This window comes from Caretta caretta, chromosome 11 (assembly GCF_965140235.1).
Source record: "Caretta caretta isolate rCarCar2 chromosome 11, rCarCar1.hap1, whole genome shotgun sequence".
NCBI classification, from domain to species: Eukaryota; Metazoa; Chordata; order Testudines; family Cheloniidae; genus Caretta; species Caretta caretta.
In genome coordinates this window covers 9,768,221-9,839,865 of record NC_134216.1, presented here as the reverse complement: position 1 = coordinate 9,839,865, position 71,645 = coordinate 9,768,221, and the positions used below count along the sequence as shown (strand labels likewise).

The window sequence follows — 71,645 nt, the reverse complement described above, 5'->3', positions numbered from 1 at the left end:
CACACACATACACTCCATTACCAGCCTCCTCAAATAGTCCCTTTGGATGACAAGGAGGAAAGCAAGGAACAGAACACTGACACGCTCACGGCCATTCCCTCCTGAGTCCTTCCACACCCCCAGCTCCTGTGCACTCCCTCCAGCATCAGGCTGAGTGGGGGGGCCTGGCAGGGGTGTTTGTCAGGGAGGCAGAGGAGGGGAACAGAATTTCATGCCCTTCCCCATGAGGTCAAGTGGGGCAGGCCCCAGTGAAGCCAAGAAGCTGTGGGCAGCAGGAGACAGCTGACCATTCTTCCCTGAAGGCAGCTAGCCAAGAGTGTGTGAGCCCTTTGTTATCCTCTCCCATGAGGAAGGGGGACGGAAGCTGCTAGGCTCCTGCTCTGCACAGTGAGGAGCATCTTGGTGTTGCTCGCTCAGTGCTCCTCTTATATCTGCCTGAAGGAGCCCTGAGCAGGTGCTTAGCTCCTGCCAGCAAAGGCCAAGTCTACCCTGACACTCAGGACTTCCCAGCCATGGGCCAAGGAAAGGAGCCTTGAAGTGGAATGTGCATGGACAACCCATGCAGGATTGCCCGGGAGTCTCCAGGAAATAAGGATTAATCTTTAATTACAGATTAGATCACATGATGACACCTCCAGGAATACATCCAACCAAAATTGGCAACCCTCGTGGAGAAGCCCAGCTGCACTCCAAACCCGTCAGTGGGTGGCGGGGCTAGGCTTACAGGTGCTGAAAGGAGAGCTGGGGGGATGTGCCCGTGTCACCCAGAGCACCACTCTCACCTGCAGAATGGGGGCGGCCTGGCAGCCATGGGGCAAGGGTGGAAGATGGACCAGCAGGAGGCCACATGGCTGTGCTTTGCAGTGGAACTTTGTTCCACAGGCACCTGCAAGGACGGTGCCCGCACAGCGAGGAGATTAAACAGGCTGTGCACCATGCAGCGTCACCATCTACAGCAGAAATGTGACGAGGGGTGGGTTCCGGCTGTACCACTGCTGAATTTTGGATTATTTTATGAAATTATATGACAGGTTTCAGAATAGCAGCCGTGTTAGTCTGTATTCACAAAAAGAAAAGGAGTACTTATCATAGAATATCAGGGTTGGAAGGGACCTCAGGAGGTCATCTAGTCCAACCCCCTGCTCAAAGCAGAACCAATCCCCAACTAAAACATCCCAGCCAGAGCTGTCAAGCCTGACCTTAAAAACCTCTAAGGAAGGAGATTCCACCACCTCCCTAAGTAACGCATTCCAGTGTTTCACCACCCTCCTAATGAAAAAGTTTTTCCTAATATTCAACCTAAACATCCCCCACTGCAACTTGAGACCATTACTCCTTGTTCTGTCATCTGCTACCACTGAGAACAGCCTAGATCCATCCTCTTTGGAACCCCCTTTCAGGTAGTTGAAAGCAGCTATCAAATCCCCCCTTATTCTTCTTTTCCGCAGACTAAACAATCCCAGTTCCCTCAGCCTCTCCTCATAAGTCACGTGTTCCAGTCCCCTAATCATTTTGGTTGCCCTCCGCCGGACGTTTTCCAATTTTTCCACAATCTTCTTTTAGTGTGGGGCCCAAAACTGGACACAGTACTCCAGATGAGGCCGCACCAATGTTGAATAGAGGGGAACGATCACGTCCCTCGATCTGCTGGCAATGCCCCTACTTATACAGCCCAAAATGCCATTGGCCTTCTTGGCAACAAGAGCACACTGTTGACTCATATCCAGCTTCTCGTCCACTGTAACCCCTAGGTCCTTTTCTGCAGAACTGCTGCCTAGCCATTCGGTCCCTAGTCTGTAGCAGTACCTGGGATTCTTCCGTCCTAAGTGCAGGACTCTGCACTTGTCCTTGTTGAACCTCATCAGATTTCTTTTGGCCCAATTCTCTAATTTGTCTAGGGCCCTCTGTATCCTATCCCTACCCTCCAGCGTATCTACCTCTCCTCCCAGTTTAGTGTCATCTGCAAACTTGCTGAGGGTGCAATCCACACCATCCTCCAGATCATTAATGAAGATATTGAACAAAACCGGCCCGAGGAGCGACCCTTAGGGCACTCTACTTGATACCAGCTGCCGACTAGACATGGAGCCATTGATCACTACCCTTGGCCTGACAATCTAGCCAACTTTCTATCCACCTTAAAGTCCATTCATCCAGCCCATACTTGTTTAACTTGCTGGCAAGAATACTGTGGGAGACTATGTCAAAAGCTTTGCTAAAGTCAAGGAACAACACGTCCACTGCTTTCCCCTCATCCACAGAGCCAGTTATCTTGTCATAGAAGGCAATTAGTTCAATCATGCATGACTTGCCCTTGGTGAATCCATGCTGACTGTTCCTGATCACTTTCCTCGCCTCTAAGTGCTTCAGAATTGATTCCTTGAGGAACTGCTCCATGATTTTTCCAGGGCCTGAGGTGAGGCTGACTGGCCTGTAGTTCCCAGGATCCTCCTCCTTCCCTTTTTTAAAGATGGGCACTACATTAGCCTTTTTCCAGTCATCTGGGACCTCCCCCGATCGCCATGAGTTTTCAGAGATAATGGCCTTCCTGCAATCACATCTGCCAACTCCTTTAGCACTCTCGGATGCAGTGCATCCGGCCCCATGGACTTGTGCTCGTCCAGCTTTTCTAAATAGTCCCAAACCACTTCTTTCTCCACAGAGGACTGGTCACCTCCTCCCCATGCTGTGCTGCCCAGTGCAGCAGTCTGGGAGCTAACCTTGTTCATGAAGACAGAGGCAAAAAAAGCACTCAGTACATTAGCTTTTTCCACATCCTCTGTCACTACGTTGCCTCCCTCATTCAGTAAGGGGCCCACACTTTCTTTGACTTTCTTCTTGTTGCTAACATATCTGAAGAAACCCTTCTTGTTACTCTTAACATCTCTTGCTAGCTGCAACTCCAGGTGTGATTTGGCCTTCCTGATTTCACTCCTACATCCCTGAGCAATATTTTTATACTCTTCCCTGGTCATTTATCCAATCTTCCACTTCTTGTAAGCTTCTTTTTTGTGTTTAAGATCAGCAAGGATTTCACTGTTAAGCCAAGCTGGTCGCCTGCCATATTTACTATTCTTTCTACACATCGGGATGGTTTGTCCCTGTCATAAGTATAAAGGGAAGGGTAAACACCTTTAAAATCTCTCCTGGCCAGAGAAAAAATCCTTTCACCTGTAAAGGGTTAAGAAGCTAGGATAACCTCGCTGGCACCTGACCAAAATGACCAATGAGGAGACAAGATACTTTCAAAAGCTGGGAGGAGGGAGAAAAACAAAGGGTCTGTGTCTGTCTGTGTGATGCTTTTGCTGGGGACAGAACAGGAATGGAGTCTTAGAACTTAGTGAGTAATCTAGCTAAATATGCGTTAGATTATGATTTCTTTAAATGGCTGAGAAATTAAGTTGTGCTGAATAGAATGAATATTCCTGTCTGTGTGTCTTTTTGTAACTTAAGGTTTTGCCTAGAGGGATTCTCTATGTTTTGAATCTAATTACCCTGTAAGGTATTTACCATCCTGATTTTACAGGGGTGATTCTTTTTACTGTTTCTTCTATTAAAATGTTTCTTTTCAAGAACTGAATGCTTTTTTCATTGTTCTAAGATCCAAGGGTTTGGGTCTGTGGTCACCTATGCAAATTGGTGACGATTTTTACCAAACCTTCCCCAGGAAGTGGGGTGCAAGGGTTGGGAGGATTTTGGGGGGAAAGACGTTTCCAAACAACGTTTTCCCAATAAACCCAGATAAACGTTTGGTGGTGGCAGTGGAAGTCCAAGGGCAAAGGGTAAAATAGTTTGTACTTTGGGGAAGTTTTAACCTAAGCTGGTAAAAGTAAGCTTAGGAGGTTTTCATGCAGGTCACCACATCTGTACGCTAGAGTTCAGAGTGGAGAAGGAACCTTGACAGTCCCTGTAACCTCAATAAGGATTCTTTAAAATACAGCCAGCTCTCCGGGACCCCTTTCCCCCTCATGTTATCCTCCTAGGCAATCCTGCCCATCAGTTCCCTGAGGGGGTCAAAGTCTGCTTTTCTGAAGTCTAGGGTCTGTATTCTGCTGCTCTCCTTTCTTCCCTCTGTCAGGATCCTGAACTCGACCATCTCCTGGTCACTGCCTGTGGCACCTTAGAGACTAACAAATTTATTTGAGCATAAGCTTTCGTGAGCTAAAGCTCACTTCATCGGATGCATTCAGTGGAAAATACAGTAGGGAGATTTATATACATCAAGAACATGAAACAATGGGTGTTACCATACACACTGTAACTAGAGTGATCACTTAAGGTGAGCTATTACCAGCAGGAGAGCGGGGGGGGGGGAACCTTTTGTAGTGATAAATCAAGGTGGGCCATTTCCAGCAGTTGACAAGAACGTCTGAGGAACAGTGGGGGAATAAACATGGAGAAATAGTTTTACTTTGTGTAATGACCCATCCAGTCTCTATTCAAGCCTAAGTTAATTGTATCCAGTTTGCAAATTAATTCCAATTCAGCAGTCTCTCGTTGGAGTCTGTTTCTGAAGTTTTTTTGTTGAAGAATTGCAACTTTTAGGTCTCAGAGTAACAGCCGTGTTAGTCTGTATTCGCAAAAAGAAAAGGAGTACTTGTGGCACCTTAGAGACTAACCAATTTCTTTGAGCATAAGCTTTCGCTGTAGCTCACGAAAGCTTATGCTCAAATAAATTGGTTAGTCTCTAAGGTGCCACAAGTACTCCTTAACTTTTAGGTCTGTAATCGAGTGAGCAAAGAGATTGAAGTGTTCTCCAACTGGTTTTTTAATGTTATAATTCTTGACGTCTGATTTGTGTCCATTTATTCTTTTACGTAGAGACTGTCCAATTTGACCAATGTACATGGCAGAGGGGCATTGCTGGCACATGATGGCATATATCACATTGGTAGATGTGCAGGTGAATGAGCCTCTGTTAGTGTGGCTGATGTGATTAGGCCCTGTGATGGTGTCTGCTGAATATATATGTGGACACAGTTGGCAAAGGGCTTTGTTGCGAGGATAGGTTCCTGGGTTAGTGGTTCTGTTGTGTGGTTGCTGGTGAGTATTTGCTTCAGGTTGGGAGGCTGTCTGTAAGCAAGGACTGGCCTGTCTCCCAAGATCTGGGAGAGTGATGGATCGTCCTTCAGGATAGGTTGTAGATCCTTGATGCGTTGGAGAGGTTTTAGTTGGGGGCTGAAGGTGATGGCTGGTGGCGTTCTGTTATTTTCTTTGTTGGGCCTGTCCTGTAGTAGGTGACTTCTGGGTACTCTTCTGGCTCTGTCAATCTGTTTCTTCACTTCAGCAGGTGGGTATTGTAAGAATGCTTGATAGAGATCTTGTAGGTGTTTGTCTCTGTCTGAAGGGTTGGAGCAAATGCGGTTGTATCGCAGAACTTGGCTGTAGACAATTGATCGTGTGGTGTGGTCTGGATGAAAGCTGGAGGCATGTAGGTAGGAATAGCGGTCAGTAGGTTTCCGGTATAGGGTGGTGTTTATGTGACCATCGCTTATTAGCACCGTAGTGTCCAGGAAGTGGATCTCTTGTGTGGACTGGTCCAGGCTGAGGTTGTCGGTGGGATGGAAATTGTTGAAATCATGGTGGAATTCCTCAAGGGCTTCTTTTCCATGGATCCAGATGATGAAGATGTCATCCATGTAGCGCAAGTAGAGTAGGTGCATTAGGGGACGAGAGCTGAGGAAGCGTTGTTCTAAGTCAGCCATAAAAATGTTGGCATACTGTGGGGCCATACGGGTACCCATAGCAGTGCCGCTGATTTGAAGGTATACATTGTCCCCAAATGTGAAATAGTTATGGGTGAGGACAAAGTCACAAAGTTCAGCCACCAGGTTAGCCGTGACATTATCGGGGATACTGTTCCTGATGGCTTGTAGTCCAAATTATATGATTACTATTACTGTGTCCTGGAAAGCTTCTAGTAATGTGGATCCCACAGGAGTCAGCAGGGTTGCATCATATCTCCGCCAGGCCAGAAACAATGGGGAGTGATCAGCACTCAACCACCGCCTATTCAGAGTGAAACCCCTGAGAGCAGACACTTCAGCCTCTTGTCTGAAGGGGGTTAGGGGGCAAGAGTAATTACCGAATGGTAGAACAAAAGCAGTAGATGACCTCAGAAGGAGTCTATAAAGGGACTCAGGGAGGGGAGGCTGGGGGGAGGGGAGGGAGAGTCATCTTGCATCAGATTAAAATGAGGGAGGCTGCTGCAGGGGCAGGGTTGGCAAGGCAGTGGAGGACCCTGCCTGTCTGCCTGCCTGACAGAACACAAGGACTCCTAACGGAGTTGAGCTCGTAAGGAACATGACAGGGTCTTTTGTGTGATCTGTCCTCACCAGTGCTTTATTGGCTAAGTAAAAGAGCATAAAGTTGGGAGAGGCTGAATAAGAGAGAGAGAGAGAAAGAGTCAAATTGGTTAGTCTCTAAGGTGCCACAAGTACTCCTTTTCTTTTTGCGAATACAGACTAACACGGCTGTTACTCTGAAACCAGACAGACAACTGCTTCACAACTACTGCATGCCCCTGCAGGAGTTAAACTATAAACCAGAAGCTTCATACTTTTTGGGGTGGAGTTCTGGGATTGGAGTGTGTATCAGGGAGCCTGAAGAGTCAGTTCTGTGCTCAGAGGGGCTAGGCAGCTGGACCGCAGGTTCCAACAGTCAGAAAGTGGTGCCAAATAGAAAGCCTGTGCCTTGAGACCCCAAGATTAGGGCAGTGGCTGGACTCTGTTCAGACTCTAGGAATGTAGAAAACCCCAGGAATCCAGAGCACAGAGCCTTGGATTCCCCTCACAGCAATGCTTGCAAGTGGCCAGGAAGGTCTGAGAGTCAGGAGACCCGGCTTCTATTCCTTTACCTGCCACTGATTCACTGTGTGACCTTGGACAAGTCACTTCATCCCCCTGTGCCTCACTTTCCCCATCTGTCAGGCAGTGATAATATTTCTATTTCCCTGCGTCTCCTGGAAGCTAGAGACACATGATGGGGAAGGTAATATCTTTTATTAGACCAACTTCTGTTAGTAAAAGATGAGCTCCACAGACCTCTTTTTCAGGTCTGCAAGTTGCAAGACTCAATCCACTAGTGCTAACAAAGAGCTTTAGGATCCTTCAATGACAGCTACTAAGGAAGTGCCAAGAATTGTACAAGAGTGTTAACTTGTGTTACACTTAAAAAAACAGCTCTCATGGCAGTCCAAAATAATCACCAAGCCTATGTCCCCACCTCTTTGTATCAAAAGAAGGATGAAGGTGGGGAATCATGATTGCCAGGTGGCTTTTTGCAGCTGACCATCCATGCCTGCAGGAGGGCCCAGTGTTGTGGGAGTTGATGATGAAATGTGAGTAGTACACAAGTTACACTTGCACTGAGCAGCCATCTTCACTGCCTTCTTCTCCCACTGTCAACGTGCCTGACTTTAACAGAAGCTGCCCTGTGTTGGAAGCCACAAAGGAAAGTAAATTTAATCCCTCAGCCATACCACAGCCCATCAAAGGAGCTAGAATTGCCCCTCCCCCCTCCAGCTATTCCCCCTGAACCACCTGCTTTGATGAACATGCCCCATGCCCAAATCAGTAATCAACTGATGGAAGGAATCTCCTACCAAGAGCAAGGCTCCAATCCTGCAAGCTAATCTTCATGGACAGACCCCACTGAGTTCAGGGGGGTTCTGCATGGATGTTGGGTCCCAACCACACAAACCAGCTTGCTGGCTTGGGAATTTGCTTTATCAACTTGCCCCACAGAGCAGACAGGGGCTAATAGAAGCTGCAGCCTCTCAGACAGTCACTGCCCGACTGACTTGCACACCTGATGTTTTGTTAGATTTAGAGAGACGTAAGCAGGTGAGAGCTTTCAGAAGCAAGATCACTAAAATTAAAGGCTCTGAGATAGCACAGCAATTGCTTTGGCTTACTCAGCTCAGAGACTTTCCAAGTTATTATAAATATACTCAGGGCCTTATTAAAAAGTTAACAAGTTTCTCTCTGAGGGAGCTCAGTGACTCACCTGTGAGTAGCTGGTGTTTCATCATCAGTCGAGATTTAAACAAAGTCAGCACAAAGGAAGAGATGAGCACAACGCTTTGTTTTACAAATTAATTGGGGGTGGGGGAATCCCCAGTGTGTTCAGCGCTCTCCTTCCAGATGGTACTTTCTAATCTAAACTCATTGCGGGAAGAATCTTTTTAGATAATCTGATCTCCAGGGCTGAATGAATCCACCTGCCCTTCTCCTCTGTAGTATTGCCAGAAACCATGCTCTTCCAATGAATGCTAGGTGAAATCCTGGCCCCATTAAGGTCAATGGCAAAGCTCCCATTGATTGCACTGAAGTCAGGATTTCGCCTAATATTTTGTTAGATTGAGAGGGGAAAAGCAGTCAAAGTAAGAGACCAAAAGGAACCCAGCTACCAATTTTAATGGAGTTGTGCTCACTTATGTTAAGGCTACATTTGGCCCAGCATTTCTTTTAACCAGATTTATTATTGGTTTCTGCTGGACCATTATAATACTCTGCACTGGCTGTTGCCTTGTGCGCCCTCTGTTTGCTGTTTCCAGCTATTGCTTCTCATCTTATGCTTTGACTATTTATAAACTCTTTGGGGTAGACAGTCTTTTCATTATGTACATACAGAACTTAGCAAAATGGGATCCCAGTTCCCATTTTGGCTTCTAGGCACTACAGCAAAACAGCTAAATAACTGCCCCTTCACATGCTCTGTTTTCGCCTATGCTGTAGATTGCCAGATTCCAGCCATCCTGATACTTAAAGGAAGCTGCTTAATCTTGTCTCTTAAGCCACTTGTCTCTACTCCCACTTTATTCCTATGGGGAGATGAAGCAGACACAGAAACTGTTTACGTTTGAACAGGAGTTCTTAATTAGCTGGAATTTGGTCTTCAGAATAGTTCTAAGAATGTGCAGGTCCACCAGGGATCTAAATATGGCGATTTCCTGACATTAGTGTAAATGGCTTTATCAAATTCAGGGGAAAGTCCAAGTTCTTTCATAAACTGACCTCTGTCCACATGCAATTAACAGAGCTCCAAAAGCAAGTTGGCAAAGAGCTCACTTTTATCTTTCTACATCTTCAGATCTTGGGTCAGCAGAAGCACTGTTTAAGTGGAAGGTCAATAATGTAACTAAGAGGCTTTTAGAAGATGCCATAACAATGGGGGGATTTCAACTACCCTTGTATTGACTGGGATATATCCCCTCAGTAAGGAATGGAGAGATAAAATGTTTTGACACCATTAATGACTGCTTCTTGGAGCATCTAGTCCCGGAACCTACAAGAGGAGATTTCTTGATTTAGTCCTAAGTAGAGCACAGAATCTGGTCCAAGAGATAATAGCAACCATAATGTAATTAAATGTAATATCCTTGTAGAAGGGAAAATGCCAAAACCACCTACCACAGTAGCATTTAACTTCAAAAGGGGAACTACACAAAACTGAGGAAGCTAGTTAAATGGATATTAAAACGAACAGTCACAAGGGTGAAATGCCTGCAAACTGCATTGAGACTAATTAAAAATACCATACTAGAGGCTCAAACTAAATGCATACCCCCAAATTAAAAAAAAACAAAACCAAAAACAAAACCAAAAAAATGCCACCATGGCTAAACAGCAGAGTAAAAGAGCAGGTTAAAGGCAAAAAGGCATTCTTTAGAAATTGGAAGTCAAATCTTAGTGAGGAAAATAGGAAAGGAGCATAAACACTGGCAAGTCAAGTGAAAAAGTATAATAAGGCAAGCCAAGAAAGACTTTGAAGAGCAGCTAACAAAAGATAAAAAGAGCAAAAAAACATGTAAGTACATCAGAAGCAGGAAGCCTGCCAAAAAGTCAGTGGGGCCACTGGATGATCAAAGTGCTAAAGGAGCACCCAAGGGAGATAAGGCTGTTGCAGAGAAGTTACATGAATTCTTTGCATTCGTCTTAATTATAGATGTGGGGGAGATCCCCACACCCAACCCATTCTTCTGAGGAACTGTCCCAGAATGAGGTGTCAACAGAGGTGGTTTTGGAAAAAGTTGATAAATTAATCAGTATTAAGTCACCAGGACCAGATGGTATTCTCCCAAGAGTTCTGAAGGAACTAAAATATGAAACTGCAGAACTGTGGTAGGTAATCTATCGCTTAAATCAGCCTCTGTACCAGATGACCGGAGAATAGCCAATATAATGCCAATTAAAAAAAAAAAAGGCTCCAGAGGTGATCCTGGCAATTACAGGCTAATAAACCTCACTTCAATAGAAGGCAAATTGCTTGAAACTATAGTAACAGAATTATCAGACACAAATAAACATGATATGTTGGGAATTAGTCAATATGGCACGTGTAAAGGGAATTCATGCCTCAATCTATTAGAATTATTTGAGGGTGTCAACAAGCGTGTGGACAAGGGTGATCCAGTGGATATAGTGTACGTGGACTTACAGAAAGCCTCTGGCAAGATCCCTCACCAAAGGCTCTTAAACAAAATAAGTAGTCCTGGGATAAGAAGGAAGGTCCTCTTATGGATCAGTAATTACTTACAAGATACAAAACAGGGCAGGAATAAATGGTCAGTTTTCAGAATGGAGAGAGGTAAACAGTGGGATCCCCCAAGGATCTGTACTGGGACTTGTGCTGTTCAACATATTCATAAGTGATCTGGAAAGTGGAGTGAACAGTGAGGTGGGAAAATCCGCTGACAAAGCAAAAGTACTCAAATACTTAAGTCGAAAGCTGAGTGCAAAGAGTTACAAAGGGATCTCACAAAACTGAGACTAATAACCTTTAATGACTGGGAGACAAAATGGCAGATGAAATTCAATGTTGATAAATGCAAAGTAATGCACATTGGAAAACATAATCCCAACTATACATACAAAATGATGGGGTCTAAATTTAGCTGTTACCACTCAAGAAAGATCTTGGAGTCATTGTGGATAGTTCTCTGAAAACATCTGCTTAGTGTGCAGCGGCAGTCGAAAAGCTAACAGGATGTTAGGAACCTTTAGGAAAGGGATAACTAATAAAATAGAAAATAGAATAATGCCACAATGTAAATGGATGATATACCCACACCATAAATGCTGAGTGCAGTTCTGGTCACCCCTTCTAAATATTATACATATATATATATAAATTGGAAATGGTGCAGAGAAGGGCAACACAAATGATGAGTGGTATGGAACAGCTTCCATCTGAGGAGAGATTAAAAAGACTGACTGTTCAATTTAGAAAAAAGAGACAGCTAACAGGGTATAGAATAGAGGTCTATAAAACCATGAATGGTGTGGAGAAAGTAAGTGAATAAGGAATAACATATGAAATTAATAGGCAACAGGTTTAAAGGAACATAAACGTAGTCAACTTGTGGAATTGTGTGCCATGGAAAGTTGTGAAGGCCAAAAGTATAACTGAGTTCAAAAAAGATTTAGAAAAGTTCACGGAAGATAGGTCCATCAAGACTATTAGCCAAGATGGTCAGGGATAAAACCCCATGCTCTGGGAGTGCCTAAACCTCAAACTGCCAGAAGCTGGGATTGGACGACAGTAGGGTGACCAGATATCCCGATTTTATACAGACAGTCCTGATTTTAGGAGTTTTTTCTTATATAGGCACCTATTACCCCCCACCCCCGTCCCAATTTTTTACACTTGCTATCTGGTCACCCTAAACGACAGGGGATGGATCACTCAATAGTTGTCCTGTTCTGTTCATTCCCACTGAAGCATCTGGCACTGGCCACTGTCAGAAGACAAGATACTGGCTAAATGGACCATTGGTCTGACCCAGTATGGCTGTTCTTATGCAGGCAAAACATGAAGGATTTTTTGCAGAGTTTACTGGAAATTCAGTATGCCTAGGATCTTAGGCAAGGTATATCCAATTAGCTGATCTCACATTTAACTATGCTGACTGCTAAGAGGAAACAATTGTGCAACTATTTTGCAAGACTTTTGAAACTGGTAGAACAAGACATGCAGCATGGGGAAGTGAAACTAGAGATTAGAGATAAGTAACAGTCAGCATGGATTTGTCAAGAACAAGTAGTGTCAATCCAACTTAATAGCTTTCTTTGACAGGGTAACACGCCTTCTGGATGGGGGGGAAGCGGTAGATATGGTATATCTTGATTTTAGTAACGCTTTTGATACGGTCTCGCATGACCTCTCACAAACAAACTAGGAAAATACACCCTAGGTGGAGCTACTATAAAGTGGGTGCACAACTGGCTGGAAAACCATTCCCAGAGAGTAGTTATCAGTGGTTCACAATCAAGCTGGAAGGGCATATTGAGTGGGGTCCTGCAAAGATCGGTCTTGGTTCTGTTCAATAGTTTCATAAATGATTTGGATAATGGCATAGAGAGTACACTTATAAAGCTGGGAGGGGCTGCAAGTGCTTTGGAAGATGAGATTAAAATTCAAAATGTCCTGGACAAACTGGAGAATTGGTTTGAAGTAAATAGGATGAAATTCAATAAGGACAAATGCAAAGTACTTCACTTAGGAAGGAACAATTAATTGCACACATACAAAATGGGAAATGACTGCTTGGGAAGGAGTAGTGGAGAAAGGGATCTGGGGGTCATAGTGGATCATAAACTAAATATGAGTCAACACGATAACACCATTGCAAAATAACAAACATCAAGTGTTGTAAGCAAGACACAAGAAGTAATTTTTCCACTCTACTCCGCACTGATAAGGCCTCAACTGGAGTATTGCGTCCAGTTCTGGGCACCACATTTCAGGAAAGATGTGGACAAACTGGAGACAGTTCAGAGGAGAGCAACAAAAATGATTAAAGGTCTAGAAAACATGACCTATGAGGAAAGATTGAAAAAAATGGGGTTTTTTGGTCTGGAGAAGAGAAGACTGAGAGGGGACATGATAGCAGTTTTCAAATATATAAAAGGCTGTTACAAGGAGGAGGATAAAAATTGTTCTCATTTACCTCTGAGGATAGGACAAGAAGCAATGTGCTTAAATTTCAGCAAAAGAGGCTTAGGTTGGACATTAGGAAAAACTTCCTGACAGGGTAGTTAAGCACTGGAACACATTGCCATGGGAGGTTGTGGAATCTCTGTCACTGGAGGCTTTTAAGAACAGGTTAGACAAACATCTGTCAGGGATGGTCAAGTTATTACGTAGTCCTGCCTTGAGTGCAGGAAACTGGACTAGATGACCTCTCGAGTTCCCTTCCAGTCCTACACTTCTATGATTAAAGAATAAGGGTGATTTTTTTTTTAAATTAAACTTCTAAGACACTCTGCTTCTCTTTAAATAACAGCATGGAGGGGACCTCATTTCCTGAAGTGAACAAATAATTCTCTAGCATGAGTGAGCACACTAGCAAAAACAAACCAGGTACAAATTTCCACGAAACGAAGCCAACTGCATAGAAAAGACAACAGAGGAAATGGTGAATGGAGAACAGGTACAGTAATGAAGGCCTCTACCTAAAACAAGTCAACAGAGGCCTCAGCTATTAACTCACAAAGCTTCCTCTGTTGAATGAAAGGCTTCTGTCATCTCTGCCACTGATCTCCATTCCTTTCACACCACAGTGCAGGGGTTTTTTTTTTTCAGCAAAGGAAATGTGAGGAACACATTTATTTTCTGGATTTCAGAGAGCAACAGAAAGAACTAAGTGCTGGCCCCAGCCAATCCCAAGAGGCTGCATCCTGTTTCCACTGACTTCTGCAGGAGCAGATGCAATGTATTTTTGTGAGAAGCCCAAGTCAGTTTGGCATCCCTTCATCATTTAGAATCCTAATATTTCTATCTATACACATTTCTACAGTAGCTGCCACCAGGAAATCTAGGTGCTATTCCAGTGTCCATACTATGCAAGCCCCCTCCAGCCACAATGGAGCTTGTAAGCCATGAAAGAAAGGCAACAGTTACTGAAGATTCTTTTAGAGCTTTTCCTGTAACTCATCATTGGTGTGCTATGCACTGATTTGATAACTCACAGCAGCTCCAAGTAGGTCATGGAGGTGCCACGTATACATAGCAATTCACACAGGTACCGACTTTCCAAAGTGCCAGTGGGTGCTTGACCTCTGGCACTGCCCCAGGCCCTGCCCCAACTCCACCCCTTCCTGCAAGGCCTCACCCTGCCCCGCCTCTTCCCACCCCTGCTCCACCCCCAAGCACGCCATGTCCTTGCTCCTTCCCCCGAGACTCCTAAACATGTGAAACAGCTGATTACGGTGGGCGGGAGGTGCTGGGAGAGAGAGGCGCTGAACCATGGGGCCTGCCAGTGGGCGCTCAGCACCCACCATTTTTTCCCTGTGGGTGCTCCAGCCCTGGAGCACCCACGGCAATTCCAATACGAAATATTTGAAAGACACCAAGTTCCCAAAGTTATTTAATTCCCTCTTAATGTGGAGTTGTAAGTAAGAATAGCAATTAGTCCACAATACATCATCAGTGGTCACTGAAGTTTCACTTAAACTAGTTTACATTATAAAGTAATATCAGAAATCCATACTTCTATTAGTTCTCAACATATAGAACTCAGCTTGTAAATGGATGTTTTTCTCAGATTTGAGTCCAGGGGTGGGGATGGGCTGGGCAGAGGGAAAGAGAGAGATTAAAAATATGCTAAGTTTGTTTTAATGTAGGTCACACCCCAAGCCGGGAGAAGAGTCTTTTCTTCTCAGGGCCTCTTCCTACATGCTCAGCCTAGACTTCCTCACGAGCCCTTTCCTGACTGTTCTGCCACTCATTCTCTCCCAGGAGGCTTTCCCCAGGTTGCCCTTATCTCCTAAGCAGGCCTGGTTCTGATTCTCTCACCCTCGGGAGGTGAGCTAACCTTGGCACAGGTGAGGCTGAGTCCTCGGCCTCCTCCACATGCTTAAAGGGCCCGGCCAGCTCACTCTGTGACACCAATTAAGCTACCAACCTTGTGGATTATGGGCTTGATTTTTCAGAGGTGCTGAGCACATGTTGCTTCCATTGACTCCAACTGGATTAATGAGTGCTCAGCACCTCAGAGGTGCTGATAAAAAAATCCTTAGGAAAAAAATACCCTCTTGGAAAAAGTGTTCAGACAGAAGCCAGATGTATAGACATTAAATCTAAGCTTTCTCCTTTTCCTGAAAACCAATAGATCTAATCAGGCTCTATGGTTTAATTGCTTAACTATGTTCACAATACTTGTATCTTCTCTGTCACTCAAACCTGTAAACTGGGAGTCATCTCTAACTCCTCTCTCCCTCTCCCCCTACACAACACATCCAGGCTGGGCCTAGCTCTTGCCACTTTTCCCTCCCCAGTGTTTCTAAGGTTTGGCTTTTCTTCACCCACACAGCTAAAACTTTTGTCCAGGCCTTCATCATCTCCCACCTTGAATTTTAAAGAGAAGAACAGGTTAACAGAATGATCTGAAAGTTCAATTAAGGTATCGATCAACACCATTAGTCTTCAATGCTATAGGTATCTAACTCACACACTTATTTGTATTGGGGTCATGCCCTCAGAGCCCCATATCACATTGTGCTAGTTACTGAACAAAAACATAACCAAGACAGTCTCTGTCCCCAAAGACCTTACATTTTCAAGCACAGATCCTACAAACACTAACGCGTGTTTAACTTTACTACCATGAACCATGTCATGAATCAAGAACTTTGAAATTAATGGGATTACTAAAATGGTAAAGTTAAGCATGTGCATAAGCATTTGCAGGATCAAGGGCTAGGGTATAACATGTAGTTACAACAGACATGGAGAGCATAAGTAACAATGAGATATTATAAGCCAATATCTCTATATACACAATTTATATCAGAGCAATGTGCCTTTAAAAGTAACTCCTCCCACTCTTTATATTTGCTGTGAATGCTAGAAATACCAGCTGTAACAGCTGAACCAGACAATCTACTCCTAGCTGGGCAATTACCCTGGGCACACCTAGGGAGGGAGCAATTACATGACAGAACACATGCACAGAGTGAAGACTAGTATTTGCTGTAGTGTGGCCAGACAAGTTTTAGTCTGATACCTTTCAGTAATTGGATAGTAGCTCCTAAGTCAGGGCCAGCCACACAAACAACATTCCCCCACAAAAAGCACAACTTTCATACAGCCCGACAGAGCGTAGTCCACTTCAGCTTGAAGGGTGAAGGGTAGCAGTGCAAAAAAACATTGGAGGGGGTACGAGAATGAGCCTTCATTTCTGTGTCTGCAGCTTGGGCTTATCATTCGCCTCCTTTTCATTCTCCCTTTCTGGTTGAGGCTGGCACAGAGCCATGCCAGCCCTGCTGGTCGTCTACCCTTAAGTATTTTACCTGTAGCATCTCACATCAGTTGATCTGAGCTAACAGCTTTCATTCACAGCAGTTGCCAGAGAGAGCACACTTCTCTCGCAACATTGCCAATATTGCAAAATACGATTTTTGCAAAGGACAATATTGCAAAGGACAATTTTTGAAGCAAGTAGGGTTTAGAGTTGCTAGAGACCCACCTACAACTGGGCAAAGTAGAAATGTGCAAATATTCTGGTTCATTTTAGGTTGTTCACTCACCATCTGAAGATAAAGAACTAGAAAGCTGCACATGATCTATGGCAACTGAAAGGAAGCATCCCCCCACCTTTTATGAATACATTCCCCTTGACCGTCTTGCCCCTTCTCATCACATTCCTAGTGAGCATTTACACTCTTCTCCCCACACATTCATTTGCCACTTTTTTGGTCCAAGGACATTCTAGGATTGAGGGAAACACAAGATGGCCATAACACTGCTATACTCTGAAGACAGCTTCACTTCTGGCTGCTTAGCAGCTCTTTCAGGACCTACCAGGACCAGATGGTATTCACCCAAGAGTTATGAAGGCACTCAAATGTGAAATTGCAAGACTACTAACTGTAGTCTATAACGTATCATTTAAATCAGCTTCTGTACCAAATGACTGGAGGATACCTAATGTGATGCCAATTTTTGAAAAAGGGCTCCAGAGGTGACCCCAGCAATTATAGGCCGGTAAGTCTGACTTCAGTACCAGGTAAACTGTTTCCAATTATAGTAAAGAACAAAATTGTCAGACACACAGATTAAACATAATTTGTCGGGGAAGAGTCAACATGGTTTTTGTAAAGGGAAATCATGCCTCACCAATCTACTAGAATTCTTTGAGGGGGTCAACAAGCATGTGGACAAAGGGGATCCACTGGCTATAAAGTACTTAGATTTTCAGAAAGCCTTTGACAAGGTCCCTCACCAAAGGCTCTTAAGCAAAGTAAGCAGTCATGGATAAGAGGGAAGGTCCTCTCATGGATTGGTAACTGGTTAAAAGATAGGAAACAAAGGGTAGAAATAAATAGTCAGTTTTCAGAATGGAGAGAGGTAAATTGTGGTTCTCAGTGGTCTGTACTGGGACCAGTCCTATTCAACATATTCATAAAAGATCTGGAAAAAGGGGTAAACAGTGAGGTGGCAAACTTTGCTGATGATACAAAACTACACAAGATAGTTAAGTCCCAAGCAGACTGCAAAGAGCTAGAAAAGGATCTCTCAAAACTGGATGTCTGGGCAACAAAATGGCAGATGAAATTCAGTGCTGATAAATGTAATGTAATGCACATTAGAAAACATAATCCCAAGTATACATATACAATGATTGGGTCTAAATTAGCTGTTACCACTCAAGAAAGAGATCTTGGAGTCCTTATGCATAGATCTCTGAAAACATCCATCAATGTGCAGTGGCAGTGAAAAAAGCAAACAGAACGTTGGGAATCATTAAGAAAGGGATAGAGAATAACACAGAAAATGTAGTGTCTATATAAATCCATGGTACACCCACATCTTGAATACTGTGTGCAATGTGGTCGCCACATCTCAAAAAAGATATATTGGACTTGGAAAAGGTTCAGAAAAGGGCAAAAAAAATGATTAGGGGTATGGAACGGCTGCCATGTGACGAGAGATTAATAAGACTGGGACTTTTCAGCTTGGAAAAAGAGATGACTAAAGGGGGATATGACAGAGGTCTACAAAATCATGACTGGTGTGGAGAAAGTAAATAAGAAAGTGTTATTTACTCCTTCTCATAACAGAAGAACTAGGGGTCACCAAATGAAATTAAGAGGCAGCAGCTTTAAAAACAAACAAAAGGAAGTATTTCTTCTCACAACACCCAGCCAATCTGTGGAACTCCTTGCCAGAGGATGTTGTGAAGGCCAACAGGGTTCAAAAAAAGAACTAGATAAATTCATGGAGGATAGGTTCATCAATGGCTATTAGCCAGGATGGGCAGGGATGGTATCCCTAGCCTCTGTTTGCCAGAAGCTGGGAATGGGTGACAAAGAATGGATCACTTGATGAATAGCTGTTCTGTTCATTCCCTCTGGGACACCTGGCATTGGCCACTGTCAGAAGACAGGATACGGGGCTAGATGGACCTTTCGTCTGACCCAGTATGGCCATTCTTATGTTCTTTCTCTCTCAAGTGAATCCAGTAACTCTCTGCTACTCCGCCCCCCCATGATTTGCTATCACTCAGGATATGTCTACACTACATCTGGGAACAAGCCTCCCAGCCTAGGTCCATGACTTGTGTTAGTGGGGCTCATGCTAGCACACTAAAAATAGCTGTGTAGACATTGCAGCTTGTGCCGGAGCTTAGCTGTGAAGGCCCACCAATCCAAACTCCAGCCTGAGAAACATTTACACAGGCAGTTTTAGCGCATTCGTGCAAGCCCCACCAATACAAGTCTGTGGCCTTGTGCTGGGAGACTCACTCCCAGATGCAGTGTAGACATACCCTACTACAGATTTTTCAGGGCTTTTAAAGAAGTTATTCAACAAGCATGAACACATTCAGCTATAACAACACTGGACATGCAGATTCTTTCCTCCCTCCTTCATATAAGATACAATAGCATTCAGTGATCACACTCATGGTATGCGCTATGAGAAATGATCAGCGCACCGTATCAATATTGTAATCACTGAGTCAGTTGTTTATAGTATTTCTCTGCCTGATGTTTCTTGTGGCTATCTCCTACATCTGTACATTTTGCAACTCAGATAAACTGCGCATATCATCTGCCATTCTAAAATGTGTGGTTCTTTCTGGCCTTATAATATACAAATGTGCAGGATGCCAATGTGGAGATTCTTTCTTTATGTTATTTTCTAGACATTTTAGACTTCATACTCACTTGTATCACCTCTCTCTAATTTAATTGTTAGCTCACTGGCAAGGCTATGCCAAAGAAAATTCAGTCCATGTTACCTCTTGTTAAGAATTCTCATAATCATACCAATGAGTCCCATTAAAATTATAAATAATATTGCTTTATTAAATTAATTGTATTAAACTCCTAGAAAGGAATTATATGATTTCAGTTACAGAATTAAATGAAGGAAAGCCATTGCTGTCTTTGTAGTTATCTAAATACAGATAGGAAGAGGCTGTAAGGATTCCAGCTGGTCCAAGTAAAGGCAGGGAAAAGGAAAAGTTCCCTTAAGAGACATAAGGCTCAGAAATATAAAAAGTCCTATAATACAATTAAACTAAAAATTCAGTGATGTGTTGTAAACTGTAACTGCAAGAGTGGACCATATTATTCACCAGTTTCCTTAAAGTTATGAACTGTGAACAGAACAACAATGTAGTTAACACGACAGATCTCAGCTGTTCTTCCTTCCATCCCCTCCCTCTCAAAAAAAATAAAATAAAATAAAGTTATGAAATCAGCATTATCTGTAAGGACAGGAGGGAAACTTGCCTCCATAAATACTAGAAATTCCCCCATTCCCATATCTATTATATAAAGTAACTAGCTGTTATAAGTCAGTTTCAAGTACAACAGGTGGTTGAGGCAAAAATCAGAATCCGTTCATAAGAACCGATACTGTAATACAGTAATTTGGAAGAGACAAACAAGTACCCAGAGCAGCGATTAGACATCAGGGCTGCTGTACCATAGATCTGATGTGCCAGTAGAAAATTAAGATGTCTCTATTTCCAAAAATTGAGGACATTCATTTCAATCTTGGGTAATCTAATCTTAGTGCAAAACAGATGCTATGACAGCTTTAGCAAAGAGAGGTGATGCATCTTTATGAAGGCCAAAATCTTGTTCAGTCATCACTGTCACTTCCAGATTCACTCAGCAGCAAGTCATTTCCTAAAATAGAAGATAAAGTCATTGTATTAGTTCCATTAAACTAAGACTATTTTTCCATCAAGAAGTTCTTTCTTCCCCCATCCAGTATCTTCTATTAGGAATTTAACACCAAAACATTGTATAGATTTAAAAACTCATCTGTTGTCTTAACTACTGGAGTGAGAGTCTTAGGGCTACATCACTTATGTGACCTTTGAAAGCCCCACATTACTCACACTTAACCCACCAGATTGAATGAGTTTGTGTACGGGAATTAGTGCAAGCAGGCCACAGTGGACTAGCTAGCTTCCCATCCACCTTCTGATACTTGATCAGCAAGGAAGCTGCTGGGGAATGCAGTTTCATTAAAAAAATAAAACAATAGGATAGGAGTTATTGCTGTCTGCATGTATCTAAATGCCTCTTGGATCTGTTTGAGAGCAAAGTAGTATCCAAATCAAGGTGAGAACAAGCTGTTTGACACACCTTTTCAAAAAAATAATCAGGCTGTGGAGCAAGACAGCAAACAAAAGATCAAAGGAAATATTTATGTATGCTGTCACCAAAAAATTAATCGGGAGTTATTTTAAAATGGGACACAAGAAAAGCGACTATCCAGTGCTTGCAACAGCTGTCTATATAACTAACAGAAAATAAGTTCTCCCTGCTATTTCTTTTTTCAACTTGACAAGCAGTTTTTCTCCCACTCCACCATCTCCCACATATAGGATGAAATTAAAGGGATACTGTCAACAGCAAATCTATATTTTTTTTAAAATGAGTTAGATGCAATTTCAGATACTGCATCAGCCCTTCTATTCCCCTGCCAGCTTGGTAGTTATGCAACTGCATTTTCCTTTATTTAAAAAAAAAAAAAAAAAAAAGGAAACAAGAAAAGAATTTCCCTCCCCTTGTTGCTGGGTGAAATGCCTAAACAAATAGGAAAGTGACTGAGGGGGGAGGGATAGCTCAGTGGTTTGAGCACTGGCCTGCTAAATCCAGGGTTGTGAGTTCAATCCTTGAGGGGGCCATTTAGGGATTTGAGGCAAAGATTAGGGATTGGTCCTGCTTTGAGCAGGGGGTTGGACTAGATGACCTCCTGTGGTCTCTTCCAACCCTGATATTCTATGATTTAATGAAAGCAACTATACACAAAGTACTGTCAAATGCTCCTAACTTTGTCAGTTACGGCAATCTTTAGTATTACTTATGAGGTCATTATAGGGAGATGAGAACAAGGGGTTAGTATAAAGGGGGAGAGGACACGCCTGGATGGGTACCTCCCGATTGGTAGGTCAGAGCTTTTCAGATAAGAGTGACTGAAGTTGATGGGAGTCCCCTTAACAAAGCTTTGTGTTTACACTTCCTTTGTTTTGCACCATGTCCTCGGCAACTTTTATCTCTGGGAATGGTTACAGCGTGGCCCTTTGCAGCAGAGCACAGAACACTCTACCTGCCTCTGACATGAACAGTGAAAAGCAATTGCTTGTAGTGCAGGAGGAGGATTAAAAGCACAGATGGGATTGGAAGAGTATAAGTACTAGACACAGAATGTACGCCTAACCACTTGGTTATATCATTTGAAATCCTCTGTATTTTATTTTTACATTAAAAAGCAGAGATGGCTAAGAGTCTACTCAAATAGAAGTATTATTTCAAAATAAGAAGTATCATTAGGATGGCTACAGTTGTACTTCAAATCACGTAGTTCTCCAAAATATTCTCCTTTACCCCTCTACCCCTTTAGTTCCCCAATTGCTGTTCTTGCCTCTTCCCCACAGTCCACTCCAAAAATAGGTCATAGCCATCCACATGGTCACAGCCTTCAAAAGCAGTTATTCCTCAAATAAGCCATCTAATGCTCACCAAAGACAACAGTCTCATGAAATCCAAGAGGTTGGAACAAATCTGGAGTTTCATGCCAAGGTGTCCGCAATAAGACAAACTCCCCTCTCCCTCACCCCCCCCCAAAAAAAAGTGTTTGGAAAAATAACCCTGAAATGAAATCCACCTCCATTTTGTACCCATGCCTCGCAAAGGCCTTTTCATAGTTGCCTCAAACTTTCCAGAAAGATTCTAGCCTGCACGATCCCAGCATAAGAAGTTTCAGATACATTGGCTGGTGCACATGTCAAAAACATGGAGAGCTAACTTCACCCAGGACTCTAAAAAAACACCTACATTACTTAGGCTCAACTGATTTAACAAATAGCAGAAGTAAAGTAGGGAAATAATTTCAGGAAAACAGTCCATTTTCACAGTGCTGATGAGCTGGTTGACATTATCAAGATATTAAGTAGGTTTCATTACAGAGTGTGCCATGTACTGGGATATTAATCAGTGGTCCCATACAGTATTTAGCTTTTTTTAAATAAGTTCTTGGAGAAGTGTTAGATTGTCAGCTTTCTGGAGAAATGGCCATCTTTTTGTTCGGTGTTTGTATAGCGCCTAGCACAGTGGGGCTGGTCCATGACTGGGGCTCCTAAGTGCTTCTGCAACTGGAATAAAAAATATCTGGATGAAAACTGCACTATAGGAGTGAGCAAACAAGAGATCTCAGAGATAGCAAGTCATTGGGCATCTTCCTTCACGGAATTTTTAATTTGTTCTGTTAGTAATTTCTGTTTAAAAGGAAATTAAACAGAGCAGCTTTTCACTATTTTTTAAATGCAATATTCTCTTGCAGATACCTTAGACCACCCATGTTGTGTCACAAGTTATGGGCCTATATAATCAATTTCAAAAGTAGATGAGGAATTATTTTGGGGACAAGGCTCATAGCAAGGAAAGGGCAAAGCCTTTGAGGCCAGGCTACCTAAAAAGGTAGGTTCTATACACAGGGCAATATTAAGAGGTAACTATGCTCCAGACATAGACCAGTGCATTTTCAGCATTCTGCAAAGCTTCAGCTGTATGACTTAATGAGAGTGATTTGACTAACCCCCTATGCCCCACCAAATTCTAATTGCCACTACATTTAAGGTAACATTAGGACTGCACATAGTAAAATACCCAACTAACCCTCAAGGGCCCCAATTCTGCGGACATGCTCATGCTTAAATATATGCATTTGAATAGCCCCATTGAAGTCACACCTCAAATGTGACACAACCACTAAACAGTTTGATCTTAAGATTTGCTGTTTTAAACATTTGTTTATGTAAGATACTGTTTCAGATGGAAGAAATTTCTATGCTGGACCCCTGACTCTGAATTCCAACACCCAGCAGATCTCCCAAGACTCAGAGGCCACAGGCTCCCTGTCTTGCTTCTCTAGCTTTCACTGCTACTTCTCCTCTCCTGCTGTGCTCCTAAACTGCACAGGTGATGCCTCAGGAGCTCAGCAGGAGAGTAGCTGGAGAGCCATGCTCCCCACAGCAGCCAGTGTGCAGTGCCTTTTCATCTCAGCTCACCACCCTATTATGGTGCAGTTCACATTTTAAAGGCATTTGTGGAGAACTGGAGATGGCACAGATCTACAGAGCTGCTTAAAATGTTAAAGTAACAGAGGTAAACTGGATAAGAGCTCAATTTTAAGCAGGTTTATAGCTAAACCAGCATGAAGTTTTAGACCGCTCACAAGGGTCAGAGGATCCACCTCCCTCCCTGCAGAGTTCTTAAGTCCCACAGGGTTCCTGGGCTCCTTGCTGTGGTTTTGGTATTTCTGCAAGTTTAAGACATCAGGGTGTTTCACTATGACAGTTTTAACTGGTGGCAGCAGCCACCTGTACTTGGGCATAAATCTTTCAACGGGAGCTTTGTAGCTGTGAACTAGCCATTAATCACTTAAGATGGTTCATTTTATTCTCAAAAGTGTTTTTTTTCCCTAAATGTGTGTAAAATGGCAAGTTTGAAAGTATTTTCATGTCTGGAGTGAAGGGACTGATGTATACAGAACTTTCTAAAGATACACTGATTGTAATATGAAGCCTAGGCCATGGAAGTTGCTTTAGGCCATGGAAGTTAACGCAAAAAATTTAGTCCTCTTGCACAATGATCAGATGTTTTCAGTCTAATCTTATTCCTGTGAAGGAAGTGGTATATGAAAATAAGGCTTATAACAGAAACCTGATTGTAAGCTTAGCTACATCATCACAATATACAACTAGCTTGTTACCAATTTTAATTCCTTATAATAGTGAAACACAAGAGGACATACAGATTATGTAGGAGATATTTTCACTATAACCAGTGTAAACTGTCAAAAAACTTCAGTATATAGCATCACTATGTAAATTAGGGCCTATGACCAAGTTTTTCCAAACTTGTGAGCCTGAAGTTAGGCACTTAATTAAAAGTGTGGCTTTGTTTTCAAACAGCAGCGGTGGGTGCTCATCAATTCTGAAAAATCAGGCCTGGTTTATTTTGGTGCTAAGCTTGAAGACCTTTACCTACGTGGTTGCTTGTTGCTGTTCAAACCAGTGATACTCTTCTTTCTGGACAACAATATGTATTAAAAAATCCCAGTTGTACTTTAAATATCTTAAGTTTGTCATAATTTTCTTCAAGCAGAACACTGTGAATCAGTTTTGGTTGTTGGTATTCTCCCATCCCTTCAACATGGAAACGGTACGAAACATCCTCCTTTCCCTACATACATAGGAGGGGACTGGCACCTTGTAGATTAGAAAGGCCTCCATGAATCACAAGACTTCTGCGTGGATTAGGACAGTGGCTCTCAACCTTTCTAGAGTACTGTACCCCTTTCAGGAGTCTGATTTGTCTTACGTACCCCCAAGTTTCTCCTCACTTAAACTACTTGCTTACAAAATCAGACACAAAAATACAAAAGTATCACAGCACACTATTACTGAAAAATTGCTTACTTTCTCATTTTACCATATAATTTTAAAATAAATCAATCTGAATATAAATATTGTACTTATATTTCAGTGTATAGCATACAGAGTAGTATAAACAGGTCATTGTTTGCATGACATTTTAGTTTGTACTGACTTCGCTAGGGCTTTTTATGTAGCCTGTTGTAAAACTAGACAAATATCTAGATGAGTTGATGTACCTTCTGGAAGACCTCTGCGTATCCCCAGAGGTACATGTATCCCTGGTTGAAAACCACTGGATTAGGATAACCTTCTTTTGTAACTGATTAGTACCAGGACAATATTATTCCAGTATCATCTACTCAGGAAATCATACACATATATTTTGGGAGTGCCTAAGCAGTTCAAGCATTTTCAACACAAATTACTGTCCTATAGTCCCAATGTATGCAATTGTGAGGACGCCAGTACGGCCTATGACCTACTTTAAACTGCATCAGCTTTAATTTAATATCTCTGATGGTCAAGTAACTTTTAGCCCAACTTCTAATTCAGAACTCAACTGAACAATCGAACCCCAGCATCTCTTCCCACAATTTTAATTACAATAGAGACATAGTTACAGAGTCTCTGGTTTCCTTTTAGATTCCTAAAGCATGAGATTGTTCTTTTCATAGAGCACTGTCTTCTGTACTTACTTAGTGTATTCATCATATGGCCACCACTCTCTTGAGATTTGTTATGACTGGCATCCATGTCACGGATGGCCTGTTGTGGTATGGCAGACATAGCAGGCTGTGGCTGCAAGTATGGCATTGACATAGGCAGAGAAGGCTTAGCCCCCTCATCTTCTGAATCACTAGAACTATTTTCACTGCTGGATGAGGAGGAGGATGAACTTCTTGATTCGGACGAACTATCAGAGCTACTCATCTGGTCCATGACGCTAGCCTCGGCCTTTAGCTCTGAAAATAAGATGTAGATTAATTAAGAAACAAAGCAAGAGGAGTCTCAGAGTTTAAAGGAAATGGCAACAAGGGAAGTGCTGCACAAGCAAGTGACTGTAGTGAATGTCACAACATTATTACAAGTCGTAAGTGACTAAACTGAAAGACATAAGATCCAGGAGTGAAGTGGGGTACACAAGCAACCTGATCACCCTACTTGTATGCCATATTCCTCTCCTCCACTCCTTGCTGTCTTACTTTTAGGCCACATGCTTTTCAGAGCAGAGATGAATTAGGGTTCAGATAAGGCTGCTGGCCAAGGTGCTGCCCCCTACACTTCAGTGGGCAGCATGACCTAACTCGCCCTTAATATCTGCCTCTGATTAGAAAGCCTTATTTTTCAGGCTTTGTTTAACACCTCTACAGATGTCTGACAGGAGTCAATAACTCAATTTAGACTCAAGGGACAGATAGTGAAAAAAGGAATCGGTCAGTGGAACATCTGAAGGTGCAGCAGCAATGGCTGGCAGCAATTTTGGTATTATAAACAACATGTACATGTTTGTCTAGACATTCATTGTTCTCAATCACAAATTAAGCATTGTGGGATACCTGCAGCAATTACCCATATTTTTAAATTATGGAACAGTTTCATTAAATCCTTATTGATTCTTTTTATAGGTCTGGGAAAAATTTAGAATAGCTAGCAGGAAACCATCCAGACCCCAGCACACAATTTACTGTGGCTAAACAAATAAATCTGATTGGCAGCACATAGGGACAGGGCTTTGGGATATGTTAGTCTTGGTGACGCACTCAGAACAGGTTCTAAACAAAACAAACAGACCACGGAGAAAAATTCTCAGGTTTCTCATGCACTTGAGCACCACTTTGTTTCTTTTGCAGCCTTAGGTACTTTTAATTGCCTTTCTGTGGAGTAAGACACTCTGGTCAAAGTTTGTCTTAATCACAAAGAAAAGACATCTGCATAATGATAAATCTGGGGGAAAAAACTGTTTAAAAGAATCCAGAACATCCTTGAGAGCCAATATCAATTCAGATCAATAAAGCTACCACCTGTTAGTGTTCATATAGCAAGTGATTAACACCTGCTTTTCTCTCCCCATCCACTAAAAGGAAAAAGTGTGTCTCCTACTGAATTAAATACAAAGGTTCCTACTGAAACAAAGTCTCCCAAGAACATAGCATATGGCATGGTTCTCAAGGATGGGATTTATGTAAGTGTTCAGTTGTCTCTTACCATTTAGGGAACCACTTCTGCAGGTCTGATCTGATTTAGAAGGCAGGGTGCTATTTGAGTCTCTGTGACTAGGTTTACATGATAATGAACTCACACAAATTTAGAGTTTTATTAAAAACTAAAAGGGTTGTAAAGCATTTTAACCAAAGATTTGCTGTATGCAAAGGACAAAGAACGAGGAGGGACAGGTGGAGTGAGGAAGAAGTGGAGGACTGGCTGATTTGGCTTCAGTGCCACAATCCTACAATTGAATAGCTTAAGACAGCAGCAGTGGGAGGACTCAGTGAGAACTAAAGCAATGCTAATCATGACCTTCATAAGACTAAGGATTGATTTGATTCTCAATCCTATGTGGTTTCAAATACTGTTGGATTACTACTCTTGTCAAGACAGCCATTAAACTTTAGAGAACATTGCCTATGTAACAGCTTCTAGTGCGCACCTCATTCAAAAAAACCCTTGGCTCTATTTATAATGTAAGTCTGCAAAATTTCTGAAATACTAAGTGACATAGTTGCAGTTTACCTCTCTCAATGTCGTCCATAGGAGAAGATGGAGACATCTTTTCTTTTGGTGGAGAATTTTTAACATTGTTTGGAGTCTTACTGGCATTTCGCATTTGCTGCTGTTGCTGCTCAATACGAGATTGAACCTTACTGCTTCCTTCAGCTCTGTATGACAGGGTGAAACATTTTAATTGATTCCGAAGAACAATATTTAAACAAAATAAAAACACACAGTAGTCTAAGCTGTGTGTGAAGCTATTCATTATGTTTTTCTTAACTGTATCACTACAGTTTTAAGTTTCAAAGTACACTATAACAGTGGTTCTCAAACTTTCTAACAAGGTATCCACCAACTGCATTTTGTCTTTTTTTGTGACCCACTATTACATATATGCACCCTCCATCCCAGCACACCACAACCATACCTCTGGTTTAGTGCAGCCCAGTACAGAGGGAAGGCCTTGGGAGACGGGGGACTGGAGAGCGAGCCCACCCCACACTCACCCTGCAGTGGTGGCTCCTGTCCTGTGGGACCAGAACCAGCTGCCTACTCCTGGCGTTGTGACCTGGCACATGGGATCACAGCGCTGTTCAAGTTTGGCCCGATGGCCCTTCCCATACCACCAGGCTTCCCCTCCACACCAATCTGGGAGAAGTGTATATCTGCCTAGGCCAGGGCCCAGTGATCGGTTAATCCAGCCCCTGGATATGGCAACCTACCTAGAACCTTCTTGGGACCCACCATTTGGGAAACACTGCAGTACTACACTGGCATATAACAAGATACAGGTGCAGTGAGTACTGTGCATCAAAAGAATAATGTCCATTGATGCCATTCATATTGGCCCTTTGACCCGATCCTCTACCATGCTGTTTCACATTTTCTTCAGTTATGCACTAACACTTCATTAGAATTCTAGTGGAAGTGAGTTATATGTGGACATAGCATCAGAATATGTGTTAATGGGAATTACATACTCAGTAAGAGGAGAACGCGTCCTCAGCATTTTGCTAAACCCTTTCACAAGAATTTATGCTATTTTAATTTACACAGTTCAAAGTCAGAAAACAGCAGCAAAACAATTTCATTTGTGTAGCAAAAAGCTATTTTCCAAACTTATTATGAGAAAACAGTTATTGTCTCTTGCAGGGATATGCAATGTTTCTGTTCAAAACCTACCCTACTAGCCTAGACTTGAAAGCTATAAAGTCGTCATTTTTTGAGAAAAATAATGACATGCTTTTTCATTCCATCGAACAAGGGTAGGTTTTTGTAAGGACCATGTTGGAAAAAGTGAAATTTTGCTAAAAGCTAAGAATAGTTGGTATGTATCCCAATTTACACTTTCAGCTATTTCTAAGGGCTTGTCTACGTGGTATGTTGGTGCACACCAGCTAGGGTGTAAACTCTAGTGCACACCTGTGCACTAACTGGCCACATTGTCCCTGCGGGTGTACACTAAAAGTTCTCTACTGTGGGTTGACATAGTCCTGTTTCAAACCCTACTAACTGCATGTGCACTCAGGTACCAGCCGTAAACCATTTTCATAATGAGTTAGGGACATAGCAGTTTCTTTTGTAAACCACCTACCTGGTTTTCTTCACAGTGATGTTACTGCTAAGTTTCTCTAGTCGACATTCTCCAGTGTCATGATTGATAATTAAGATACATTCCTTTAGATAAGGCTTCTTGGAGCCCTTGAAAACTGTTACTGGTGGAGTTGAACCCTATTTAAAAATTGAAAAAATATCTAATTAGCATTATTTCAATAGACTTATTTGTATAAATACAGAATGAGCCTTTACAGTAATGAAAAGTACACTGTAATTGATCATTTCTAGCCTTTTAAAATCTGTTACCAACTAATTCAAGAGAAACTCAGATTAGTAGTAACTAAGTGTGAAATCCTGGCTCTACTGAAGACACTGGCAGTTTTGCCATTGACTTCAGTGTGGCCTTGATTTCACCCAACCAGTTTGAAATAAACCAGTAATCACAATCCAGTTTCTAACAGACAGGCACATGCATCACAAAACTACCACCAAAACTGGAATGCTTGTTGGCAATATTAGAAGAGTAATCCGGGATTACAGGAGATTGAATTCTCCACCCCAGTGGTGGTGCATACACCCCCACCCCTTTGGGATTGTGCCATAACGTCAAGGCAGTGTCAGTGCTGTACTTGTTTTATAGACAGAGAATTTTAGGGTTGTCAATTACAGCATATTTCCAGCACAGTGAATTCACTTAATGTTACAGCATAAATACCTGACCTTTGTAATTCTGCATTTTCTGGTGTGATTATTTCTTTCCCAATGCTTTAAAAGCTACATGCATACAATCTTGAAACAACAGCAAACTGAAAATGCTGAAATGTGAAACGCTTCTATATTCAACATATATGGTGATTCAGTGAGAGAAGCCTCTCCTTTTCCCCATCCCCTAATGATATTCAGCCCTCACCTCAATGTTTGGCAGCGTTATTGTCACCTGTTCACCTTTGCCAACTTCAAGGTCTCCTTCAGAGGATGTATCAATAGATGCAGGCTTGAAGTCATCTACGATTTAAAAAACACCCTGATTTTCATGAGTCCCTTAAATACTGACACACATTTCATAAAAGCAAAAGGTGGTGAGTTTGGGAGGCACTTAAAATCAATGACTTAGTATCTTTGCTAGTGCAGCATCCACCACTCCTTAGCAGATTTTTCCACAAGCCATAGAGCTCACAGTCAAGGTGGTTTGCCTGATATTCAACCTAAATTTCATCAAGTTTTGGTGTTGGAGCTCTTCAAAAAAAAGTTGAAAGATTTTTATTTTGATTAATAAGGAAAGTTTCTCCAGTTCACCTCACATTCAAAATAAATGGTCAAACCAGTTTGCTGATACTTAAAGAAAAACCCTCCAAAAAAGCCACAGAATTACTTTTGGGTTGAGACCAACCCTGGAAAATTTCAGCCAAAAAAATGGAAGTTGCAGACAGCTGTGACTAAAAACAGGAAAGTAGACTGGAAACACATATGCAGCCCTAACTATAGCATGCTCTTACTGTATTAAGAGCATCAAAGGCAAAACCATATGCACTAGCAAGGTTGTGGTTGTTGTTTTTATTTTTAAGTACATATATTTCTCTCTAAAATGGAATTGTTAAAAGCCACCTTCATATACTTATTTTAATCTCCTTTATCATCAGTCATTCTTAGAAACCTAACAATGTCTCTGTGCGGGTATGGATTTCCCCTCTTTGCATGTTTCAAAGAGCTGGAAAATTAGAGATGAACATTACTTTGTTTCATCAGAGTTGTCAGCCCTCCCAACAAGATCTGCTAATGATTGTTACTCAGCTAGCATAATTTATTTGCAAGGTCCTAAACAAGCTCCAACGGTCTCAAGCTCCTGCTAGCAGCACCTTACAGAGCTGAGCACCACAGTTCTGGTCCTTCTTGTGGTAAGAATGAGACTATGCCAGTCTTCAGTGGATGCTGCTGGGTAATCAGCATTTTGGCCAATCTTTTCAGAAATGGCTGACTAAATAAATGTCCAGTTTACCTACTCGTACGAAGTATAAAAGATAAGATTACAATAACAAAGGCTAGAGGAAAAATATGGCTTTTCTGTTTATCTTGTGCATTTGACAGCACTGTCAGGTTTGCCGATTTCCTTGCATCTTTCTTCGCAGAGTGACAGGGAAGAGAAACATTTTGAAACAGAAAAAAGGGCTTGTAAAACCACAAAAGTCAACAGGAAAACTTAAGGGCAGGTGTAGTACTAGAGCCTATTTTTACTTATTTTTTAAAAATACTGAACACATTGCAAGTTACAGCACCTCTTTAAATCCACTCACAGCTTTTAGGTTCCTCTCACACCCTCTTCCCCAAAGATGTGGTCAATTCTATTAAATAGGATTCTATTTGCTCACAGAATATACATTATCCATCTCATCTCACTGTATGAGAGAATACAGGATAATCTCCAGAGAACATGTGAGACACCAAACCTTGGGGATCATTCTATAAATAAATGAGACAGCAGAACAAAAACTGCAGCCCTAAATTATCAGAACCATAATCCTAACAGCATTTGTTTCCTAGATACCTTCAGAACCTGTGAGAACACACCTCCCAGGATAGTAGTTATTATGTACTCAGGAAGGGCACACTAGCTTTGAGAGCAATACTGCCTTTAATCTTTGATTGTTGAGAGCCCTGCCATGGCCAGGGGCAGAGCTTCACCCAAAACTCAGATTTTTGTAGTATTGTGCCAAGACACTATTGTTTCCCAAAATATACCATAATGTATGGTACATGAATTTAGTACACATAAAAGGAAGAACTAGATGAAGAACGCAGGCACTGTGTGAACTTCACCCCAAACTTTACTAGCAACACACCTGTTCATTAGTCTTGCTCAGAGTCTCTCATGAGCAATAACTACAACCTGCTGTGAACTGTATGGTTTTATATTCAAGACATTAGATTAGGATTTAAGAGACCTAGGTTCAATTCCCAGCTCTGCCACAGACTCCCTGTATAACCTCACAAATGTCGCTTCATCTTTCTGTGCCTCAGTTCTACATCTTATGGTTTTATGTTCAATCCCTTTCTCTGATTCTTTCTGTTCTCATTTGGACTGTCAGTTCTACAGGGTAGGAACGGTTTCTTACCAAATGTACCTTTCTGCACAGCATCTACCTCAGTGGGGACCTGATGTTAGTCAGAGGCTCTAGGTGTTACCATAATACAAACAAAGAATGCAGTAGCTTTGCCACATTTGATTCCTATCCAAAGCCCTCCCCCTGTGCCCTCCGCGCTCTCCATGCTGCATCATGCCAACATTTTCAAAAGCAAGTTCAAAAAGATCCAACATACTCTCCTTCTGCCCCATCACCATCTTCTCTTTCTCCCAGTCACCAACAGCAGCCTGCTCCCCTACTCTCACCCCACCAGAAGCCCCAATGACTTCATCTCCTCAACTCCTGATCTACCCTATCCTCACTCTCAACCTCTCACTCTTCACAGGCTCATCCTCACAACAGCAAAATGCCAGGGTAAGGGAGATAAAAAAAACCCCAAGCCCCCTCTGCGTCTGCCTCTCCATTTACTGCCCCATCTCTCAACCCAAAGATGAAGCCATCTGCAATCACTATCTCAAGCTCATCTCCTTCAACTCCATCTGCCAGCATAGAGAGTACTTGTACAACATAGACAGACAAGTGTAGAGACTACAGAGATGTCAGGAGGGGTGCTGATTTCCTCTAAGGTATGATCAGCCAGGCAATGCCATATCTGCAGGGGTGGGGAGTTATAAGGGGGGATGCTGATTTTTCCTGGAGTATGGCCAGCTAGCCAGCGCTATACCCATGGGAGGTGAGGATAGGGAATCACAGGGGTGCCGTGCCCCGCCGGCCAGGCGGTGCCGTGCCCCGGGGTACGCCCGGCCAGGCGGTGCCGTGCCCCGGGGTACGCCCGGCCAGGCGGTGCCGTGCCCCGGGGTACGCCCGGCCAGGCGGTGCCGTGCCCCGGGGTACGCCCGGCCAGGCGGTGCCGTGCCCCGGGGTACGCCCGGCCAGGCGGTGCCGTGCCCCGGGGTACGCCCGGCCAGGCGGTGCCGTGCCCCGGGGGGGGGGTCACAGGGGTGCCGGGGGGTACGCCCGGCCAGGCGGTGCCGTGCCGTGCCCCGGGGGGGGTCACAGGGGTGCCGGGGGGTACGCCCGGCCAGGCGGTGCCGTGCCGTGCCCCGGGGGGGGTCACAGGGGTGCCGGGGGGTACGCCCGGCCAGGCGGTGCCGTGCCGTGCCCCGGGGGGGGTCACAGGGGTGCCGGGGGGTACGCCCGGCCAGGCGGTGCCGTGCCGTGCCCCGGGGGGGGGGTCACAGGGGTGCCGGGGGGTACGCCCGGCCAGGCGGTGCCGTGCCGTGCCCCGGGGGGGGGGTCACAGGGGTGCCGGGGGGTACGCCCGGCCAGGCGGTGCCGTGCCGTGCCCCGGGGGGGGGGTCACAGGGGTGCCGGGGGGTACGCCCGGCCAGGCGGTGCCGTGCCCCGGGGGGGGGTCACAGGGGTGCCGGGGGGTACGCCCGGCCAGGCGGTGCCGTGCCCCGGGGGGGGGTCACAGGGGTGCCGGGGGGTACGCCCGGCCAGGCGGTGCCGTGCCCCGGGGGGGGGTCACAGGGGTGCCGGGGGGTACGCCCGGCCAGGCGGTGCCGTGCCCCGGGGGGGGGGGTCACAGGGGTGCCGGGGGGTACGCCCGGCCAGGCGGTGCCGTGCCCCGGGGGGGGGGTCACAGGGGTGCCGGGGGGTACGCCCGGCCAGGCGGTGCCGTGCCCCGGGGGGGGGGGTCACAGGGGTGCCGGGGGGTACGCCCGGCCAGGCGGTGCCGTGCCCCGGGGGGGGGGTCACAGGGGTGCCGGGGGGTACGCCCGGCCAGGCGGTGCCGTGCCCCGGGGGGGGGGTCACAGGGGTGCCGGGGGGTACGCCCGGCCAGGCGGTGCCGTGCCCCGGGGGGGGGGTCACAGGGGTGCCGGGGGGTACGCCCGGCCAGGCGGTGCCGTGCCCCGGGGGGGGGGTCACAGGGGTGCCGGGGGGTACGCCCGGCCAGGCGGTGCCGTGCCCCGGGGGGGGGGTCACAGGGGTGCCGGGGGGTACGCCCGGCCAGGCGGTGCCGTGCCCCGGGGGGGGGGTCACAGGGGTGCCGGGGGGTACGCCCGGCCAGGCGGTGCCGTGCCCCGGGGGGGGGGGGTCACAGGGGTGCCAGGAGGACTCTGAGCTCCCCGGGTGTGTCCAGCCAGGCGGTGTCAGGCCCCGGGGAGTTGCAGGGGGGGTGCTGATCTCCCCGTGGTACGACCAGTCAGGCCAGGAGAGGGTCGGGTGGGGGGGGGATGCTGAGCTCCCCTGGGAATGACCAGCCAGGCCCACGGGCGCGGGGGGAGCTGATTCACTCCGCGAGGGTCAAGCACCCAGCGCCCACACCCGCTGCCCCCCGACCAGCGCGGCGGGAGGCCCCGTCACGGGGCAGCGCCGGCCGCTACCCGGCCCCCACTCACAGCGGACGGTGTGGAAGGCGCAGCGCGGCTGCTTCTCGAAGCTCTCGCCCAACTTCAGCACACGCTCCTTGGGGTCAAAGAGCTGAGGGGCCGCCCCGTTCATACCGGCTTCCCGCGCCGCCTCACACCATCGGGACGCCGCGCAGCCCCCGCCGCCGCGCAACGTCCCCTCACCGCCGGGGGCGGGGCACAGCCTCGCACCGGCCACGCCCACCCAGCGCCCTTACTGGAGACTGCTTTTCCTGGCCCCGCCCCCTCCGAGGAGCGGGATCGCGCCTGAAACAGGTAACGCCCACCGAGTCCCCCTACTGGCTGCTGCTTCTTAGCTCCGCCCTTCCCACGCCTTCGTCACTCGCGGGACAGAAGCTAGTGCGGCACAGTCGTGACCTGGCGCGAGGCATCTGTATGCAGCTTTCACACAGGGACGGTTAGGGTGGGAGTAGGTCTGGCGGCTCCCTTCTCCGCGCGCTTGGGCTCTGGACGCGGATATGCAAATTAGAGTCGCAGGGGTACGCTGCAGTTGGCTAAAGACCTCTGTGACCTCATAGCTGGGGGGGAGGGGCGGCTCGCGACCGGTCGTTACAACCCTCTGGGCTCGGTTTTGGCAGAGTGGGGTGGGGGAAGCAGCGCGCCCAGGTAGGTGCTCGGGACGCGCCGCCTCGGGGGCGTAGGTTCGAATCCCGGAGGCGGGGCGAAGCCCCTGGAGGGCGGGGGCTAGAACCGCGCGACGGAGGGCCTGTCACTTCAGTGGGATAGGGCCGTTTAGGGCTCCAGCTCTCCTGGGGGGCTACCCAGAGCTCTTGCCATCCTGGGGGAGGGGCAGGACAATGGGCACGGCCACGCGGGGCCCCTTCTGTCCTCGGGTGGGGGGAGGGTACGTGGGTCCCTAGCTGGTGGCTCTTGATGGCAGGGCACGATGCTCACTCATGCCAAGCACCCGCCCTTGGGAATCTCCCTATTCTCCCCCTGCCACAAGGGAGCTTGAGGAGGAGCTGCCTCCTTGTCTAATCCTGCTGCTCTGGAGGGGGCGGGGCGGGAAACGGGTTTGGATCCTCAGGTGCCTCCCTCTTTGGGCTCAGGGTCTTCAGGGCCAGGCTGCGTCTGATCCCAGGATGGGGGTTGGTGATGATTTCACCTCTCGCCCCTCCATTGGGAGCCTGGCCCCAGGAGTTGTGAGAGCCAGGCCATCCACTGGAGTTGCCCTTGCCTAAGGCAGCTGACACACACCACCGGTTGTCTATTGAAAGGTGAAGGTGGAAATTTGCTGCCTAGATACATAGAAGAGTTTCTGAAGACTTAGGGCCAGATCCTTAAAGGTAGTTAGGAGCCTAACTTTGAGGAACTGAGCCTTGGGCACCTAAATACTTTTGAGGATCTCAGCCTTAGATGCGTTCCTGACTTGGCACATTATCTTATTTTTAGTTTTCCCCAAAATAAACCTGCAATGCCAAAGGTTTCTTTTTTAAATTTTATTTCTGTAGAATGATTGCTTTGCCAAGTACAGCTTTTTTAAAATGTAATGAGTTGGCTAAGTGTGTATGTGTCACCACTGTTCTCTATGGAATAGAGCCAAAATTGCCCAAATGTGTGTCCTAGACACCTCCCCCAGCTGCTGGCAGTAAGGCAGATTCTCCTGATTCATGCTTTTGGAGAAGGATGATCTGAGTTCTATTCCCACAGTTGTCAGGAACTTTTTTTTTTTAAACAGACATGATAAAGAAGGGTGGATTTTATTTGTTTTTTCCCTCAGGGAGAGACGTTTGTGTGGAGCAAGGTGATGAAAGGCGAAAGAAGCCATTTTGCTTGGCTTTTTAAGATGTGTTCCTACCCCTAATGCATTTAAAAAGCCAGTTTTTCATGGAAGTAAGCCATACCTCTCAATGACCGCAGCCTCAAAATAAGAGGACATTTATTAAAAAAAAGTGCAAGTGGCTTAACCTAACATTACTCTAATCCACATTTTCCTCGCATCAGAACAGTCATTACTTCTAGTACAGCAGTGCTTCAAGGCCCCACACATCTCCAGGTCTCAAATGTACTAGACACTGTACAAACACATATTAAGAGACAGTCAGCATGCACCAAAGAGCTTGCAGCCTAAGCTAATCCAGTCCTGCAAAGAGAACTGCGGTCTAAATAAATAAAACAGATAAAGGATGAGAGAAAGGAAGTATTAATCATGTTTTATAGCTGGGAATGGAGACACAGAGAGATTAAATTATTTGCTGAAAGTTGCACAGGACCTCTTTCCCAGAGTTAGGAATTCTCAGATCTCCTGAGTCCCCATTCAGTTCTTTAGCCATAAGATTTTCCTACCTCACTTGATTTTTGTTATGGACAAATGCCAGTATTCATCCATTTTAAGAGAACAAATTCTTAAGTAGCATCTGGCCTCATTTGTGCCACTCAGTCTCTATGATGAAGGAAGGGCAAGCTGAGCTGAAAGTTACTGTGAACCTAACCCTATCTAAACAGTTTTAACATTCTCATTTTATTGCATTTTCTTGGGAGTCCGTTGTGTTCATAACATAACTGCTATCCATAATAATGAACTATGCTTGTGTAGACACAGCCTGTTAGAAGCTCAAAGTACATTTGCTTCTCCAAGTGATTTTTGTCCTCTCTTGAATATGTCAAAGTTTGTTTAGCAGAACAGTCTTAGGAGGATGAGATAAAAGCTCAATCTTGTCTCTTCGTTGGTTCTGTTCACCACCATTCCCCTGGCCAAAAATCCTATAAGAACCCTGTGAATCAAATGTGCCCCGTGTGCATACATAACAAATTCAGATTTACTAGTGCCTCTTCTGTGCACAGTGTCATTACTGATCCTCCCTTTGTTAAACAACTCTAGGTATGATATATATTAGCAACAAAGCACTGCATGTTAAAAAGTTTTGAGCTTAGCTGCTTTTGTTTACTGACTCCTTTTATTAAAATATAGCTGACACATACAAAATGAAGCCAGCAGCTGTGGATTCCAGAATTTTGGCACTGGCCGCTCAGGTCACTGAAAGCTCTGATCAGGATGTTCCTGTGTTGCTGTTGAAGTTAAAAGGTAAATAAAGATTCTTAAGGTATAAGTAGGGAATGCAGAAGTGTGGACAGTCATTTTCATAACCTGTATAACTGAGTCAAATTGTTCCCTCCTTTGAGTATATTCACCAGGGCCTCCATAAGGTCAGTAACATAGAACTGCCGGTAAATCTTCCTAAAGTGACAATTGACTTGGGAACCACAGATGAGGCTGGGGTCTGAACGGAAGGGAACCCTCAGTCCAGTAGAAGATTAGCCCCTATGGACTTTTTCTCTGCCTATCCCCCGCTGCCAGTACAGTTCCTGTAAAAGCCACGCTACTGTGGGCAGGGACACTGTACCTGGTTAAAATCCCTTCTGTGAGGGGTTGCGGGCAGAGTTAGTGGGGTTGAGAATGATTGCCTGGAAGTGACATAAAAAAAGCCGAACATTCATTCATTCATTTATTCGCTCTCTTACACAACCCGACCAGTGCCTCCAGCAAGATTTACCCTGGCAGTGTTCCTTCGGCACATGGTCGGTGGCTAGGGTGTGCGAGCTAGGGCCAGCTCTGAAATTTGACTATTATTAGAATCAAGTTAATAAGGGTTTTCATAATGGATTTTCATCTTGGTTTTATATGGACTAGCAAATTCATACATATGGGCTACCTGCCAGATCGTATGTATGCTCTTGCTGCACTCTTCTAAATCTGTAACTAGCAAGCAGGAATACGATCTTTAATTCGATACAGTATCTGTAACCATACAAGTTAACAAATTATAGTCATTTAAAGTATGTTTTACATTATTGTTACGGGGCTTTTTTTTTAACACTGATCTCAGATATTTATACTCGGCCTTTTATGTTTTGAAAAATAACTTTTTTAGTTGCTTTCTTATGGATCAGAAACATATGCACAATTTTTTCTCTTTCTCCCCCCCAGAAATTTTAAATAGTACATCTTTGGGAAGTAAAGAATCACAGAAAATTAAACAGGACCTCTACTATTATAATCTTGTTCAATACTGTATGTTGGTCCTTAAACAAGATTACTCTCGACTGCCTGGGGGCTGGGCTACTGCTGCCCAGCTATCAGAGATTCTAAGGTAAAATGAAAAGCAGCTGTAATGTTTTATTCTTGTTCTCCTTCACATCTTTCCTCTCACTTTTTTCTTTTCAAGCTGTTCTACACTGACTCACATCCAAAACAAGGCTTGTTGCGCAGAAAATGTCAGGGTGAGAGTGCAGCGAGTGGTGTCAAGGGTAGAGAGGTCAGGCAAAGCCTAACTGATTTGCATTGTGTTTCAACATGCTGGGCGGATTATTCGGTGGGGATAAATAATATGTCGGATTTACCCTTGTTTGTTTGTAAATTGTCCTCAAGTAGATCATGATTTTTACCAATGTACTGCTTATTCAGAATTGTTCACATGCTTCTTGCAAACAAACTTCAGTCTCTTGGTCATTGACAAATTGTTTTTTGTTTCTTTTAGATGTGTTGAAATGCTTTAAAAAAAGTGGACATTATCCATACGCTCTAGGTACCCTGGCCATCATGTAAAAATATACCACAAATGATATCTAAATGCAATATTCTACCTGGTATGAAATCACCATCATTGAGCCAGGCAACTTAAAACTCAAATCACTTTCAAACAATCTCTACCCTCCTCACCCCCAGACTTTTAAATTCTGGGTCAAATGATAAGCTTTGCACATTACCCTGAAGTTTTGGACTAAGTAGGGAGCAAATTCCTAAGCAGTGGGGTCCTTAGAGCACCTTTGTCTCTCTAATACCATCTCTTAGGTGTGAGTTTTTGATATTAGAAATTTGCTAGGCTTCAGGATCAGGCACCAAAGTTACATGATAATGTTTCTGTTTCCGATTGAGTGACCCAAGCTTTATAAACTGATTCTGCTTCCAGACAAAATAAATTAATTTTGTAACAAAACAAGTCTTCTTGTAACTAAATGAATCTCAGTGGTTCACCTGGCATTGACTTTCTGTGCACTGTTCAGATTAACTACATTCATTCGTACAAATATTCATGGAAAGCTAACAAAAAGGGTTGCACACAAGAAGGTGGAGGTGCATTTCAAAGCAAAATTCACAAAATAGTCAGGTTTCAGAGTAACAGCCGTGTTAGTCTGTATTCGCAAAAAGAAAAGGAGTACTTGTGGCACCTTAGAGACTAACCAATTTATTTGAGCATGAGCTTTCGTGAGCTACAGCTCACTTCATCGGATGCGTCCGATGAAGTGAGCTGTAGCTCACGAAAGCTCATGCTCAAATAAATTGGTTAGTCTCTAAGGTGCCACAAGTACTCCTTTTCTTTTTACAAAATAGTCATGAATTTTCCTCTGTTTGCCCAGCTCTAGTGCAGAAAAATTGCCCACTTGTGTGACTATATGACAGTAATTATTTCTAAAAAGATTCCTCCAAAAATGCCCAAGACAGTAATACTGAGGGTTAAAGTGTAGTCCTGTAGTACTGATTTCCTAGCTCACCCACACTGTTAAAAAAAGAGGAAGGTTGCAGAAAGTATCCCCCCAGTTATTTGTGAATTTGTGTTTTTATCTGCATGGTATTTTTTGGTTTACAAAACCTTCCTCCAGTTCCAGATTGATTTTAATCTGTCTGTCTGTCCTGGTTTTCTAATGGTATCATAGTATCTTAGCATTGCATTGATGGTATGTAGAACAGATCAGAACAGGTCCCAGAAAGCTAATGGGTAATGTGACCTAGATATGGTTTTGGCCAAGACAAACAAATTCTCTCTCTCCAACAGACTAATGTTTCTTTTCCTTTGAGGTAGATGTCTTGGAGCTAGTTGCAACAGTTGTCTGTCGTTCAGTCTCTGCTGGCATTTATTCACTTGCTTTTGTCCAACAGACCCTGCAAGGTTCAGATCTGTGTGCTCTTTCTTTTCAGTCAGTGTTGTGTGGGACTGGAGGTGAAAGAAGATCCTGAAGAATTTTACAATAAATTACTTCCTTCAGCTGTTGATAACCTCCTGTTTTTGGGAAGACATCTGCAAGCACGGTTTATCCGAGCAATCAAGGTATTTGAATTGCTTGGTTAAGTGAGCCCCAGGAACATTTTGTAACTGATTGACAGTGTTTCCAAGCTCGTCTACTGAATTAGAAGGGTTCTGCTACAGATACACCATAATATAAAAGGATGTTTTTCAGAACTGACTTTTTTCTCATGGTTGTTAGTAACTGACTTTTGGAGTTTTGAAACTGGAATAACTTTCCTCACAGAATATTTCTTCCATCCTATGTGTGCATGGACTAATTTGTTACTGCAGGGTTGCTGTGAAGAGCTTGACTACTGAGAGTGGGTTTTCCTGAGAAAAAAGCAATAATAAATGAGAAGCAAAAACAGCTCAACAAAACTGGGCAATCAAATTTGGGGTCTACCAATCATGAATTACCTTTTAGCTTCACAAATGACAAAATCTGACTTGGCAACTACTCTGTTCATAGTGCTGTATTCAGATTTTCAGAAGAGGAAATTACTATTTGGAAAGATGGTCTGGAGTCTCTTCTGCCATGTACTTTCTAAATGAACCTGGCCAAAATGTCCAAAAGTGCCCCCTGATACTGACATGGCACCCAAAATTGAGAAACTCCAAACCAGTGAGTAGTTTCGAAAGTGTTGCTTCGTCCCCATTTTAGAGGTAACCACTATTTAGCGACTTCAAAAGGGTATTTCATGGCGAAATTCCCTAGTGTTTTAGAAGCACTCTGAGACCCTAGGATCCATACAAATAGTAGAAGTTGAGTAACCAACCACATGGATGCTGATGGGTTCCCTGAATAGAACTTTCCCCCTAGATATTACACTTCTTTTTGTCTGACTCGCTCCTTGCACTTAGTCAAAGTTTTCATACACTGTACAGTATTATGTTGGAAACTACATGCTTCCTGAGTAATAATTATATATCAGCAGTATGACATATTCTGTCTGCTCAGTTCTTTTAAGTGAATTTAGAGCATGTGAAAGCTTCCCGATTGACATCCCTGGAGTCTTCTGTCTACCCACAGTGTGTAATTTTGCCCACACTTTCTTATTATATGCCTCAACCCACATGCTACTGAATCACCCACTTCTGTGCAGGATTTATCCTTGAGTGCAAGCACAAGCTATATCAAAGGTCAGTACTTTAACTTCCAATCATGTTGTCCAGAGGTAACTGAGCATCCAGCCTTGACCACACACTCTGAGAGGGTTTAGCAAGCCCCACTCCACCAAGCATAGACAACTTATGACTAAGTGACCCTTCCAGTCCCTCTCATAGACCTAAGACCCTCATTGCTTGCATGTTCCTTACAATCATTATCAGTGGTTCTCAAACTTTTGTACTGGTGACCCCTTTCACACAGCAAGCCTCTGAGTGCGACCCCCTTATAAATTAAAAACACTTTTAAATATATTTAACACCATTATAAATGCTGGAGGCAAAGCGGGGTTTGCGGTGGTGGCTGACAGCTCTCAACCCTCCATGTAATAACCTCACAATGCCCCGAGGGTCCTGACCCCCAGTTTGAGAACCCCTGCATTAGATTGAATGGCAGGGTCTATTATGAATTCTTGCAGCATCTGGTGTCAGGGGGATGGAGGAGGAAGCCAGGAGTTGATGTGGACCCTCTGAGGAGGGGTATGGACGTGGGGATCCAGCATTTTACTTCACTTGGGACCTGGCCGATAAGCATCCAGCATCCTTTGCCACAATGCTTATTATGAGTTATTTTGTCTTGAATGAGACCGACAGTCTACTGAGAACTCAAACAGTTTCTACTGTTTATGTACCAGTCCCTCATTGCAAAGATCAAGGTCGAGGCTCTTAAAGATATTCAGATACTTAATATTGTGTAAATTGTACATGCTGTACACGGTCTGATTCTGAGTTTACACCACTGTAAATGAGATCAGAATCAGGCTCACTCTCTCTAGAAGCCTCATTAAAGTGAATGAATTGCTGAAATATCCAGCATTCACAAATCAACGTATTAGCTAATAACATTATGGATTAGCTTGTTAGTATAACTTGCATCTCTCATGGTCAGTAAGGATCATATACAGTGCAATGTCCTGATTGACAGTTGTGGATATAGCACAAAATACAGGCCTGAAATTGGGATTATATCTGATCACTTCTATAATTTATTTATTTATTTTATTTTGTTCAGGATGAAGAAAAAAGTGAATTCTTACGGTGTTTCCGGACAGTAACTGATGCCATCTGCTGGCTGTTTGGTGGGCATATTCAGCTAACAGAGTGTGGTAAGAGAAAGGGTTGGAAATTCGTTGCAACATCAAATAACTAAAAAAATTTTGAATTTTAATATAACTACAATGACTAGTGAAGGGTTCAGGAGTGATTCCAAAACCAGTCTGTGTCCTGTTTTTATCCGGTTATCACGTACTTTTAAATGAGCTCTTGAAATAATCCATTATACCAGTGGTTCTCAACCATGTGTCCAAGGCCTCGGTTTCCGGGGGTCTGCCAAAATATACCAGAGAGCAGGGCCAGCATTAGAGTCGCTGGGGCCCAGCGAAGAACGTTGAAGCCCGAGCCCTGCAGGTCTGAAGCTGAAGCCCAAACCCTGCCTCACAGGGTTGAAGACAAAGTCCGAGCAACGTAGCTTCTCATGGCCCCATGTGGCATCGGGCCCTGGGCAATTGCCCTTCTTGCTACCCCCAGACGCTGGCCCTTGCTTTTAATCTACTGGATATGCAGAAAAGCAGTTGTTGTGGCACAGGCAGGCCATGGAGTTTTTATAGCATGTTGCAGGGGGCTCAGAAAAAAAAAGGTTGACAACCTCTGCATTATACAATAGAAGCATCAGCAAATGAAACAGGCAATCTAGACCTTTAGAAAAGCAAAAATAAAAGGAAGAGGCCACATTCCATTTTTAGGTTGTTGATTTGGACAGACAGTTTTTTCCCTGCAGTGTCCATTTTTAATTATAGATCTTAACAATAATCAGAGCTTTTCCTAATATAAATGCATAGTTGAAACTTTCACACCTCTGTCCTAAAATGAGCTGTATATGGGCTCAAGAGATTGCCTAGACAGAGCTCGCTGCAGGGTCAGGTTCACAAAACATAAACAAAAAGCTTTACAGTGTATTATTTAATTTTACTGCAGTGCTGGCAAGTCTACAAACATCTGACAAATTGACCTATACTCAGTCAAAAATGAGTTCTCGGTTATACCTGTATAAATTCCATTGACTTCAGAATGTAACAGAGAGAAGAATTTTGCCCAGTATTTGACATTAAAAAATATTTTAAAAATTTCAGCACATGGGTTTAAACAATACAAATGACTGGATAATTATTAAATAAAAAGAGTGGGTCTGAATCTCCAGTCTGTTGCATCTATTTAACTCCATTGTAACTTAATTGAAGTCAGTGAAGTTATCCTGACATAAAACTGGTATAAGAGAGTGAAGGTTCAGGAGTCCTCTACACTGGAAACTTTTGCGCCATGCCTCTGCCCCACTGTAAAAAGACTTGTGCCTGTGTGGCTTACCCGCCTTTGAAACTTTTTACACCACCTCAGCCCTAGTACATAGGAGGTTTCCACCCGTGCAGAAAAACCCCAGTATAGACAAGTCCTTAGGCTCGTTTCCTTCTCCCATTCTGTCTCACTGTAAAAGTTAGAAAGGCAAAGAATATTTACTAAAAAAACAGTGACCCTCCCTTCACTTGCTAGGAAATGTATTTTATAGGTCTGTTTGGTAAACTACAAATGAACTGGCATTAAATCCCTGGCTTTGATTATTTCTTGATTTTGTTTCCTTTTCCTTTGTTGCAGTGCTGCAGAGCAAACATTTCCTGCAGTTGCTAATCACAGACGATGTAGAAACTGAAACTGCAATGATGTCTGTGTTACAGAATATTTTGAGGGTTGACAGGTTAGCTGCTTTTAAAGATTTCTGTTGATTTTCCTTTATTTAATTTATTTATTTATTTTCAATTTAAAGATCAGTTTGGTACTGGGTTTGTAAAAGGAAAGTTTCTGCATGCCTAAGATATTTTATACCAGGCTCTGCTGGAGAAGTCTTAAAATGGGCAGTTTTCTCTATCCTTAAATTGCTTTGTTTATTGTGAATATCACTTTTTTTTTGTTTTAGTTCCTGGAACTGCACTAGAGTCCAATGGCCTGGAATATCTCCCAAATTGTAGTACTGGCTCTGCCACTGAGGCAGTAAAATACCCATGACAGGCCTGGGTCTGCTCCCTTAGGCTTGTGGGGCTATAAAATTGCAGTGTAGATGTTTGGGCCTGGGCTGGTGTCCAGGCTCTGCGACCTTTCCCCTCACTGGGCCTTAGAGCCCAGGCTCCAGCTCAGTCCCAGTCAACCCTGCAATTTTATAGCCCCCCAGCTTGAGCCCTGCAAGCCTGGCCAGCCGCAGGTGTTTTATTGCAGTGTAGACATGCCCTGAATTACTTAGGATCTTGGAAAAAGAAAAGGAGGACTTGTGGCACTTTAGAGACTAACCAATTTATTTGAGCATGAGCTTTCGTGAGCTACAGCTCACTTCATAGTCAGTAACATCTGCTTCACAGTTTACCCTTCTGTAAAAGGCTGATAATACTTAAACCTACTGTGGAGGGGTATTGTGAGGATTAGCTAAATTTGCAGAGTTTCAAACATGTAAACTGCTATATAAGTGCCCATATCCGCCCTCAGACATGTTAATACAGTTTCCATTGACAATAGGAGTGGGAGCAGTTTAGTTGAGGATAGAATTGTCCCTAAGGGCTCAATCCTGCGAGGTCCTAAGCACTCTGGTCCCACTGTAGTAAAACGGTTTAGTGTATGTGTAATCCCATTCAAGTCAATGAGAATAGTTACATGCTTATAGTAGCGAATGGCGTGTGAATAAGTGCAGTGCTGGATGGGACCTAGAATGCCCAACACCTTATAGGATCAAGCCCTAGGAATTGTTTTAGTCTTAAATACAAAAATGTCTGTTTCATTCTAGGATCAAAGCCATAATTAAAGGAGAGTTAAACCTTACATGAGCTAGAGTTACATTTTAATGTAAACACAAAGCTGGAAAAGGCCCAGTAGGTCATCCATTCCCTCCCGCTCCCATACTGGGTTGGACCACTGATCTAGCAAATCATGTATCCTGCATTGCCTTGTGCCCAGTGCTTCAGAAGAAGAAAGCCATTGTTGAAATATGCATCCTCAGTAACATTCCTGCTTGCTTTCGTCTCTTTTTGTTAGTTCTGTGTTACTCCATGTGGATGAAAAGATCCTTCACTCTGTTTTAGATGAACTTGTTTATAAGCTTTCATCTACCACCAATCCTGTCACAGGAAATGCTGCTACAAAATCGTTGCTGTCAGTGGCAGAATCTCACCCCCAACTTGTGGAGTTACTCAGTACCCGCTACAAAGGTTTGTCTCTCTACTTCTTGTCTCAGGGAAGAAAAATTCCAGAATAATATGAGTGGTTAGTGACAGGTCCTGAAAGAGCAAGTTTCACTGTGGTGAACATGAAAGCGCTTGTAATAAAACCTAACATTTATGTAGTGCTTTAGATCTTCAAACTACTTTACATAAATTAGCTGATCAGACACAAAAAACTTAATTTATCTGCCTGTCACATAGATGTGACTGTAGTTAGTCAATGACTTGTACCTACAAAGCTATAACTATTGTATAACATTTTGCAGTGATGTTTATACCATCAGCTCTTCATCAAAAACATTTTACATTGAAACTCAAAAGTAACTGCCTGTCCTCATATTTAGCTCTGATTTAATGTCCCTTTCCAAAGCCCATCACACGTACAATCAGATTTGATTGTCTGATGTTCAGCTTTATGTTTGCTAGTTTGAAATCTGTTTGGTAAGCAAGCGAATGAAAAATTAGCTTGAACAATGTAACTTGCTTATTTTTTTCCTCTCTCACCTAGGACTGAGAACTCTGCTAAGTAAGCAATGGTCTGGCAAAGGATTTGACAGGAATCTCAATCAACTTTTGGACCTTCTTTACTCAGAATTCTGCAGGAAAGGAGAAATGCAGGTGCGGAATATTTAATGAGACTTCTCTCTTTAGTGGGTTTATATTTGCTTATATTGGGTTTACTCTTGTCCCACCTTTCAAAGGCCCCAAACAGTATCTGCTCATACATGTGTCTTTTTTTTTTTTAAATTACCCCCCTTTTTATTTTCTACTCAACCACTTCCAACAATGAGGACATATGCCCATCAAGAAATAAAGAAAGAATGATCTTATGGTTAAGGTGTGGACTGGGACTCAGGAGATCTGGGTTCATTTAGCAACTCTGCTACAGACTTCCTGGGTGACCTTGAGAAAGTCACTTAATTCAGTTCAGCCCTCTCTAAACTAGGGAAAATAATACTTCCCTACCTCACAGAGATGTGTAAGGTTAGATCTGTACATTCTTAGGAGACACTTGCATACTTCAGAGATGGGGGGCCATGTAAGTGCTTAGGTAAAAGAAGTGACCAGTAAGAGATACACTCGGCTCGACTAAAGAGCAAGTACATGTTTTATCCACCTGGACAACAAGAGTCACACATTCAGATCTCTCAGAGATGTTATTCCAAGAGCTAGAACTGTACAGGGATTGTTTTAATTGTAAAGCACAGTTCTAGTCTGAAAAGTAACTGAGTAAAAATATAATTGAAGAAGAAGGTGATAGATTGTTCTACTTAACCACTGAGGACAGGACAAAAAGCAATGCACTTAAATTGCAGCAAGGGAGATTTAGGTTAGACTTTAGGAAAAACTTCCTAATTCTAAGGGTAATTAAGCACTGGAACAAATTACCTACGGAGGTTGTAGAATCTCTGTCATTGGAGGTTAAGAACAGGTTAGACAACACCTGTCATGTATGGTGTAGAATTTAGATAATACTTAGTCCCGCCTCATTTCAAGGGACTGGACTAGATGACCTTTCAAGGTCCTATCCAGTCCTATGAGTCTATGATTCAAACATTAGCTGGATTATTTTTCTGAGCTGCCCTCCACTTAAAAAAAAAAGACTTTTAGCTGATGGATTTTCTCTGTGAAGTCCTTTATGTACTACATATAGAAAATTGAACCAGATGAACAGAGCAGCTGCCCTGGTAACAAATATAGGGTTCATGCTAGTAATTTATTTATGGGAGTGTAAATCTACCCAAGTATTTGGAAACAGTGAACTACAGAGCATGTGAAAACTGAAATCAGTTTTGACCAAACACTGAGTTTATTCCAAATGAGCAAGTAGCAATAAAACGTTTTATATATGCTGAGAATGTATTCTGTCAACTGGTTTGTTAATTTCAGAGACTGCATCAAGCAGCTTGTTTAATCCAGGCTGTGTGGAGGGGATTTCAGACCAGGAAAAGATTAAAGACGCTTCCTAAAGCAGTGACTGCCTTACAAAGAAGTTTCAGGTAAAAAAAACATTCCTTTGTAAGCAGGATTCAGGAAAACAGGGTTTCTACTCTCAGAAACTGCTGGACACTATATATGAACAAAAAGAATATATTTTTCTACATAACAAAATTGCACACAATATTGTTCTTAACTGTATTTAAATATGTATAAATCAGTTATGAATTATAACAGAAACTGCAACACATAGTAGTAACATATGGAATGTCCACAATGTCAGAGTTTTCTCAGTCTTTTTGAGCACTAGATTACCTCATTGGGTTGGATTATTTAGTCTTCACCAGCTACTTCTAGTTGCGGTAAGTATATCTCCTTGGGCTTCATGAACATCCAGATATTTTTAAAAAAACACAAAGCACTGTAAGTTCCTATACACATTCTGTATAATATACCTGACATTTTCTCAGATGGAAAAAAGAAACAATAATGGTAACAAACTGACTTGCTAAGGGCTGTATCTCAGGTCCCTCCAGCAAACCATGGAATGAGATCTAGGACACTTGTTTCTACTCACAAAGAATGAAACTCAAATCAATGTCATATTCTTATCCGGCTAGATTGGGATTTAAGGTGTGATGTTTGCTCATGGTAGGTAATACATTCTTACTGACACATCTGAAAAGTCTAGTGTAGACAAGGCTGCATCCACTTTAACATGCTAAAGTGATTGAATTAAAACTGAGGTTTCCCACTAGGCTTTAATTCAACCAGTTTAGCATGTTTTAAAGTCTATGCTAGACTTTTGAAATATGTTAATTACCATGTTCTAACAACACTCCTTAAATCCTAGACAAGGTGTGAAACCAGATTTGCCATTTCCTCTGAGCTGGGAGGTATTTACCTCTGCCCTCAACTGTGTGGCTGTCTCAAGGTTAGTGGGGAAATAACACAAGAACTAGGGGTCACCAAATGAAATTAATATGCAGCAGGTTTAAAACAAACAAAAGGAAGTATTTCTTCCCACAACGCACAGTCAACCTATGGAACTCTTTGCCAGAGGATGTTGTGAAGGCCAAGATTATAACAGGGTTCAAAAAAGAACTAGACAAATTCATGGATGATAGGTCCATCAATGGCTATTAGCCAGGATGGGCAGGGATGGTGTCCCTAACCTTTGTTTGCCAGAAGCTGGGAATGAGTCTTGATGATTACCTGTTCTGTTCATTCCCTCTGGGGCACCTGGCATTGGCTACTGTGGGAAGACAGGATACGGGGCTAGATGGACCTTTGGTCTGACCCCGTATGGCCATGCTTATGAAATCACAGATAACAAGGCATCTGTGGAGGGCCACCCACTTTACACTGCTTCTCAGTGACACCCTCCCTCCCCCACATCCTGCCTGTGAGCACAGCTCCCTCACACTATTGCTTCCTCCACACCTGAGCCAAAACCACCTTTTGAGGGAGGAGAGGAACCCACAAGAGTTTATGCTGATGGAGGCTACATAAATTCTCATGGGTATTTGCCTGTGGATTAGTTGAGGGATTATGCCACAGAGAGCTGCTCTTCGTTAGTTCTGCTCCTGCCCAGCCAGACCTCCAAACTCCATGGAACCCCAATCTTCAGGTGGAGGGGCCTCTATGGCCTCGCTGGGGATGGCTTCTGGTTTTGTCGGCTCCCTCACTGACTCCCACCAAGTACTTACTGACCACTTTGGGCCAGTATTCCTGAACAAATCAGGCACCCAACCCCCAGAAGCTCACAGTCAGAGTTTAGCAATAACTTGAAGGGAGGCCAAGGGAAACGATGAGATCTCTGGCTGCTGACACTTGTTGTGCAAGCATTTTAGTAGTTGCAAATATTAATGTAGGTCATTTGTTGAAGCAGTTTCTAAGTTTTGTGTATGTTAGTTTCAGATCAGAAGGGATGGTAATTATTTCTATTCTGGTAGTGCACAGAGGCCCTGATCAGGGACCAAGTGTGCTAGGCAAAATATAATAAAAATACAATCCTGCCGCAAAGTGTTTACAGTCTAATTCAAAACGATAGCTAGAGTGTTATGCTGAAGAGTAAGAATACTGCTTAGAATCCTGTAAGCATTGCTGGTTGAAAGCATCCTAGAACGTCAATATAGCGTACTTGAGGTGCTTCAGCAGTCGGCAGCTGTGGCTGTGAATTCAGGGCATAACTATATTTATGGAGTTTTGTGAAAGCTATGATCTCAGTAAATATGGTTAAATTTAGTTGGGGCTGAAACTCATAGCTTGAGTGTGGCTCACATGCAATAGCAGTTGGGTATCTTAAAATCTGCCAGCTGTATGCTTCTGAAAACAGTATGGTTTCAGAAATATTTCTCAGTTTTAACGTATCTTTAAAAAAATGCTAATCTGCCCTAAAAGTTGGTTAGGCTGTCACGTAACCAACTAATCTTACATTTGTTACAACGAAGCAATCCGTGTTAATCAGGCATACATCAATATCTTATCGATACTTTTATTATTGATCAGAAGTGGGTTCTTTTAAATCATGCCCAGTAAAAAGAAGATAGGTCTCAGTCTGTGGGTGTATTTTCCTGTAAGAGGTGCTCTTGTGTAACCTAGATGTGGGTTTTCATTCTATATCCCTCTGAATGATGAAGAGCCAGCATTCTGCAAAACACATAGTCAGTATAATAGAAACCTATTAAATGCATAACATCCAACAGTGACAGTGTAACAGGCATACACTGGAGGAATCCATCAGAGGGCAGACTCTACACTCACGTGGCTTCCCAACTAGTGGAAGTGATAAGGATTTCTAGAAAAATAGCATGAATAAGATTGTCAGGGGAAGGTCATGAGTCCCTTTTTATCCTGAGATTTCACAGTGTAAAATATATAAAATAATATGTGCTTTCCTGGATCAGAAACACAAAGAGACAGTTTAAAGCAGAGATACATGGGATTGGAAACCTCTGTGGACAATCTGATTGCAGCCTTTCTTGAAACCATTCTGCTACATACAGTAAAGTTACAAATATCATATAGAATGTAATTAGGAGTATAATAGCAATGTGGCCCTTTAACTCATGATGGGGAAAGGAGGCAGCCTTGAGCAATTACCGTTAGGGTTCTGAGCTTTAAATCTAGGGCCTAGTTCTCTTTGAGAATGCCCTCCTCTCCACAGGACTGTGCTGGAGAGGAAAATGATGATTGCTAGTCCCTACGGTTTCAGAGTAGCAGCCGTGTTAGTCTGTATTCGCAAAAAGAAAAGGAGTATTTGTGGCACCTTGAGACTAACAAATGTATTTGAGCATAAGCTTTCGTGAGCTACAGCTCATTTCATCGGATGCGTACAGTGGAAAATACAGTGGGGAGATTTATATACATAGAGAACATGAAACAATGGGTGTTACCATACACACTGTAACCAGAGTGATCACTTAAGGTGAGCTATTACCAGCAGGAGGGGGGGTTGGGGGAGAGGAGGAAAGAAAACCTTTTGTAGTGATAATCAAGGTGGGCCATTTCCAGCAGTTGACAAGAACATCTGAGGAACAGTGGGGCGGGGAGGGGGGGGGAATAGTTTTACTTTGTGTAATGACCCATCCACTCCCAGTCTCTATTCAAGCCTAAGTTAATTGTATCCAGTTTGCAAATTAATTCCAATTCAGCCATCTCTTGTTGGTGTCTGTTTTTGAAGTTTTTTTGTTGAAGAATTGCAACTTTAAACTCCTAGGGTCTCATTAGTTAGCTGTCAGTGCAGTGTCCTCATCTGTGGTGTTCCTTACAACTTGCGATCAAGAAGAATCAGAGCCTTGCTGCTCTTAAGGGACAATGTAAGACGCCTCTATGTCCTAGGCTTCCATCAGTAATGTTGATGCAGAAGAACAACCTGTCAGCATTTCTCCTGGAAGTCAATCACCAAAAGTTATCCAATTTAAGAAAATCAGCCTTAAAGAGAAGAGGGGGAGGGGAAGGGGAGAATTCTTTTGCAGACAGTAAAGGCACTATTCTTGTTTTGTACTGTGTATGGCACCTGTTAGATGGTGATGGGCAACTTTGAAATGCATCGCTAGTTTTATAGGTGACCAAAGTCACTGAACCAGGTCCTCAGATGTAAACTAGGAGCTACTCCAGGTTATGTCAGCTGAGAAGCTGGCTTACAATGAGCAGCAGTGCCCTTGATAGAAACTTATCCCAAGCCATATTATATCCTCTGGTTTGACACCAAACTGCATAGATGGCTTAGATCTTCTGTATACCAAGGGACTTGGCGATTAGACTGTCAGCCATTTTCTGATCTTAACTTGGTCAGCATGGACCTACAGAAGCTTTCAAATCAGTTCCAAGGGATCAGATGGCAGTTCATTCTAAGGATTTGCTGCCTCACCCCTGGATCATTCAGCCTAGTGACGAATAGAGATTGGAGGTTAGTTCCAAATGTGCATTTGAGAATTGAAAGCTTAGGCCAATTCTTAATATGTGTGTCTATTGCAGAGCTAAACGAGAACAGGAATTGCAACATTTAAAGAGGCTGAAAGAAGATGAGACCCTCAGACAACAATTGCAGCTTCAGAGACAAAGGGCCATGAGGCTCTTTCATGAACGGCAACTGACTTTACTGGAAATAGTCCAGCCTGGTATGATTTATATTGAACTGTATCAAAAGTATTAAGGGCGCAGGTTTCCATAAAACCATCTTTCGTACAAACAAAAGTATTTCCCAATCTCGCATGTCCATCTGCAATCTGTGCCCTGACTATCCCTTTTTATGACGGAAGTGTCTGGTGGAGAACAGCCTAAACTCTTCAAATTCTCGGTAATCAAAAGACATGGTGGCTTGAAATCTCTTCTCTTTGCAGAGATGTGATGTAAAAGGGAGATCCTATCCCTTTGGGTTCATTTAAGAACCCACAGCAGTGGTATGTCTATGCGGAGAACTGTACCTCCAGTAACCCAGTGGCCGTGATTAGTGTGCTGAGGTTTTGGCTCAGGGGAAAGAGTGCCATCTACTGTTCCACCAATGCCACTCGCTGCATTGCCTGACTTTTCAGTGGTGGTTTTTCCTCCAAGGACTGAGACGCCAAACCTTGTTGTGCTTGTGAGATCACCCCCACAGTTGTGTAACTATGAATTTCTGTCATCTCCTTAGGTCAGGTAGATAGGCACATTCAGGAAATGGAGGGGAAGGCAGCGTTAACTATCCAGAGACACTGGAGGGGATATAGGGCAAGGAGAAAAGTTCATCAACAAAGACAGTCTCTTAAGCAGTATAAGGCAGCTGTCATCATTCAGAGAGCAGTAAGTATATAAACTCTGTACTGGTGTTAGACAAGAGTGACTGGATTATTGCAATTCCTTTTGAGGCTCATCTTGTTTACTTCTAGAAATGACAACTTTGCCAGAATTTAGCAACCAAATATTAAAATAGTCAAAAACTGCTCAGGCAAATCAAACCAGAGCCCCAAACTTCATCAGCTGTTAAGAACCCTGTGTAAACTACAAAATACAGTGCAGTTCATATGAAAATGTGGTAAGAGCTGTTACTTTGGAACGAGGGCTGGATTCTCTATGCAGTTTGTCTAAGCAGTAACACTGACAATAAATTATTGGCTTATATCAGGTCATACCCACTCATGCCCTCTGCACTGTGAAATCGAAAGCGGCACCTTTCTGGCTGCAGTGCTGGGAAATTTTTCTTTTGAGTTTTTTAAAAGATGCATGAAAACAAGCCCCTAACCTGTAAATGGCATACTCTGATACCTTCTTTCATGCAGGCTCATAAATTCCTGGGAAAGTGTCAAAGGAAACGGAAGGCTCTCTCTCCCTGGAAAGAACCCACGGAACTCACCAGTGCACAGAAACTAGCATTACAGCAAAAGGTGGATGACTACATCAGACTGCACCCGGTGTGTCTCTTTTGTAGCTCTGCATTCCCCACCCACCGTAGTGCATTAGAGGGATAAAATATATGCAGTAATATAAACTTCAGTGCTCAAGATAACCCATGCATATTAATATAGTAGCATATTAATCCTGCTTACTTGTCTTTGAGAGGAATAAACTAGGATCATTTTTCTACCATTAATATAATAAAACAGGTTAAGTAAAGCCTAATTGGAAAACTGTATCTGCTTGATGATGGATCACTTTGCAGAGAAAACTTAGGAGGAAGCAGAATTATTAAATTTACAAATAGACAAGGAATGCAAATGTTGTTCTGTAGACATTAATCTGCCCACAAAGGATTTAAAATTATAACCATTCCTTTAACAGTGACAGATGTTGTTTTCCTCCAGGCTGCCCAAATATCAGAAGAAATGAGTAAGGAGCTACATCGGCAGGCCCAGGAAAAGCTGGCACAGTACCTGCTCAGGAGCAGCCTGGATCGCAGAGCAGAACAGCGCAGAGAGGCGTTACTAGCTCAGCTCCGCACGGACATGGAGCTGTTGATGAGTATGTGCCTGTCTCTAGGTTCATTCCTTTGGTCACTACATGGGTTAAACTTGCCAAGCTGTCCTGCTGTGGCTCAAGAGCGTGGGTACCAACCTAAGGGCAGACTGTTAGGAAACAAGGCACAATTCCCAAATTGATTGTGAGTTCTGGGATTTCATGTAGATTTCACCAACCAATTATCAATGTAAACTCCTCACGTACTCCAACAGTCTTTATCATGGAGTCACAGACAGTCCCCTTGAGTACTCCAATCTATCTTGCCGCCCAGGTAAGCTTATCTTTGTGATAGATGGTCCCTTATACACAAGGCCACAGCTATATTCAAGTTACTCCCAGCCCCAAAGGGCCAGTCAGTCACTTACCCCAGGTCAATTGCACCTTAGATCTCACACCAAGGACAACGCTTGTAGCCAATCCTATAATAAACTAGCTAAAGATTTATTATATAGGAAAAGGAAACAAGAGTTATTTACAAGATTAAAGCAGGTAAACACACACACATATAATGTGTGTTTACCTGTTTTAATCTTGTAAATAACTCGTTTCCTTTTCCTATATAATAAATCTTTAGATATTATATTACAGATATACACACACACACAAATGAGTTCCAATCTTAAATTTCAAAAAGTAAGGCTGTGTCTACACTGCCACTTTCAGCGAAACACTTTTGTCGTTCAGGGGTGTGAAAAAACACACCTCTGAGTGACAAAAGTTTTAGCGCTGAAAAGCGCCCATATAGACAGCAGTTTATCGCTGGGAGCCGCGCTCCCGGCAATAAAGCTACCACTGCTCGTTCGGGGTGGGGTTTTTTTTAATCGCCTGGAGAGCTCTCTCTACACTACCCATGTCACAGTGCTGCCACACCTGCGCTGTAATGTGGGTAGTATAGACATACCCTTATCAAAGCTTGTATAATAAGCAAGCTCTGTATGTCCCTTAGGGCTAACTCAGGCTAGCAGCTGGGGATTCTTTGCTTAAGCCTAGAAATCTTGTGCTCAGGAGTCCAAGGAGAATAGAGATACAGTTCCTCCTTGTTGGGGGGTTTTATGCCTTCCCCGCTGCTTCATCGAGTAGCAAACTCAGCTGATTTGAGGAATTCACCTGTGCATATTTTCTTCATGCAGCAGTGGGGAGAGCAGTCAAATTCCTTTGTCCTCTGATGTTCCACTATATAGTGTATCTGGTATTGATGGGCCTTCTTTGTTAGGCAGGACCTAACACCTTTTGTTGGAGACTAGTATTTCACACTAGTTAATGTGTCTCTCCTGTCTGGTGATTTACACAATTACAGAAGCTTACAATGCAAATGCTAAGATATTACCTTATGATACGGGATACAGAAGTTATAAGTGAGGTTAACGCAGGGGTAGTCAATTATTTTTTGTCAAGGTCCAAATTTCTTGGTCAAGGTTTATATTTTCACACCTCAATAACTATAATAATAAAGGTTTCAGAGTAGCAGCTGTGTTAGTCTGTATTCGTAAAAAGAAAAGGAGGACTTGTGGCACGTTAGAGACTAACCAATTTATTTGAGCATAAGCTTTCGTGATGCATCCGATGAAGTGAGCTGTTACTCACGAAAGCTTATGTTCAAATAAATTGGTTAGTCTCTAAGGTGCCACAAGTACTCCTTTTCTTTTTATAATAAAAAAGATTTCACGGTCCATTCAAAAGCATCTGGCAGTCCAGATTTAGCCCATCGTCTGCCTATTGATTACGCCTGGATTAATGCATGCAGCATTTTACAAGCATTCAAAAAGTCTAAACATGAAGTATATTCTTATAATTGTAATACCTGTTTTAACAATACTAACGCACAGGTGAACCAGACTGATCCCAGCTATGTGTTTGTCAGTATTCAAGTGAGGCCTTGGCCTAAACTGGCACCTGGTTTGCCAGCCTCACAAATTAATTTAGAGAAAATTAGGATTATACCATGAATAATGGTAAAAACACATTTCAAAACTGAAATCTCTTTTATATACAAGTAGTAGATGCTACTATATTTTTAGATGTCCCTAGAGGTTAAGTACATTGACATGCGTTACTAGACGTATGTTGACATGCCCAATCCTTCTGTTCATAATGCTGATGTCTAACAGATTTGTAATGAGGCTCTATTTTGTTATTTTACGACAGCCCTTTCACAGAGCCATCTCTGTTGCTTTTAAGTCACCAAGGATGAGGATCTTTGCACATCATCTTCCCTACAGAATTGGGGATGACTGTTTTTCCTCATTCTGTTTGTCAAAAATGGACTGATGGTGGAAGCATCCCCATCCCTACTGGTGAGGAGCTTTAGAGACTGAAAACTTTGAGCTAAGGCCATTCTGGGATGGGAGAGTGTCATGCGTTGGGCAAGGAGGGTAGGCTCACCTGAATGAGAACAAGTAGGATTTTTCTTCTGTCCTGGTGGGACCCAGGAAGACAATCTGGGATGAAAGGGTTAGAATAGCACAATCCAGACACCACTTAGCACCCAGGCAGAGCAAAATTTAATAAGTTATTGAACAATATTGCTAGATCTGCTACCCACTGTGTAACTATAGAATAGTACTACACAAGCAAGGAAACCGGCAACTATTGGATGCACAGAGATTTAGTTTGTGGTGGGACCAATAGGAAGAGAGGATGCAGGTACTGGGGTGCACTGAAAGCACTGCAGTAGAGATCACCCTGTGCACCAAGAAGCACAGATCCAAGAATAATGACCTATGCTAGCCTTTTCCTTTCCACAGAGAGAATTACAACTAGTTTTCCTCTTTGTTACAGGTGCTCCAAGTCTCATGGAGGCCACAGAAAAAGATCTTGATGTCTTTATGAGTCGGTCAGTCCCTGTGGCATGCAAAGCCAGACAATCCCATAATACCATGCTGAAATGTACTCGCTGGCCATGGTGGAAGAAGCTTGGAGATGAATTCATGGATGATGATATGATTCCTGATGATGTTCTCAATACTGAATTTGGAACTCTCTTTATTGGTGGAAGTAAATCCTCTTAGTTAGCAGACGGAAGAAATTGTAATTCAGAGACCCAGAGTCATATGCCATAGTATGCAGTCATGTTGAGTATGTACTATATGGAAAGAAAACATTCCAGTCCTGTGTTAAAACAATGCATTAAGTGGGATCAAAAGGCATTTTAATTTTAGTGGGTTCATTGTTCTTAATAAAAAAAACTGTATACGAATCTCCTTTTGCAGAAGAACCTGATATCTATGCTGTGTTCAAGGTAAAATTACATCCAGTTTGATGCTAGAATCAGGATTCAAGTACAGTAATTGTAAATATGTATTTGTGCCTGATTTATTTTTAAAAAGTAAAATACATGTATGAACTGTGGCTTTTCAGTGATTATTCACTAAGGTATGAAAAATCACATCACTGCAAAACTCTGGGCTTTAGAATCTCAACTTTTCATTAAGCGAATGAAAGTACTTGGAAGTCAAGAGTGGGTTCACAGAACAAATGCTTGGGGGAACTTCTGTTTATTTTTCAATTGCAGGAGTGCCCAAAATGAGCTAGGTGCTTTCCAAAGACAGCCTCTGTCCCCACAGCACATAGTTTAAAATGACAAAGACAGAGCCGGGGGTTGAGTTGTCGGGAAAGAGACCATACTAGCAAAGTGAACAGATCGGTGATAGACAGGAGCCCAGTTAAAAGTTGGGGGTGCTTATGTTTCCTCCCTTCCCTGCCCCACCTCCCCAGCCATACAAGTCACTGGGATTTATGCATCTGGTTAAGGCACCAATTCAGGAAACCATTCCTATTCTGGACAGACCTTAAAATACATTAATTTTGTGTACATGCTTTAATACTGAGACTTGGTTCCAAGGGTTTTTATTACAGTGTAGACGTACCCTTAGTCACTTTGGGTTTGTCTACACGTGGACATTCAGGAAAATTAATCTGAATTAGCTAAAGGTGTGAATTTGAAATGGATTTATTAAACCACTTTAAGCCCCTGTGTGAAAACACTCATTCAGAATTAAAGTGGCCTCAATTTGGTTTATCTTAATTCACTTTTGAATTAAGATAAACCAAATTAAGGCCACTTTAATTCAAAATGAGGGTATTTACAGAAGACCTAATGCAGTTTAACAAATCCACTTCAAAAATTCACACCTTTAGTTAATTTAGATTAACTTTCCTGAATGTCCATGTGTAAACAAGACTCATTTATAATCGAGTGCATTGAAAAATCAGCATTGAAATCCCATTTAGAAACAATGCACATAATTAAGGCTACATAATAGTCATGGGTGTTTTTAGTAAAAGTCATGGACAGGTCACGGCCAGTAAACAAAAATTCATGGCCCATGACCTGTCCATGACTTGTACTATATACTCCTGACTAAATCTTGGAGTGCTGCGAATGCTGGGGGGTAGGGACAGCCCAGGGGGGGGGGTGCCAATGGGTGCTGGGGGGGGGGACGAGTGCTCAGGGGGCAGTCTGGGGGGGCACTGCAGGTGCTCGGGTGGGAGCAGCCCAGGACCCCCGCTGGTGTTGGGTGGGGGGAGGGGTAGAATTGGCGGGGCTGGCAGGCTCCCTACCCAGCTTCTTTGGAAGCGGCGACACGTTCCTCCCCAAGCTCTTCGCTCCGCATGCTGCCAGCTCCCATTGGCTGGGAACCGTGGCCAATGGGAGCTGTGGGGGCGGTGCCTGCAGGCAGAGGCAGTGCGCAGAGCTAGGAGCTGAGGGAGGGACATGTTGCTGCTTCCAGGGAGCCTACCCCCCTAGTTAAGTGCTGCCCAGAGCCTTCACCCCCTCCTGCCCCCCAGCCCTGAGCTCCCCCCCCAAACTCCTCCTGCTGCTATTGGGGGGTGAGGGCAGTGGCCTGAGATTGCACCAGCAGCAGCTGGGACAACTCGCCCAGGGGCTGCCTGAGCAGCTCAAGCGGCCCTGGAGCCGGCCGCTGCAGAAGTCACAGAGGTCACGGAAAGTCAGGGAATCTGTGACCCATGTGACAGACTCACAGCTTTACACACAATGCCTTCTCTGCTGGGAAAGCTATGGGAGTGCCTGGGGAGAGAGTTCATTGCCTCTAGATACTAGCGCGTTGGGAGCTCTAGAAATACCTTCATTTCCTGGTCCTGAACCCTTTTAAGGCACTAAACAAACTCTGCAGCCTTAGAGTCAAATATCTGCGTCAAGGGACACTCTACCACCATTACGTGATACTTCAATTTCTTCACAGAGCTTGATGCAGTCAGTTTTCTTGAGACAGGATCCTGTCCTGCATGCACACCAGGCCTTATGTCAAAAGATACTTTGAAGCCTAAATCTAACACACAGCGTGGTGTGGGCTTTGTAAGTGCTAGGCAGACAGAGTGTCATGCTGGCAAAGGGGGCTTCTCAGGGCAACTAAAACTCTCCGCTTCTTGGCCCAGAACCTGGGCACAACAATGCTAAAGCCTGCATAGCTGCTACGGGGAGGTCACCCCAGTTTAGAGGGAACCTCCGGAGGCATAAAGCAGGTGTAGCAGTTTCTCCCTCTCCCTGCTGCTAGTGGAGGGAGCATGGCTGAGGAAGAGAGAGCATGGTCAAGGCTTCTCTGAGCCCCTTGTAGCTGTTGGAAGCTGGCACAAGTTAGAGCAGCCTTCAAGGGATGATCCTGGGATCGCAGCAGGATTGGAAGTGGGTGAGGAGGGATTGCAGAAGAATATTGTCAGAGACCAAGACAGTACAAACAAAAAATCTATGGAGTTGCTACCCCTTGCCTACCCTTCGAGGACACTACCATGTGAGAGTGACTGTTCTGTCCATACGTGGAGGCTGGTGACAACAGAATGTGGGTAGGCAAAACTGACACAGAGATAAGATTGGGAGGAGAGACCCTACTGGATCAGCCTAGGCAAAGCCTTACATGGGCCACCTTAACAAGCCTCTTGGGCAGCTGCAGATTAAAAACCCTTTTAAGTGTCCGCTCACAGTTCAGCTCCCAGGCAGGTAAATGGGAGAGAGCGCATGACTTAGGTGTGCTGTGTTAACGCCTGGATGCTATGCTGCCGACCACTTTGGGCTTGTGGGATGGAAGCCCCTTAAAGGGTGACTGCTGCTTAGCAGAGCTCAGTCTGCCTTTTGACACTTTAAACCCCTTTGCAATGCTGAAGAACAAGCTAAATATTAAAAAAAGTTGCATTTATGGAAAGCAGTTTTTAAAAGAACAAACCCCAGATGTACGGCTCCTAATTCAGGCAAAAAATCCCATTCACTCTAATGGGAGCAGGATTGTGCCCTTCTTATGAGCAAGGGAAATTATTTTTAAAAAGCTTTGGATCAAATATTACTTTAAAAGGAAAAAAAAACCATTAGTCTTACCCCATTCAGTACGAGGCAGAGCACAGCATTACACAGTAGGTACCAGTCAAAAAAACAACTACGTGGAAAGCAACAGCAATTCAGCATGGTTCCCTCCCACCCCCACAATTTAGAAGGTTCTTATTAAGTTTTAATGTTGGTAGAGATGAGCAGAAACAAAATGGGGCAGAGACCTCAGGCAGAGACCCAAGACACAATCCACTTATGGATGCAAAAACAGCCAGCAGCACACTTAGCCAATACTCAACTTGAAGATGCATTGATTTTTAACAATAATTCTAGTTTGGAGGCCAATAAGCTGGCTGGTTTAGTCCCATCCTTGTTAGATGCAATCTATTAAAACATTTACCAATGCATTTATTCATTCCTCTTGAGTAACATGTAGTTCTGAACAGCATCGTTATTACTTTAACGTAGTGCCTACAGTGTGCTAGGTGATCTCTAAACAGTCAGAAGGGAAATAGAGAACTCAGCAGTAGCTCCCAGAATGGGAAATCCACTCACAGCTACTGCCCCCCCAGCCATGCTTTCCCAGATCTACAGAGCTCTGACAGAGAGGGGGTGTCCCTGTGGTCTGGAGTTGAAATGCAGAGGACGAGCTGTTTTCTCCCCCACCCCAAATAGAAATTTAGAGGCTTCCTGAGTACGTTGTTGTACCTTCTGCACTGTGCAGCCGGTGACTCAAAGCGCAGTGAGTTGCTGCAGTGGAGTGGTCTCTGCTGTGTGTTTAACTCCTCCTAATTAGCCTCATTATAACAGCCCTTTATCACAGATATGGGCAGGAAGGTGCTCCATCTAATGTATTTTATGTACAGAGATGAGCTCCCTGGCCTGTGTTAAACACCAAGTGAATTATAGAGCTGTCTCACCAAAAAGCCATTTATTGTAATGCTAATGGTCTCTGCCACTCACTGCCATTGAAGTGGATCATGTGGCCCCCCTTTGTAATATGCAATTTGCTGGATAATGGATTTTTTAAAAGAGTGTTTAGTGCCTGGTGGAAGGTGCTGCATTGTCAGAGGAATTCAGCCTGCAGGGCTACTTAGCAACATGCCTTGTAAAGCAATCCAAACCACCCCACCCCACTCCACCCCACCAGTGCAATAAGTAACGTTAAAACCTAATGCTTATTATCTCAAACCACTTTACAAAGGAATGTCAGTGTCATTATTCCTGATTTACAGATGGGAAAACTGAGGCATAGAGAGCTGAAACAACTTGCCCAAGGTCTCCCACCAGGCCAATGACAGAACCAGGAACAGAACCCAGGTCTTCTAAATCCCTGCCCAGTGGTCTATCCCCTGGACACATTGCCTTCCAGCATAATGTAATCTCCAAGGCCTATTCAGCCTCTTCATGGAGGCAGCCAACCAGGAGCCCAGCTGGCAGTAACCATTACAATATTTTGGGGGGTATGGACACTTGTCTACTAGTTACTAGACTAACACCAACAATTCATTTTCCATACAGCACTGACCAGCTGCTAAGTGCTAACAGCTGGCCACTACCAGCCCAAACTAGCTTTGAACCTGTGACCTAGAAGTGAAAAGCCACCTACCCCAGTACCAGTATGGTGAGCAACCCAGCCCTATTCCCCCACTGCCAGCTGGAATGGCTTTGGAAGCCCCTGGCTCAAACTCATTCCTTTCAGGGTCTCCTGCTGTCTGCACCATGTTCTGATAAAAGCAAGACTAAGAATGAAACTCAGCAGAAAGCAACCAGGAAAATCCAGTCCAACCAACAGCTAGAGACTTTTGGGGGTTGAAACAGCCAAGATATGGGCTGGAAACTAGAACTGGTTTCACTCCAAGCCTCCGGGTGCCTCAGGGCTGGATTTAGGCAAGTACTTCAAATCGCTGTGGGTGCTCAGCTGTCCTCAAAACCCAACCCAAAGTGTCTCAAGTGAGCCCCCAAACGGAGTGCCCATTTTGAAAACCATAGGAGTAAGTCACTTAGAAACAGCCAAGTTGCCCACCTATTTGGACCTATAGTAGATTCTGTGCGTTGCTGAGCTGTCTGCTGGACTGTTTGGAGAGGGAGGAATTCTAATGGCAGTAAGACGTTTACAGTGTTTATAATACATTAGTACAAGGCCTGTTGGCTCTTACTTACAGGGTTTCTTGGTCATGATTCTGGCAAGGGTTGAGGAGAGGAAAGAAAAGAGGGGGACACAGGTCATCTGAACGCTGCATGGATTCTAGACACTTGTTCAATGGCTTTTGGGAAACTGGCGCCAAGGTGAAGTGACGTGCCCACCAAGCTCTCAAGCGTGACTCAGGAGTTAACACTTGTAACGTGCTTTAAGGATGTAACAGGCAGTGTATGCAACATGCAAAGCCTGTTATGAGGTAAGTAAGGGAGAGGACGCTGCGAAGGAGTCAGAGATGTGGTCATCATTAAATACTGACGTTGGCTAAGCTGGCATGTGGAGGCGTTTTAGCTGACTTGCAGGTTTCCGTTGCTGTGATAAATTGGAACAATTTGTCATGTGGGTTTGGTTTTTCCCCCTATTAAGTAAAGCATTATGGGTGCGTTATTGTTACAGCTTAAACAGCAACAAAAATACTTCACCTCTGAAGGATACAAATTAGTGGAATAATAAACAATGCCCATTCATCTGCGGAAGGTGCCTCAGGCGAGCAACAGAGCAGGAAGACAGCCACAAAAGTAGACAGAGACACATGTGAATCTCTTCAACCAGCCAAGGCAAAGAGCCATACTCCACGGGATCCTGTAATGGAGAAGGATCACTGTTTACACAAACAGCTGAATTCTTGTTTGGCTGCAGCTTGTGCTATAATTGAACTTTGCAAACAACAGAAGGCTCAGCTCCAAGCGAGACACGGGCAATGGCTCAAGGTGTTTCCATTCAGTTGAGCTGAGTCTCCTGGCCTTTTCAGACCTGCTGTAATTGGAGCATGGTACTGATAAAGGGCTCCCAAGAGAGGAGGTAACCAATGTACTCAGCTATTTTGCCTCTTTGTGGTTTGATCCTTCTCGTGCGGATTTCTGTAGGAGTAGGATCTGGCTCAAATATCCAATCTTGGCTCACACAGTATCACATACACCAGCCTCAAGGAGGAAGAAATGTTTTTTCCAGATAGCGGAATCAGGGTTCTTTATAAATAATCATGAATGAGACAGAGAGGCAATCCAGCAGTTAAAGAACATGACAGTTCTCTGTACTGAGAGATGTTTAGACCAGGGTGCTGCAAGGACATTTGCAATATCTTTTCGGGTTCTCTTACAACTATTCCTGACACAGGTTTCAGAGTAACAGCCGTGTTAGTCTGTATTCGCAAAAAGAAAAGGAGTACTTGTGGCACCTTAGAGACTAACCAATTTATTTGAGCATGAGCTTTCGTGAGCTACAGCTCACTTCATCGGATGCATACCGTGGAAACTGCAGCAGACTTTATATACACACAGAGAATATGAAACAATACCTCCTCCCACCCCACTGTCCTGCTGGTAATAGCTTTTCTAAAGTGATCATCAGGTTGGGCCATTTCCAGCACAAATCCAGGTTTTCTCACCCTCCACCCCCCCCCCCACAAATTCACTCTCCTGCTGGTGATAGCCCATCCAAAGTGACAACTCTTTACACAATGTGCATGATAATCAAGTTGGGCCATTTCCTGCGCAAATCCAGGTTCTCTCACCCCCTCACCCCCCTCCCAAAAACCACACACACAAACTCACTCTCCTGCTGGTAATAGCTCATCCAAACTATTACCAGCAGGAGAGTGAGTTTGTGTGTGTGGTTTTTGGGAGGGGGTGAGAGAACCTGGATTTGCGCAGGAAATGGCCCAACTTGATTATCATACACATTGTGTAAAGAGTTGTCACTTTGGATGGGCTATCACCAGCAGGAGAGTGAATTTGTGTGGGGGGGTGGAGGGTGAGAAAACCTGGATTTGTGCTGGAAATGGCCCAACCTGATGATCACTTTAGATAAGCTATTACCAGCAGGACAGTGGGGTGGGAGGAGGTATTGTTTCATATTCTCTGTGTGTATATAAAGTCTGCTGCAGTTTCCACGGTATGCATCCGATGAAGTGAGCTGTAGCTTACGAAAGCTCATGCTCAAAAAAATTGGTTAGTCTCTAAGGTGCCACAAGTACTCCTTTTCTTATTCCTAACACAATATCTCTGGGTCAACCAGGCATAATTATGAGTATAATGGAACACTCTTAATGAAGAATTTTAGTGGGTATCAGAGCAGGGCTGTATAGCAACTTCCAATGAAGGATCTCAAAGCGCTCTACCAACACTAATGAATTGTCACAGATCTGCACAACCTCATTCTAAGAGAGGGAGGATGGTCTTCTCGTTAAAGATCTAGGGGAAGGGAGTCAGGACCCCTGGGTTCCTTTCCTAGTTCTGCTAGGGAATTCATGTGTCCAGTCACTTAACCTTTCTCTGCCTCAGTTTCCTCATCTATAAAATGGGACTAATACCACCTATCTCACAGGAGGTTGTGAAAAGTGATGATATCTCCCAAACGTCACCCAATTTGTGGCATCAGAATGCGACTCTGTAAATTGCGTAGGACTGTGACAATTCATTAGTGTGTTTGTAAAGTGCTTTGAGATCCTTCATTGGAAGTTGATATACTGGCCTGATCCCATTCCCATTGAAAAATCACTGGCAGTCTTTCCATTGACTTCAAATGAGAGTTGGACAGACCATTAAATGCAAAGAATTACTATAACCAGAATTGCAATGCACTGAAACAACTCAAGACTGTCACTACATCACTGTAAGTGCAGCTTCACTGTATTGGAGTTCCACTTTATTCAGATTTCAAAGTAGCAGCTGTGTTAGTCTCTAAGGTGCCACAAGTACTCCTTTTCTTTTTGCGGATACAGACAAACAAAGTTATTTGAGCATAAGCTTTTGTGAGCATCCGATGAAGTGAGCTGCAGGTCACAAAAGCTTATGCTCAGATAAATTTGTTAGTCTCTAAGGTGCCACAAGTACTCCTTTTCTTTTCACTTTATTCAGTTAACTCTATAGACAGATGTAGTTTCTTTACAGGTGTTTGATGGTTTAAAACCCATAAAAGAAAGCAACTCTGATTAGGGAAACTGGACTTCATTTCTGGGACCACACATATGGAGCTTGTATTTTCATACCAGGATGGACATATGGCAAGACTGGGTCTAAATGGATATCACAGTTTTATAGCCAGTGAATTGCATCACTCTATCCTAGAAACAATTGAAATAATAATTAAACTCTCAAAGTGCTTCGTGTATAATTGGGGAATCTCATTCTGGCAATATTAGCCCTAAAATTAATAGTGATTCTTAACAAACCCAGTGGGGGACAAATATCAAGTGCCCCTCAGATGATATATCCAGGGACAGGATGAGATTCAGTAAGAACATTCAGAATATTAGTTTCGATCATGTAAAGAGTAAGTCTTTGCAGGATCAGGACTTTAGACAGTAAGATACTTATTGGCTTTAATCACCAGAGCCATACTTGGATCAGTTAACAACCATGTTGTGATTAAATAAAATTAAGATGTAGAGAACTTCAAACCTGCCCTAGAGAACCTGCTTCAGTACGGAAATAAAAACCCCTCAAACTGCAACCCCCTAGTTGAATAAGGGTTGAATAAAGACTGCGAGTGGATGTGTCATTACATTACAAAGTAAAACTATTTCCCCATGTTTATTTTTTCCCCTACTGTTCCTCACACATTCTTGTCAACTGCTGGAAATGGCCCATCTTGATTATCACTACTAAAGGTTTTTTTTTCTCCTGCTGGTAATAGCTCACCTTAACTGATCACTCTCCTTATAGTGTGTATGACAACACCCATTGTTTCATGTTCTCTGTGTATATATATATCTTCCTACTGTATTTTCCACTGTAGGCATCCGATGAAGTGGGTTTTAGCCCACGAAAGCTTATGCTAAAATAAATTTGTTAGTCTTTAAGGGGTCACAAGAACCCCCTAGTTGTCACCTACCACCCCACACTGGAACCCCCATGGGGTATCATTAAGTAATTACAACCCATGCTCAATGGAGATCACATACTGAAAGAAATCTGTCCTGAACCCCTTCAAACAACAACCACCACCCAACCTCTCCAAGCTCATCAACAGAAGCAAGCACATCACAGACCAGGGCACACCAACCCAAAGCTGCACCAGACCTTGCTAGATCAGCCGATGCAAAACCTGCAGACATCTCTCCACTGCTATGATGATCAACACCCCCACAACACACCTTTCAAGATCCATGGGTCCTACACAAGCCTATCACAACATGTGGTGTACATCCAGTGAGTCAAATGCCTCAACAACAGCTATGTGGGTGAAACTGGACACTCACCTACAGGAAAATGACAAAAAGACAAAACCACCATATCACCTGTGGGTGAACACTTTTCACAAAGCAATCGTTCCATGTCTGACCTCTCAGTCCTCATCCTCAAAGGAAACCAGCACAACACCTTCAACAGATGAGCCTGGGAGCTTAAATTCATAACTTTGCTAGACTCTAAAAATCATGGACTGAAAAGAGACGTTGGATTGATGGCTTATTACAACAATCTGTAACCCACCAACAGGCCACTTCACTTTGAATGGCTCTTTGAAATAGGTGTTAACTATTTATGCTAAACAATCTGTTCCACCTTGTATTTAGCTAAATATGTGACATTCTGAGTAAATTTCCCAGACCTGAAGAAGAGTTCTATGTAAGCGTGTAAGCTTGCCTCTTTCACCAACAGAAGCTGGTCCAATAAAAGATATTACCTTGCCAAACTTGTCTCTCTAATATCCTGGGACACACACTGCTATAATAACACTGCGTGCTATCTAATAAAGACACCTCAGAAGGGATCACCATGAAAAGATCCCATCAATTGAGAGAGAAAAGTGAGGACTAGCCAACAATGTTGGCTCTCTTATTAATGTTACAGATTTTACAAAGATCAGGGTTGGACTGGGATCTGGGAAAGGTGGTGGTCGGTCTACTTATATTGCCAAAATGAGACACTACCTCCATGGCGTATTGCACAGAAATTCAAAGAGTGATCATGCGGCCCGATGAGCTCTACTTGATTGCCCCTGGGCTCTGCTAGGCTCCTGGGGTTTGTCTCCTTCTTGACTGAGATAAGAGTGATGGTGCATCCTCAGACGCCACCCATTTGTGGCACAAGAATGATGTTCACTCCAGTGGTGCAAGTAAGCTGGTACGGTCAGGATACAAATGTATACCTGCGGATGCGGATATCCACGGATAGGAATCAGTATCCGCTGAACTGCAGGGCTCTCCTGGGAACTGCAGTGGCGAAAAGCGCAGAACATGGGGCTGCTCTCCCAGGAGCCAGCACCCTGAGCTGGCAGCTCCTCCAGCGTGGCTGTACTGCCCGCAGCCCTTCCATGCAGTCGCATCTCCTGTCTGGGGTCTGTACAGCCCTGCCGGAGGACAGGGTTGGGGGTGGTACAACCTCACAGGAGGAGCTGCCAGCATGGAGTGCTGGCTCCTGGGAGCAGCGGCCCCACTTTCTGCTCCTTTTGCCACTGTGGTTCCCGGGAGAGCCCTGCGGTTCAGTGGATACTGATTTCTATCCACGGATATCCACATTCGTGGGTATAAATCTGTATCTGCGCAGGGCTCTAGACACAGAACATTTTTTGCGAGGGGAGGCGGGGTCGGGGGTTGATACCGAACTGGTAAGAGCTAAAAATCTACTTGCCCCACTGGTTCACTCACAGTAAATGGTGTAAATCTGTGATGACCCTCCCTCTATTTCCTAGCACGAGGAAGGCAGTAGTTAACGATATTGACATCTAAATGATCTTTCCTGGGCATTTGGGGTCGCACCTCCCTGAAGTGATTGAGTCAGTTCCTTCCCACTTGGAGCAATTGGTCCAGGCTCTCTGTAGATTCAGAGAAACATAAGAACATATGAACAGCCAAAATGGGTCAGACCAATGGGTTCATCTAGCCCAGTATCCTTTCTTCTGACAGTTGGCCACATGCTTCAGAGGGAATGTAAAGAACAGGGAAATTCTAGACACTCATTTGGTGGCTTTGGGGAAACTGGAGCTGAGATGAAGTGACGTGCCTACCTAGTTCTCAAGCATGACGAAGGAATTAATGTTCATACTATAAGCTGGGTGCATAACTGGTTGTAAAACTGTTCCCAAAGACAGATTTCAGAGTTGCAGCCATGTTAGTCTGTATTCGCAAAAAGAAAAGGAGTACTTGTGGCACCTTAGAGACTAACAAATTTATTTGAGCATAAGCTTTCGTGAGCTACAGCTCACTTCATCGGATGCATTCAGTGGAAAATACAGTGGGGAGATTTATATACACAGAGAACATGAAATAATGAGTGTTACCATACACAGTGTAACGAGAGTGATCAGGTAAGGTGAGCTATTACCAGCAGGGGAGCGGCGGGGGGAGGGGGGGCGAGGGGGAACCTTTTGTAGTGATAATCAAGGTGGGCCATTTCCAGCAGTTGACAAGAACCTCTGAGGAACAGTGGGGAGTGGGAAGGGAGGGATAAACATGGGGAAATAGTTTTACTTTGTGTAATGACCCATCCACTCCCAGTCTCTATTCAAGCCTAAGTTAATTGTATCCAGTTTGCAAATTACTCACTAGCTACCACACACCACACAACAGAACCACTAACCCAGGAACCTATCCTTGCAACAAAGCCCGTTGCCAACTGTGCCCACATATCTATTCAGGGGACACCATCATAGGGCCTAATAACATCAGCCACACTATCAGAGGCTCGTTCACCTGCACATCCACCAATGTGATATATGCCATCATGTGCCAGCAATGCCCCTCTGCCATGTACATTGGTCAAACTGGACAGTCTCTATGTAAAAGAATAAATGGACACAAATCAGATGTCAAGAATTATAACATTCAAAAACCAGTTGGAGAACACTTCAATCTCTCTAGTCACTCAATTACAGACCTAAAAGTGGCAATGCTTCAACAAAAAAACTTCAAAAAGAGACTCCAGGGAGAGACTGCTGAATTGGAATTAATTTGCAAACTGGATACAATTAACTTAGGCTTGAATAGAGACTGGGAGTGGATGGGTCATTACACAAAGTAAAACTATTTCCCCATGTTTATCCCGCCGCCCCCACTCCCACTGTTCCTCAGATGTTCTTGTCAACTGCTGGAAATGGCCCACCTTGATTATCACTACAAAAGGTTCCCCCTCACCTCCCACTCTCCTGCTGGTAATAGCTCACCTTACCTGATCACTCTCCTTACAGTGTGTATGGTAACATCCATTGTTTCATGTTCTCTGTGTACATAAATCTCCCCACTGTATTTTCCACTGAATGCATCCGATGAAGTGAGCTGTAGCTCACGAAAACTTATGCTCAAATAAATTTGTTAGTCTCTAAGGTGCCACAAGTCCTCCTTTTCTTTTTGTTCCCAAAGAGTAGTTATCAGTGGTTCACAGTCAAGCTGGAAGAGCATATCGAGTGGAGTCCCACAGAGATTGGTCCGGGTCTGGTTCTATTCAATAATCTTTATACATAATTTGGATAATGGCATACAGAGTACACTTATAAAGTCTGTGGATGATACCAAGCTGGGAGGGGTGCAAGTGCTTTGGAGGATAGGATTAAAATTCACATCTGGATCTGGAGAAATTGGAGAAAGAGCCTGAAGTAAATAGGATGAAATTCAATAAGGACAAATGCAAAGTACTCCATTGAGGAAGGAAAAATTAATTGCACGTATACAAAATGGAAAATGACTGCTTAGGGAGGAGTATTGCAGAAAGGGATCTGGTGGTCATAGTGGATCATAAGCCAAATATGACAGGTTTCAGAGTAGCAGCCGTGTCACTCTGTATCCTCAAAAAGAACAGGAGTACTTGTGGCACCTTAGAGACTAACAAATTTATTAGAGCATGAGCTTTCGTGAGCTACAGCTCACTTCATAGGATGCATAGAATGGAACATATATACACACACACACACACAGATAAGTTGGAAGTTACCATACAAACTGCGAGAGGCTAATTACTTAAGATGAGCTATTGTCAACAGGAGAAAAAAAAACTTTTGTAGTGATAATCAAGATGGCCCATTTAGACAAGAAGGTGTGAGGATACTTAAGGAAATAGCTTCAATATGTGTAATGACCCAGCCACTCCCAGTCTCTATTCAAACCCAAGTTAATGGTATCTAGTTTGCATCTTAATTCAAGCTTAGCAGTTTCTCCTTGGAGTCTGTTTTTGAAGCTTTTCTGTTGCAAAATTGCCACCTTAAAGTCTGGTTTCAGAGGAACAGCCGTGTTAGTCTGTATTCGCAAAAAGAAAAGGAGTACTTGTGGCACCTTAGAGACTAACCAATTTATTTGAGCATGAGCTTTCGTGAGCCACAGCTCACTTCTTAAATAAATTGGTTAGTCTCTAAGGTGCCACAAGTACACCTTAAAGTCTGTTACTGAGTGACCAGGGAGATTGAAGTGTTCTACCGGTTTTTGAATGTTATGATTCCTGATGTCAGATTTGTGTCCATTTATTCTTTTGCTCAGAGACTGTCTGGTTTGGCCAATGTACATGGCAGAGGGGCATTGCTGGCACATGATGGCATGTATCACATTGGTGATTACATTATCATTACATCTGATGAAGTGAGCTGTAGCTCACGAAAGCTCATGCTCAAATAAATTGGTTAGTCTCTAAGGTGCCACAAGTACTCCTTTTCTTTTTGCGAATACAGACTAACACGGCTGTTCCTCTGAAACCTGTCATTGGTAGATGTGCAAGTGAATGAGCCCCTGATGGTGTGGCTAATGTGATTAGGTCC

The 71,645-nt window shown here is 43.7% G+C and overlaps 2 protein-coding genes across 4 annotated transcripts; one reads left to right on the top strand and one right to left on the bottom strand.

Moving 5' to 3' along the window:
* Positions 1 to 19,286: 19,286 nt before the first annotated feature.
* Positions 19,287 to 34,849, bottom strand: EAF2 (ELL associated factor 2). The gene is made up of 6 exons (XM_075117739.1): positions 34,659 to 34,849; positions 30,084 to 30,178; positions 29,211 to 29,347; positions 27,638 to 27,783; positions 25,603 to 25,869; positions 19,287 to 20,144 (listed from the first exon to the last, which is right to left on the bottom strand). Exons 1-6 carry the CDS (start codon positions 34,759 to 34,761, stop codon positions 20,098 to 20,100), a joined length of 795 nt encoding a protein of 264 aa, XP_074973840.1. The 5' UTR covers positions 34,762 to 34,849; the 3' UTR covers positions 19,287 to 20,097.
* Positions 34,850 to 35,010: 161 nt separating this feature from the next.
* Positions 35,011 to 57,834, top strand: IQCB1 (IQ motif containing B1). Of its 3 annotated transcripts, none has more exons than XM_048869916.2 (14): positions 35,011 to 35,061; positions 37,600 to 37,713; positions 38,617 to 38,779; positions 40,606 to 40,735; positions 42,870 to 42,963; positions 44,504 to 44,603; positions 45,926 to 46,098; positions 46,619 to 46,728; positions 48,001 to 48,110; positions 52,531 to 52,673; positions 53,186 to 53,334; positions 53,811 to 53,942; positions 54,333 to 54,489; positions 57,265 to 57,834. In XM_048869916.2, exons 2-14 carry the CDS (start codon positions 37,614 to 37,616, stop codon positions 57,492 to 57,494), a joined length of 1,791 nt encoding a protein of 596 aa, XP_048725873.2. In that variant the 5' UTR covers positions 35,011 to 35,061; positions 37,600 to 37,613; the 3' UTR covers positions 57,495 to 57,834. The 3 variants fall into 3 exon arrangements, with proteins under 3 accessions (XP_048725873.2, XP_048725871.2, XP_048725872.2); XM_048869914.2 differs by having other exon boundaries at positions 35,020 to 35,167; XM_048869915.2 differs by lacking the exon at positions 35,011 to 35,061 and adding an exon at positions 35,194 to 35,294.
* The last annotated feature ends 13,811 nt before the right edge of the window (positions 57,835 to 71,645 follow it).

What these genes read in the sequence shown, in the direction of transcription:
- EAF2 (XM_075117739.1), bottom strand. Translation starts at nt 34,761, where the DNA reads ATGAACGGGGCGGCCCCTCAGCTCTTTGACCCCAAGGAGCGTGTGCTG. An exon ending in TAACGCTGCCAAACATTGAG is followed by an intron (nt 29,348 to 30,083) that starts GTGAGGGCTGAA and finishes ATTTTTAAATAG; the next exon opens with GGTTCAACTCCACCAGTAAC. An exon ending in ATCACTGTGAAGAAAACCAG is followed by an intron (nt 27,784 to 29,210) that starts GTAGGTGGTTTA and finishes CCTGTCATACAG; the next exon opens with AGCTGAAGGAAGCAGTAAGG.
- IQCB1 (XM_048869916.2), top strand. Translation starts at nt 37,614, where the DNA reads ATGAAGCCAGCAGCTGTGGATTCCAGAATTTTGGCACTGGCCGCTCAG. An exon ending in GTTGCTGTTGAAGTTAAAAG is followed by an intron (nt 37,714 to 38,616) that starts GTAAATAAAGAT and finishes TCTCCCCCCCAG; the next exon opens with AAATTTTAAATAGTACATCT. An exon ending in GCCTTACAAAGAAGTTTCAG is followed by an intron (nt 48,111 to 52,530) that starts GTAAAAAAAACA and finishes TGTCTATTGCAG; the next exon opens with AGCTAAACGAGAACAGGAAT.